Here is a 72,089-nt window from a genome sequence, read left to right as displayed (position 1 = left end):
CATACATACATACACACATACACTCACACACACATACACTCACACACACTCACACATACACTCACACACACACACTCACACATACACACACATACATACACACACACATACACACACACGGGCACGTATACTCAAAATGTTATATATTTACGTTTTTATAATGAATTACCTGCAAAATGGCAATTGTATATTTTTTCAATTAATAATGAACTGTTTCCTTGAGATGGTAGCTCACATATTCAGTGAAATGGTAGTTGTTCATTCCGTCTGTCTACAACAACAAAAAACGAGCAGTGTTTGACACAAGACTATATGTAACATTAACATTAATATTTACGATACAAGTTGAACCTTTTGAAAATTTAGGTTATTTTACTTTTATAATATCAACATTTTTACTGCTGAGCACAGCATGGTTGTTATTGAAGGGAATATGAAAAACAGAATGAATGTTAACAAAACTCTCTCTTCAATCACAATCCTGCTGTGTCAGCAAATGCAATTTCTAGTGTTACAACGTGTAGGCAGAAACTAATGTTCTCGTGGCACGTTGAGGGCGCTCTTGTAAGGAGCTGAGAAGTAATGTGAAGTCATATTGACGACTGTGTGCGTTATTAAAGCCTGGTGGCAGCGTGACCAATGTAAATAGCTTGTTGGTGTAAGTTTGTGTATAAAGCCATATGTACAATCAGAACTACCATTGCTCTTTATCTAGACTATCGATTAAAACAACAATCTCAACCAAATGATTGGCGTTGTTCATTAAATGTATGTATATGTCATATATGTAGATTCGAACAATTAGAAATAAAATCAACAGAAGAGTATGACAGATTGAAAATTGTGAATGTTGGCTTTCAAATAGTATATTATTACATTAAGAGAAAGAACCCTTTATTTTCTTTCACCAACAGTACAATACCAACGTTTTAGGTATAGCACACATATTTTTTTATGAATAAAATATACAATAATTTAAAAACATGATAAACTTTGAGATACTCAAAATATTTACTACTGTAACAGTCTTTGTATATATATGGGGGTGGGGTGGGATGAGGTGAGAGTATTCGGTGACATTTAGAAAGAAAATATATCATAAATTTCGATTTGTGTAAAAATGATCTCCATTCTAAATACGTTTACATTTACGCCTTAAACATCTAAATTTACGAAAACGGGGGTATATCATCACCTTTTATACACAAAACAAGTATGCTAATTTGTTGTCTGTATGTCGTACGATACAATGCTTGGTGCATTTTTTAAATTCGTACGAGTAGATTTACTGTTGAAAATGAGAATTTTTTACACTGGAATTAAATCGGAGATTCGACGTGCAACGACATTCGGGTTTTAATGATCTTTATTTTGAAGTTTCCCAGTTTCCTAAAAGTAAAAAAGGCGATTACTCTTTACGGAAATACTCCTTGGCCATCCTCTGCTTTGAATAATGTTATCGTCTCACCACAGACACTTGTGGGCTATGATTGTATCTCTTGAACATTTTATGACCAATTTCACATAAGGAAAACTCCTATGGATATCGTTTGTCGGACATAATCATGAGTAAAATCGATTATAAAATAATGCTAAATTTTGGTATTGAGACTGTTTCAAATCACACGCACAGACCACGTGCAACTTTGATACACTTCAACATGTCAAAGCATTCAATACATGCGTAAATTCATGTAGAGACGATCGACCTCCTTGCGTAGACGATTACGTGTATATGTTTTCGTTTGTTCAACATTAGGGTACAATGCTGAAAACGACAGCATTTAAACATGAAGCCAGTACTATGGCAATGCAAGTAAAAGATGTATGACGGAGTATTAGGAATACAACATAATTCTACAACACATCATATTTCACCCAAATTTATTGGAGCTTTTCCAGGAAAATCTGGCACAGACTGAATTACAATATGACTAAAGTCTGCACAATTGATCTAAGTTTCAGAAAAAAATCAGTAAATATATGTTGCAAGTTTTAGACTGTAAGATACGCCGTGTCGCTCCGCCCTCGCCGGCCTGCTCTGCGAAAGGAGATTAACCGATGTGTGAGGGCGCCCGTCACGGCGTACCTTACTGAGCACAGACAAGGAAGTCTGTGGGTAAATTGAACAATAACACATCTACTTACAAACACTCACCTACAAAATTTACAGGTTAAATTACAAAACATATGCAGTATTTCAATCGAATTTACTTTTTTGTTCCAAATATACGATTTCAAACAAGACTTTGAAATCTTTGAACTATCTCTCTCATCAGAAAATCATGTGACTTATTTGAAGGTTCGCATAATCGTCTCTCAAAATTATTGGAAAAACCTTATGCTTTCCAAGTTAGAAATTTTAACAGTTAGTTCAGGCTTCACATTTAACATCAAAACTTTGTGTTTAACAAAACGTATTTTTCATTTAAATAACCATATTTACTAGCTCAACATATCGTCTGAGCTATGAAAATGTAGTACTGCTATTTAAAAATCTTGAAGAATGATCACATTACTCATAATGCAAAAATTGGACTGTAAAATACATCACGTCATTCCTCCCTAAAGGGATCTGATCTGAAACGGGTTGGCCGATACAGTACACCACACTCCGTTACACGAGTAATGACAAATTTGACATAGTCTAAATTCAATAGGGTGAGTATAATTAGGTACCCTAAAATATTTAACTGTATGTATGTATGTATGTATGTATATATGTATGTATGTATGTATGTATGTATGTATGTATGTATGTATGTATGTATGTGTGTGTATGTATGTGTGCATGTATGTATGTATGTATGTATGTATGGATGTATGTATGTGTATGTATGTATGTATGTATGTATGTATGTATGTATGTATGTATGTGTATACAACATCTCTGAATATTATAAATATGCAGATGCACTGAATGGGGATAAACGAATATTTTTAAAATGTTTTAGTCGCTTGTAAATTCTGTCAATGATAAATTCTGACTATGTATGTCAAATCAATTGTTATGAACAGAGCAGGTTCAAGTTAAAATGTCACAAGCTGAGTTTATCAATTTTTAATTAAAACTTTGCTAAAATCGTTCACATAAAACAGAACCCCGATTAAAGTGATCTAATGTAAATATCAATATATTGATGCATGCCTTCAACAATAATAAACATTGTCTTCTAATATTGATAGCACAATTAACGGTGTAATATGTTTCCTCCACATTATAATATACCATATCATGTCACCAAAATGTTTATACATTATGCCAAAAACATTATACCAAGTTTGATGGCAAACAATGGTTCAATGAACTTTTAGTAAATATAATATTATAAGTAACTAGTCATATTCATAAACTCTGGTTTAGGAATACTTGGTTGCTTTATTTACCCCTGTTTCCTTCGTATATTGTCGACACCAAATGACAGTGTACGGAGAATAGATAACTAAAGGGCTGTATTCCTACATCATATTTTATTAATCAGATTACATATCCCTTCAATCTAATTGTGCAATCAACTACATTATCGCTGAAAGCATATATTCTACTAGTGTAGGGTAAATGATCAAAGGCACACTATATATGCTTGTCTAGAAACAAAATTCATATATACATGTTTAAAAATTAAGTTTTTATAAGCTATGGGTATCGTCTTCTCTGTAAACTATCAACCGAAGTACTCCGGATCCGTTGCGATATTTCTAGTAAATTAACTTGCATTTCGTACAGAGATGTATGGTTTCGTTTATTCTCGGGTTATGGGTTCGTCTATTCTTGGATTTGGTTTCGTTTCTTCTCGAGTTCGGCTTTGTTTATTCCTGGGCATGTTTTCGTCTTTTCTCGAGTATGGCTTCATCTATTCTCGGATTTGGAATTTGTTCTTCCTTGAGTATGGTTTGCTGCTATACTGTAATACTGAAGATACTGGGAAAACAAAATATCATTCCGAAAATGAATGACTTCATTCATTGAACATATTCACCGAATGTTTATTCCCCCCCCCCCCATTTTCAAATCAGTATACCTTCCTACATCACGTCAAAAAAAACCATTTATATATCAATTTTAACAAAAGTGCCTAATCAATGCATTCTTGTTAGACTTGCTTGCATCATGATTACCATATCAATCTGATTTGATATCTGTGTAAGGTCTATGTATGTCATGCTGTCACCAAGATAAACATTAAAAAGCGCACGACAATGTAAAAAATAAACACAAACAAATATTGTTAGGACTCACTTTAGTTTGTTTAGAAGTCGTCCATTTCATAATTTTCCAAGTTGGCTTGTTCTGACCATGCAGCATAATTTGCCCCATCCATTTCAGGTGCCAACCTATTATCATCTCTCAATCGATGACCACTTCCACCAATCCTAGCTTTGCATTCCGGACACGTGCTTTCCACTGTCGCCCCACCACAGTCACCAATAGCATAAATATGGCCATTTGGACATTTGAACCAATGACCTTGAGTAAACTCCATTGCCTTGACAATCATTTTCCTCTCCTCCGCGGAAAGCGTTTCTCCAATCTCCGGATGAAGTTTTTGAATGACTTTGAGAAGTTCAGTAACCTCTTTTTCCTTCGATTCACTCAGTGCCACGCCCTTTGTTAATATATCATTTATCTTCCCCAGGTACTCTCTGGCTAAACCTGTTAGGTTAATCTTGTTTCTGAGAACTTTGCACTGTATGGAATACATAGAACACAGTAGATTTACTCTCTGTATTTCCATGGTAACATCTGCTATCTCCTGCTCACTGAGCCGAGGACGGGGATTCATCAACCAACTCTGAAGATATTCTAATTCGCTTACAATCTTTGCATAGTAACCATCGGGTTCAACCCCATAGGTATCGCTGGAGGATTGAGTCAGACGAAGAAAATCTCCTGTGTACATTAATGCAGTTTTGATATCTGTGCTGGCTCTCCGGCGAATCTTGGCAATCGTTTTCAGGAAAGCCATTTTGTTTTCTGTCTGACATAACTGCTCCATGGTGAGTTCCTGCTCCAAGTCACTCTTCAACTGCCTTGAGATTGTGATATCAATATGTTGTATTCTACGGACTTCCTGCTGTAGACGTTGCTTGGTTTCACGCCTCTGGTTGGCATCACCAATAATCTTTGCTTTGACGAGCTGTATGTCTTCGATTGACCGCTTGATAACATTGCCATACCGCCAACTCTTCCGTATTGGGGTTTTGCATTTTGGACATGCCTTGAACTGTATGGTAAGCGTATTGCTACCATTGTCATCATTCATTTCCATCCAACGATCAAGACCTTCAACTTCGATATAATGTGGACAGTCTAAAAGTTGTATGAATCGTGCATCATCTTCATCTTCACCACCAAGAAATATATCAGTGACTTCATCACGGTCACAAATACGACACTTCTTTGGACATGGCTCACCACAGATACCAATGCACTGATGTTTACACCTCAACAATTTGTCACATGGCTCATTACATACAGGTCTTACACAGATCTGCCCACAGCGTTTTCTGCATACGTGATGTTTACAGCTCCATTCACAGGCTTCTTTGCAGGGTTTACACACTTCACCACAATCCTTTGGACACTTACTGTGGGTACAGCGATTTTCACACTTCCGTTTACAAGGTGGACAATTCTTTGAGCAAAGATCTTCACACGTATGGCCACACACCAATACCCGTCCACATTTCTTACGGCATTGTAAATGCAGACGGCCATTTCTACACTTTCCACATGTACCTTTACACTTGTGTTCACACTTGAGTACAACTTTACATGGGTATGGACAATTCTCAGGACCATCTGAACATTTCACCTTTACTTTGTGACCACACAACCAGTCACTGCGAATAACGACTTCCTGGCATTGGTCTGTTGACATACATGGTTCACCACATTTATTCTTGCATCGATGTCCACATGACAGCAATTTGGTACACTTTGATTTGCAGTCAGCATACATGGGGTTGTTGTGGCAAGGCATTTGCTGCTCATGGCCGCATTTTGGGAGGATTTTCTTCACAGAAATTATGCAGCTGTTACCACAGTCTTGATAACAATACTTTGGGCATTTGTGTTCACGTTCACACATGATTTTCTCACATGGTTTCCGACACTTATACAATGTGTGTTCACGATCACGAGGATGGCAAACCATTTCACATTTATGGCCACAGTTCAAACGGTATTCACAAGGACGAGTACAACCTCCTTCTGGAGCTTTACTGAAATCTTTGTCAGTTGTTACTTCAATAATGTTTTGTGGATGATTCTGGCATGTAAGACGTAGTCTTTCCCCAACATTCCCTATTTTTCTCATATCATGAATGATCTTACTCCAAAGGTCTTCTTCTTTGGTGAGTTGACTAAAGTTACCAATGCAGAAGAAGCCTTTTTTGGCACGAGACAGAGCAACACAGATACGATTGGAAATCTTCAGAAATCCAATCTTTCCTTCGATATTGCTTCTTACGAGAGATAACAGAATGATATCATTTTCTTCACCTTGGAAGTTATCGACAACAGATACTCGAACGCCTTGAAACAGTTGCCTTGGCATGAGTTTCCTGAAGATGAACAACTGACCAGTATAGGTAGTGAGGATGGTTATTTGTGAAGGTGAATATCCTTGTTGGAGGAAGTACTTACACAATGCTGTTAGGAACTTGGCCTCATGGGTGTTTGATTTACTCTTTGTATCGCCATCGCCTTCTTCTTTGTACCTATGATCTACAAAGTATATGTTGGATGAAACACCCTTGATATTCTCAAAGTTGAACACGGATTCATGATTGAATAAATCTTTATAGAAGTGTTTCATGAGTTCTGCAATTTCTGGCCTCATACGGTGTTGCTGTGACAATCTCTGACACTGCATACCATTGTTGACCATTCTCTCAAATAAGGACACATCCAGGTGAAATTTCTTAGCTAGCCTGTATACTGTTGGATTGGGTCTCAACTGTTGATGGTCACCAATCAATATCAGGTGTTCACATCCCTTTGTTAATGTTGTGACAATGTGGGCTTCCAATACTTCGGCTGCTTCTTCCACAATCACTATTTTGGGATGGATTTGTTGAATAAGGTTTCGGTATTTGGCTGCCCCAGTTGTGGTCATACCAATGACAGCTGCATTTTTAAGGATAGCCAAATGTTCCTCATCTTGTACTTCCTTCAGTTGTTTACTAACGGCATCATATTTTTCATAATGTTGTTCTAAGATTCGTTTCTGATGATCACAATAGTTTGCTATCCAAAGTCGATATAGTCGCCATCTCTGCTCTAGCTCCATCAACCAGACATTGTCAATCTCTCCTGCTTCATCGTCAGTCATGATATCTTTACTTGTCAATCTCTGCGCCATTTCACGCTTCCATTGGCCTTTTCGTTTCCTTTTGATCTGCCAACCACCAGCCATAGCAGCCATTTGATGAGCTTGGTTGGCTATAGTGTCGATATCCACTGCAATGGTAGCCATGGCAGCATGCTTACTTTCCCCAACCTTTTTAGATTTAAAGAACGGGTCATCTTTATCTTCATCATCTAACAAGCGTAGATCCTCTTCCAGTTCGGCTTCTTCTTCAAGATCAATCATATCCTCTTCATCATCGCCTTTCTCTTCTCCATCTTGTTCTTCTTTATCTATGAGTTTTGGTTTTTTTGCATCGATTCCTGTGGCCTCTTGAACAAACACTTCACCTGTCAAACCAAGCCAGAGTGGTATTGCAGACTGCATTTTCCCAAGGTAGGACTTGTCCATAGACATCATCATTTCTGTTAGGCTTTCTAAGTGGTCACGGTCAATAAAAGGCTGAAGGCAATCTTCACTGAGAATTCCTTTTCTTGTCGCGTCTATTAACTCAGAAGCTCTCTCCATAGGTTCTTGTAGTGCTCGCATTTCATCTCTAGCTGTCCACAGGCCTGTGTATATATGCTTGGGTACACTATGTTTTGTTCGCCTTTCAGATTTTAAGACATTCAAATTATATTTCTTTAGAATTTCACTAGCACTTCGTCCTCCAACTCGAACGAGGTCATGCTTTTGAAACTCCAGGATACCCTCTAAGAACTGATCAAGGGCATGGTTAGTAAAACAGACAACAAAGATGGGTCTTCTGTCCATTTCACCAGTGATTCTATCTCTTGACCACTGCCTCCTGTTGTACAGTAGTGTTCTGACAATCTTCAGTCCAATGTAGGTTTTACCTGTACCTGGAGGACCTTGAATCACGGCAAACTCCTTTGTCAATGCTGTCTGCACTGCAGCTAGCTGTGACCTATCTAACTTCAGTGTTGTATTTTGAGGCCAACGATATAACTGTAGTATTGGTACTGCCCTTGCTTGAGAAAGTTGAGGATTGTTACTACGATATTCATATTGGTCTTCATCAGAATCTGAATCGGATCTGAGGTCAACATCGTCATCCAGGTCAAGCTCATCATCATCCAGGCCAAGCTCGAGCAGACGACCTCTTATAGCCTTTACTTTCAAGTCTGGTTCTTGTACCAAGGGTCGCAAGTCATAGATGGGGTTGCAATGACGCAGATACTTTGGTGGGCTCACCTCTGTTGCCACATTGATAATGTAAGGTTTGAATGGCAGACTATCATCTGTAATTTCCTGCAAACCCTTCAAAACATGTCTGTACGCTTCAAAGTAGGCTGAAGACTCAGCCATAACGAATTCATCCTTTGGTGAAATTCTTGCTACCTGTGTCATGTCTTCAAATCTCACATCTAGATATCCTTGCTCAAGATCAGCTGCAGACCTGTTTGCTACTGTAGCAAACAACAGTGTGTTGAAGTCATCTTTTGATAGGCATAGAAGAGACCCAAAGATAAGTCTTTTACTAGCCTGCCAGCGCACATATTTTAGACGTGTTTCATCGAACTTTATCCTGTGGACCACCCCTGTCCATGTGCATGATGGATACTCGATGCGAACACCATGATATAGTCGGATTTCTTGGAGTTGCTTTGTTTTGGCCAAGGGATCCCTTAGCATAGCTAAATATGCACTGATGCCTACACGGAGTGGGGCCATGAAATCTTCCCGCAAGAGCCTAAATTGAACATCTAAATAGTGTTCCACTTCTTTATAGCCTCCTTTCACAACATTAGGTCGAATAAAAGGTTCAATGTCAGTGTGAATATCATTGCTACCAGGAAATATTGGTATCTCACGGAAATTATCAGGTGGATCTTCTTCAGCCATGTCATGCTTCCCTTCCTTTCTCTTCGTATTTTGAAGTTCAGTTTCCAGTACATCATTCCTTAAATCTTTCAACTCATCAACCACCTTCGAAATTTCTCCATCAATTATGTTTGTCGACGCTCTCAGTTGGCTGACCGTACTTTCCAGTGTACTTAATGCTGGGATCACATTCACGTATGAAGAGGGTGAACGCTGTAGCACGGTTTTCAGAATTTTGGCGATATCTTTTATGTGTTGAGGAAACTCGAGCTGCTTATGATGGGAACATTCAGTTGGCATTAACGCCATGAAAAGTGTTAAATGTACCATCAGGAATTGTGAATTCTGTAAAGTGCCCAGCAATCCATTCACGGACATTGGCGATGTGTTACAGTCACATGCTTTCGCTAAAGCAGCCAAAAGTAGAACAAAAAGATCCTTTCGAATGTTTCCCTCATCAAGTAATTCTTTAAATCCACTTCTACCTGAATTGAGGGTAAGAACTATTTCAATTGGCTCTTTCTGAGTTAATTCCTGTAATCGCTTATATCCCATTGCCCTTTGTTCACGCTGCGACGCCTGCCCCCTTTGTTCAAACGATGCACCCATGGACATTCCATCATCGGCCATACCCCTGGATGGCCTTCCTGGGCCATCACTCCTGCCACCATTCCGAACACTACAAGTGGAAACAAAGCATAAAGATGTACAGATCATATATGGATAAGCAGCTTGGAAGTTTGACAATGGCTTCTTTCATCTGATGTAAACAATGTTAGATTTCAATTGTTACCAAAAACACTTCCAACACGAAAATTTACCTACAGCTTCTTTCACCTCTTAAAAGTGAACAAAACTAACAGGAATCTTCCAATGTGATTTTCTACTATTTTCTGTTTCATGAAAAAATCCTCATACTAAGAGCAATTGAATAATTGCTTAGGCTGTGCCCCACCTGAACGTCTTAGACAAGTAACAATATATGTTAGCGACACTCTTTTATCATTCAATTTTATCAAGTTATTTTAAGGGGTACTGAGTGACACTTTTGATGCTGTCAATAACCGCATACCAACTACTGGTTCACTTCTAAGTCGGTTAGAGTTTGATAGGAGAGATCCTCAAATTGGATAAGTTTAGCTCCCATTGCTCTGTCTAAACTTATCCATGGAGATCTCTCTTATCTGACTCTAACCTGTATATGTTGAGGTTCAAAGGTTGCAAACAAACACTTAACAACACATAAGTTTTGACTGACTTCTTAATCAGCTAATGTAAACATGTTTATGTGCAAAGGTTGTTGTTCAAATCAAAATGATAATGAAACCAATGAATTGAAAATCTATTTCACAGTACTCATTAAAGCTCAAGTGTTTGCAAAATTTTTGCTAACCTTATTGAGAATACAACTAACTTTTCTTTGGAATGATTTTGTCCTGATTACTCATTGAATAACATGTCTACCTACTTGTTGATGGTACTGCATACACTGACTTGGCAGTAAACATTACAAATGAATATTTCAGACAATTCAATTATTTGTCAACAATGTAAATATATAAAAGCCTTTATATTGATAAAGGAACTCTTTTCTCAAAAACCCTGCCTCTCGAAGATCTCTTGAAATGCATTGATTTTTGAAAGTGTAGACAAAAGTGGTTAGATGAGATACAAGGCTTTAGTATTTACTATGTTCCTTGGCTTCGTTCTTGATATCCTCGTCCACGACTAGGATAGTTATCTCTGCGTCCCCTATTTCCTCCTCGTCCACGGCCTGTATATTGGCCTCTACCCCATCCTCTACCTCTACTACTACGGCGATCATTGCTATCCATCTTTAATACATTGACGACACGGTTACTGGAAAGACAAATAAACCGTTACGTTATAGATGTACAAATGTTGGTTGTTTGATCTGTTTTACTGTTTTTATTAAGTTGCAGAGAGAGTGAGTGAGTGAGTGAGTGAGTGAGTGAGTGGGTGGGTGGGTGGGTGGGTGGGTGGGTGAGTGAGTGAATGAGCGAGCGAGTTGTTGTTGCTGTTGTTGTTGTTGTTGGTGGTGGTGGTGATGGTGGTGGTGATGATGGTGATGGTGATAAAAAGGTAATGACGATGATGTGGTATGTTTGTGTGTGTCGAACTCTAAAACTTCACACTATTGTCAGAATCTTATAAAGTGTTACATTAACGTTTTCAAATTCGCGTAAAAACAACAACAACAACAACAACAACAACAACAACAACAACAACAACAACCTTCACTACACTATTTGTAGACGAATGTACACATAAGGATAAAGATGGGCAATGCAAGGGTTATAAATACATTTGCAAATAAGTTTCCAGAGGTTTACAACAGTTACTTATCCCACACAACTAATATCTTCGAAAATGGTCTCTGATGACAAATTTAAAACACAAACACTACTTTGTCATTTTAATACTACACGTACGTATTTACACTTGGTATATTCTAACCCCCCCCCCCCCCCTATAAAACTACAACATTATTATTGTATTGTATGTAATCCCAGGGACGTCAGATCATATTTTTTCCGATGATCGATGCAAAAGTCGGTGCCGTTAGGTCTCTAGTTTGACGACAATGACACACGTGTACAACAGACCTCCACAATTTGGCAATCCATTTATTCGACTACAATCTATTAGGTACCATATTTGTTGGAGGAGAACTCAAACTCTATAATTCATAAAAGCGAAACAGATGCTGAAGGAAACTATGACCAAATGGTGCACAGTGGTAACGAATCCTACTTGACTATCTTTGAATGTGTCTCGTATATCCGCGACTGTAAGCTTACTGTATTGTTGTTACCGTAGTTACTGTACAGACAGCGACACACTGCACAGACAGACAGACAGACAGACAGACAGACAGACAGACAGACAGACAGACAGGCACGCACGCACGCACGCACGCACGCACGCACGCACGCACGCACACACACACACACACACATACATACATACATACATACATACATACATACATACATACATACATACATACATACATACAGGTATATATATACACAGTGCGGTAACCCTTTGGTGATTAATCAGTTTCTCTTACGATTCTACGAAAGAAATCTGACACAGAATTCTAAGAAAAAAAAAGAAGCAATAATGAGAAATACATAAGTTTTCAAATCGAAAGTAAATGACGTCGACGTGCTCGTACGCATTTGGTATTGAAATCGTTTTGGTAATATGTACATATATATATGATCAACACTATTTCGTATAATAGGATCTTACATATAATGTCTGAATTTGATTAAATCAAGTAAATGCAAGTCAACCTCTGGTAAACCTCTGCACCAAAGCCATGGACGTTACCATATAGCTACCATACCAGGAAGTACAATATATGTAATATCACTCTTAATACACTGTACTACATAGAGCTAGAGGTAAACACTGGACTCAGTTACTCACTGTACACAGAGATATCGTCATTCAGATATAACCAAATTCAAGTTTGCCTTATACATCGTATATTCTATGTACGACATAAGGTAATAAAACGTACATAACACTAGAGAGTAGACACTCACCAAATCTGCGCTGTAAGTCCGAGTCAGACATGTTTTGTGGAGTGCAATCTCCATGACGGCTTTCAGTACAATTGTGTGATATACGCAGTTCGTAGAAACACTTCCTTATATGTACTGGTGACATTTGAACTCGGCGCATTCGCCATTGTGATAGGTCATATAATAGCTGTCGCTGTATTGTGCGTATTAAATCGCCTCAAATTTAAGCCCTCTGTGTTTTTACTTAGTATATTTGAAGTGATTTGATATCTCAGTCACCCATATTCTTTATAGTGTATACGTTTGCAATGGAATTATGCGAATGAACAGCAAACGCTCGCTCTTTCGGTTTGCTGTGGTTGTGTCGATGTTCATTTGTTTCAGGTACTCATTTTGTTTTGTTTCAGGTACTCATTTTCAAATGAAAGTTACTATGTGATGACTCTCGACCACCAAATTCTGAGAATAGTGAATAAATTTGAATCAATTTTTTTTTGAAAATCACTGGAAGTCGTTGGAATAGAGGGCTTACAAGATCTAAGACAGATACCGTAGTGTAATGTTCCTTACCTTACATGTGAGGTCCTCCTGAATGTTATGCGATGACGAGTGCCTTTATAAAGTGGACATTACAATAGACACATTTTTTATATAAAAAGTAGTTTCTTTAGAATGCATAGAAAAATTAATCAAAATTCTTACTTTCGATGTGTCTGAAAGAGCAGCGGTTCCTCGAGCTAACTCAGCTGCACCGGTGATCGTCTGACAGTTCGCAGAATTATAAGCGATAAATTATGTGAGGTACTCTTAATCCGTTGAAAAGTGAAGATGGTCTAGTTTGGTATAAAATCTCATAGTATTTATTTGGTTAGTCCTGCTTGCAGACTGGGAACTAGTATATGGGACCAAGTTGGTCTATGATTCTGACAATGTCTGACATTGACGAATTGTCAGACCACTGTGTTTGCAGTAAATCTAGAAAACTACGACGCAATTCTGTTCTCTAGACGTATGGAGCGAAAGTCTTGAAAAAAAATGAACGACAAAAATATACTATATAGACGAAAACTAATACAAGTACAGCGGGCATGAATACAGCAAACTGTAAGATTTTTGTGTCAGATAAATTGTGATAAACCTTGTTATTGTTGATCAATATATTTGTAAGAAGTTTTTCTTTCGTTTTGTCCCAATATTGTTCTAATGAACTGTAATGCTTACCGACCTTTGCATTCTCCTAAATATCGACCCGTACCCGCTGCCGCGCAGTGATGAGTGTATGCGACATCGATAGGCGCTAGGCGGCTCTTACTATCTGCCAATCATAACGTCATCACCCCGCGTCTTTACACAGTGGTACATGCGGAAGTGTTACACAGACAGAACGGTGTTGTTGTTTGGTCTTGCTACCTGTCCACACGTCACACATCGCAATCGTACATATATCTGTCAGCTAGGATTATCTAAACAATGTACAGGTACTTTTTGTCGATTTTTCAAGTTTTTAGTTGATGGTAAAACGTGGTCGTCATTTTAGCGTGGCGACCTAGCTCCGAGGTCAGGGTCTTTCCTTTGCAATCACATGTTTAAGTTGTTGTGGATGTGGAGTCGAGATAGCCAGTTTACTGCGCTGTTGAAACACATCGTTAGCTGGTCGTACCCCCTAGCCCTTGTAATCGGTTACGAGGGCTAAGAGGTACGACCAGCTAATGAGATATTTATTTCAACAGCGCAGTAAACAAAACAGGCTAACAGACCATTAGATTTGCCACCGTCAAATGTCATCTTGCCATTTCGCAACATAGCAAACTTTTCCCAGTATGCCATAAGTTCTTTAAGCCATTCACACAAATTCCCTGGAATTCCAGAACACATATAACCACCATAGACCCTATACGACGCTATTTCGTGCGGCAGGGTCCGGGAGCAGGGTACATATTGTTAGACTCGACTATAACTTGTAAGATACGTCGTGTCGTTCCGCCCTCACCGGCCTCCTCTCTCCGAGGGGTTGACTGATGTATGAGGGCGCCCCATCACAGCGTGCCTTTAATACAGACTGGGTCTATATATATATATATATATATATATATATATATATATATATATATATATATATATATATATATGTATATGTATATATATATATATATATATATATATATATATATATATATATATATATATATATATATATATATATATATATATATATATATATATATATATATATATACCGGGTATATATATATATATATATATATATATATATATATATATATATATATATATATATATATATATATATAATATATGTAGATGTACAGCACAGGGGCTTGGAAATGGCTATACAATGTATTTGTTTACGATATTTATTTTTCGTTTATTGTTGCTTTTACTTTTTTTTTGCCCTTTAAAGTACCATTGGTGTAAATAGGCAAGCTTTACCATGACTACCTTATTAATTAAGTTATTATTAGTTCTACTAAAGTGACTGTTCGTGTTCCTCATCCTCTTTTAATTTTCATGGTAAGAGGGGACGAGGAAGGGTCACCGTTGAGGGCGCTCAGTAGAACTAACTCGTTGATAATTAATAAGGTATTGAGAGTAAAGTTGGTTTATTAATACCAACAAAAGTACAGTTAAAATTGATTTAGCAAAAAAACCCCACACCACCAGCTTTTCAAATCATTACTTTATTACATGGTACGCAAAAAAAAATGTAAAAATAAACAATATTAAAACAAGAAATAAGTATTTGTAAATAAAATATTTGTAAACAAATATGGCCAATTCCAAGCCCCTGTGCATGGAGACCACCTCACTGTTTCATCAGATGAGACATTCTCAAGTTGTGTAGGGGTAGGGTGGTGTGTGTGTTGGGGAGGGGGGGGGGTAAATTATGTTACTGAAATGGTTTGCTGTAAGAGTTTCGTCTGAATTCTTGGCCATCAGTACCACAGTTCATGCAACATATCATGTCTACATGTATTAGACGTCTGCTATATAAAGGAAGTGGTTCAAGTCACATCACAGGCTGATTGCGACTGTAGTTCAAATTGTTTTATTCTTGCATGCTTGGTGATGTTAATAATTGTCATGAGATACAATGTGTTTTTCACAATGAATGGGACAAATATATAATAACCCTCCTATTCATGAAATATTACTTCTGATCTGTGTTCTCTGGTATTTGACAGGGTCAAGATGACAAGATAAAGTGTGGATATGTCACAAAGGTAAGCTGACAACTCTGACTGGTTTTAATGCTACAAAACATCGATCAATCCATGGTGGTACACATTGCCTTCTCTATGAGTCACAGGGGACAGCGAGCATGTAATAGCTCAATCAATCGATCAATTACACGCTTGTTGTCTCCTGTGTATGAGTCTACACTAGGAGAGAGTCATATGAGTAGTTGACAACTGCAACACCCCCCCCCCCCCATCGAGGCTGTTGTGTGTGCTATTGTGGGGGAAAGAGATATTTAGCATGTAGCTTGTAGGTCAAAGTCTGCCGTGATTGGCCCAGGAATACGTCTTATACAAACTATACAATTTATGACAGTTTTGTGTCATGCTAAAGAGTATATACAGCCAATTTTACTTAACCTCGCTGAAACAGTATCTGTCATCACAACTGTATCTTATTTTTTCATACAATATTGGTACATAAAGACAATACTTCAGACACGCCGACTCTTTATGAATGAAAAAAAAATACAAGTTATTGTGCTACACTAGTACTACCCAATCCATTACTATAGACTACATGATATGTATCATGTGTACATTTCCCCAGACTTTACTTTAGTGGGAACAATTACTTCTATTTTGTGCTTATATTTTGAGTCAGCATGTCTAAAGTGTTGTCAATATCCATGAATATTGTATGAACCAGATTAAAATGCATTTACAGTATGTCTTTATGAAGTTACATGAAATTAGTTGTAAATGCAAATGAGAAAGGTGCTTGTAATTTGCTGTGAATGAAATACACTAAAGTCATCATAAAACTTTGTTGTTGTTGTTGTTGTTTGTTTGTCTGTTTGTTTGTTTGTTTGTTTGTTTGTTGTTTTTGGGGACGGGGGTTCAACTTGGAGTTTGTTTGTTTTTAAGGTTGGTAAATAACTGGTAATTCTCACCCATTGGGCAGTTGTGATTTAAATGTCCACTTCAGCTGAGGATTAAAAGTTAGGTATGAAAAATAGTTGTCTGACAGTTCTACAGCAGAAATTAGTCTAGAACAAAAGAGAGATCTAAAAATATAATCCTTGGTGACCCAGTGATAAGATAACACTAATGTTAAAGAACCTAGGATTGAATCCCAGGTTTTCAAATGTTTTAATTTCTTTTTCATTATATATTAACAGGAGTATAGTGATTCTGAACGATGAGTGGGGTACTGCTAAGGGTGGTATATCTACCGTGAATCGTCAAGTTGCTGCTCTAGCCAAGAAAGCAGGCCTCGATGTATATGCACCAGTGCTTACAGCCTCTGAAGCTGACAAAGAAGATGCTCATGTAAAGCAGATCAACCTTATACTTCCACGCATCAAGGATCACCTTGCAGACAAAGAACCAAAGTTAGACTGGTTGTTATGTCATGAGACATTTTATCCCAGGCTTAATCACATTCCGGACCCAGAGATAATTGTTGGGCATGCCCCAATTACCATGGATGCTGCTGTGGATCTGAAGGAGAATGCATTCCCTAATGCTAAACTCTTCATGTTCAACCATGTCATCTCAGAAGACATTGAGGTGCACAAACAAAACTGGAAAGTTGAACGTGTGGCGGAACGAGAAAAGCATGCATTTGAGACAGCAGCAAAAGCTGACAGAATCTTTTCAGTGGGACCACGAATGTTTGAACACTACAGCAACAAATACCGTGCATTCACAATGAGACCTGAAGGAGTACCGCATGACCAGTTCGCTCCATTTCCTGATGACCAATTCTTCAAGACCGAATTCACACAGGTACAAAGAGCAAAGAATAAGCAAGTAATTACTTTTGGTCGTATAAAGGGAGTCGAGAAGCTCAAAGGCTATGATTTAGTTGCAAAAGCGATGAGTAAAATAGCTGAGTTGTTTCATGGCATGGATGAACCTATTCCATCCTGGGTTGTTCGTGGAGTTCCAAAGGGAGAAGAGACTGAAACTAAAAAAGTCCTCCAGGAATACATAACATGCAAACGTCTTAATTTTCATTGCTACACTTATGGAACCCAAGATGACATACGCACGGACCTCCAACAGAGTCATCTTTGCATTATGGCATCCAGAACTGAGCCCTTTGGTTTGGTAGGTTTTGAAGCCATGGCAACCGGTATTCCAGTGCTTATATCTAAGCACTCGGGACTCGCACAATATGTTCGGGAAGAGTTTCCTGAATTAGCTGATTCTGTCATTGTTGATGTGGGTTTGAATGACTGCTCCATCGCCAAAGACATTGAAACATGGTATAAGGCCATCAGCAAGGTCCTTAATAAGTACAATGCCGCTTTAAAGAAGGCTAACATAATAAAGGATGGACTGCGTAACAGTACAATTGTCAAAGAATCACAGGAGAGGTTCAAACACCTGTGTATGGAGTAAACCCATCTAGCAGAGTGGTAACCCTGATGTCTTCATCAATGTTATTGTAGCACAAAGGAAAAAGCTTATATCCTGACCAACTAACACTTCAAACATACAAACAGATCAATAAGACAATCTCATTCACACACTGTATACACTATACCAGACAAAACAAATGCATATGAGTGCTGTTTCACCCATGCACACTGTGTATATGACTGGAACATTCTTGTGAATAACATTGTCTGCACGCCAAGCAGAATTGTTGAAATAAATCAACAGTCGGCTATTGGTGATACTTGCAATTTATAATCATACTTTAATTGTCAGAATGATTTAGAAATGATAAATGAAACTGTGAACCATTTGCTTCATTACATTTCCCAAATTTCAGGAATAAACAAAACTTTTCGCTCAGATACATACTTGTAAGGTTGCCATCTGACAATCAGGGATGTTTTATTAATCCTGCTGATAGATAGCAAGATAGGGTCAGTCGGATCATGAGAAACATAGAGTCAAGTAAGGCCGCCCTAATACAACTTGTATTTCTATAGCCATGTCATACACACCTGTCATATGCATCAACCACCCCGATAATCACTGCTATCCATAGCAGCCATAGAGATGGCACCATGCAGCACTTCATATTGTACATATACATAGCACTTTGCTTTCCCAGAAGTTTGACTTTGAAACGTAACCATCCATGAATATATAGAGAAGTGACATGTCACTTGCATAGACTGGATTTGAAGTACCCCCGGTAGTTATTACCTGTGTTTACCCAGTTAGTTTGAACACCACTTCCAATATGGAAGTAATAACAAACTTATTACCAATTTTATAAGCTTTTGGAATGTATTCAGATACATACACACACTTGGTCATGTTCTTTCACACTGTGTTTTTCATGAATTGATAATTGCCAACAACTTAAACATGATTTGGGTATGAACTTTCTTTCTCAACTCTGCAATGTTGTAAAGAATTTCAAAGCAAAGAGATGACATACAGTGAATTGCACTATACTGTGCAGCTTTTTGTTTGAAACAACCACACAGAAACCAATAAAAATAGACATATTAAACTTTAAGACAGCAAGACTGACTACAGTTTCTTCATTTTGACTATAAATAACATGTAATATACATGCCACTATACATACATCAAACGAACACTGCAAAGGACATTTTACATACCCTTCATCAAGTGTTTGATACTTATCAAAGAAAAACATTGGCACCCGAATGTCTGCATCGAGTTGCAATACATTGAAATGGTTTACTTCATTTTTAGACAAAATGTAGCAAAAAATGCTGTCTTGCTATTGAAGTGTGGCATATGCAGTTTCTTGTTGGTTTCTACATGGTTGTAACAAACAGAAAAAGCTGTCCGGTATTATGAAATTCACTGTATGTGACATCGATATCATTACCAGAAATTTCCCATAAACCCTTGCAGGGAATTCCCCAAATGCCTGAACAGGTGTCAAGAACAGCAGGTCCTCTTTTAATACAAGATTTCAAAGATGAGTAAATTACTTAGGTGTAATTTTATCACCCAAAATCATATTCCAGTGGATAGCTGTAGTCAGTACAGTTGTATAAGGGCAGAAAAATAAACCCAGTTGGACATGTTCTTTATTATTTTTAGCACAACTGAACTGAGGTTCAGTAGTGCTATAGGGATCGCCCAGCTCTGTGTGTGTGTGTGTGTGTGTGTGTGTGTGTGTGTGTGTGTGTGTGTGTGTGTAAACAACTTAAAGTCAAAAACTGCTGAACCGATTGCCATGATATTTGGTGGGTCCATTACCTTTGGTGTCTAGTTGGGAAATTGTTCAAATCAAAATGATCGCATCACGGGTGTGTGATTTGGGTCAAAAAATGTGATTTTTGGTCAAAAAACTTAAACTCAGAAACTACTGGGTAGATTGGTGCGAAATTTGGTGGAAAGATTCTTAAGGGGGTGCAAAGTAAGATTTGTTCATGACATGATGATTCCATCAGTGATATGCAAATTAGGGCTAAAAATGTGTCTTTTTGGTTAAAAATCTATAATTCCAAAACTACTGAGCAGATTGGGCTGAAATTTAATGGGAATGCATCTAGGGATGTATGGACGAAGATATATTAAGCATACAATGATTCCATGAGTAATATGCAAATTAGGTGTAAGAATGTTCACTTTTGGTCAAAAACGTATATCTCAAAAAGTACTTGGTCAAATTAGTCTGAAACTTGGCGAGATGTTTCTGAAACTGTTATTCTGCAGATTTTCTTCAAAATATTTTGACAAAATTGGCCCTAGCGACCATGACCACGCCCTTTAGCAACAACCAAATGGCAGTATATTTTGGTCAAATAACATCATCTGGTAGGCAAGTGAGTAAACATTTTAAAAATGTATGCAAATACCCTAGCGACCATGACCACGCCCATAGCAACAGCCAAACGGTGGTGTATTTCACAAAGATAACAACAGGGTTTAATAGACAATTGAATAAACATCCAAAAAATGTATGTAAATTTGCATAGCAACAAGACCACGCCCATAGCAACAGCCAAATAATCATTAATATTGCAAAGATAACAGGAATAGAAAGACAAATGAATAAACATTCAAAAAATGTATGCAAATACCGTAGTAACCATGACCACGCCCATAGCAACAGCCAAACGGTGGTGTATTTCACAAAGATAACAACAGGGTTTAATAGACAATTGAATAAACATTCAAAAAAATGTTTGTAAATTTGCCTAGCAACAAGACCACGCCCATAGCAACAGCCAAATGATCACGTATATTTCAAAGACAATATCAGGAATTCATACAAAGGTGAACAAAAACATACACAAATGTATGCAAATATATCTAACAACATGACCACGCCCATAGCAACAGCCAAATGATAGCATTTATCGTAAAGATAGCAACATGGTTGGATAGGCAACTGGATAGTTATTCAGCAAATGAACACCTATTGTTAGCATGGACTAGCATATGGATAAACATATTTAAAAACTACAGTTGTGCTACAACGCCATTGGCAGTATTTTTGTATATTTGTATCATATGTTTCTTTGAAAATGTAGCTTATTTTTGTTATCTGGTGAAATAAATTTCGTTCATTGATTGATTGATTGATTGATTCATTCATTCATTGATTCATTCATTTATTCATTAATAAAGTAACATAATGGAATTCACCAAAGTCCAAATCCCTGTCAATGTAAATTAATTTCTAATATTCTGAATGTGTAAGTCATACATGTTATCTATCAAAAGGTGAATGAACAAATATCTGCTTTTTCAACTCATTACATTTGCTAGATATGACGTCATCATAAAAAACCGTCATTACGTCATAGTATATATCAATCCTAGATTGACATAGCAGGTTATTACACAATAAATTTCATTCATCACATTAGATACAAATTGTAAATGTTTTACACTAAAGTGGCCATATGGATTTTTAATTCATAAAACAACTCTACCATGTTTTTATACTTTAAAAAAAATTATGTGACATAACACATTATTACTAAATCCTTATTTGTAACTCAAAAAAATTGCAAAAACATTACAAAAATGTTTAAAATATTTATTTATTGTACGTACGATAGAAATCTTTTACACACTTTTATAGCTTTATGTAATTTATTGAGTTACAAACACGGAATTGATTGATGTGCTGTTTCACATTGGTTTTTCAAGTAGGAAAAGATAGAATTGTCTTAAAAGATAAAGATTTATATCAGACATTTCATTTTCAACTTCATTTTTGCAAAAAATAGTTGACAAAAAAGCAAGTTCCACTTTATCATATCAAGCCTAATAATCTTCCTTATTGTGTAATATTAATATTTGTTTATTATATGTTTGTTATTTCTGTCACCATTCTTTTGAACCCTAAAATAAATGTGTGTCTTCAAAAGAACCAAAATTATAATTTCGCACCGTCGTAATCAAGCAATTCAGTTTCTATGTATGTATGTATGTGTGCATATATGTATGTATGTATGTATGTATGTATGTATGTATGTATGTATGTATGCATGTGTGTATGTGTGTATGTATGTATGTATGTATGTATGTATGTATGTGTGTATGTGTGTATGTATGTATGTATGTATGTATGTATGTATGTATGTATGTGTGTGTGTAAGCAGATTTACTTCTACTACTTATATAGTGTAGACATATTGCAATCCAGCATTTGTAAATGACAAATATACTTAAAGGCATTGAGTACATGTTATCACTGTTGAAATTTGGAAAATGTCTACTTCAAAAAATCTCAGTACTGTATACTGGCTAAAAATATTGACACTGTTGTAAATCTAATAATCCATTCGTATAATTGTCCTCAAGTTGCACAAACTGAGTTTTACTTCTCTTTTTATTTTCAATGAAAATGCTATAGAAAAACCTCCGGTGTAGTGATGCGGTCTATATATGCCTTCGATAGCATCATTTAAAATCATTTTGTGCCATTTAGCACACTGTCTGTTGACAGCATTGGTTTCATTGACACTACACATATACTAAACGTCCTCACAAAAATTATTTATGTGTCATGCCTGAATACAAGGTTTGAAATCTGCAAATAGCAAATGATGGATAAGTGTGCTTCAGTAAGTAGAAAACTACAGATACCCTTTAAAATCCATTAAAACACCCTCCCCAGTGCCCCCCCCCCATAAACACAGCTTGTGCAACTTCTTTTGAACAATACTACTAAAGTGGCCATATGGATGACAAACGGGTATTTATTTTGGATTATTAATTTTTAAGACAAGTCTACTATGTTTTCCTACTCGACAAAACTGTGAAACAGCATCTATAAACTCCTTGTTTGTAACTCAATAAATGACAGAAGGCTCAAAAGTGTGTAAAAAGTGTGTTATTGTACATACAGTGTCAATAACAAAAACATTTTTAATGTTTTGCAATTTTTAGATTTACAAACAAGGATTCAATATATGTTGTTTCACATTGTTTTTTTTTAAAGGTATAACAACATAGAGTTGTTTTATGAATTAAAAATCCAAAATGTACACCCATTTGTCATCCGTATATGGCCACTTTAAAGAAGACACCACTGTATTGTTAAACTGTTGTTGCTTCATCTTTGAAACAATCAAAGATACTAGAGTTCATCGGTCTCTTGTCACATAACAACGTCTGTCCGGCTCCACCTTACTCAAATCTTCGTTAATAAGGCACAATATTGTGACACCTGGAATAGTTGAGAAAAATTGACACATTAAGAATAGTTAGTATTACTATGACAATGGATGATTTTTACATATATAACATATACTGTTAACTTATTAAAAGCTGTATGTCAGTCCAGTTGAGTGTTATGAGTGTAATTTTGCAATGCTGAGCTGATTATATTGTTTGACAGTTGCTTTCATTCACAGATGAAATAGAAATGGTTATATATATTTTCATTGCGGGATCTCCAAGATATAATATTGCACCCATCTGTTCTGTATTATATACATGTTGTAGACAATAGTTATAATTGATTGATAGATTGATTGATTGATTGATTGGAGACAATATGAAGCATGTTTAAAGGCTAGGAAGCAATATTATACAAAGGTACTTACATTCATTGCATATTACCAGAGATTTTCCAGGTCAAAATTCCTTGGATCCATGTTAGCTGCATCGGAATAAGCAGGATATTGGGAACCATCCATTTCAGGTGCATGTTGATTACCTGCAGCCAACTCATGACTAGTACCTCCTACTGTATTACCACAATCGGGGCATTTTGATGTGTGTGTGGCGCCACCACAATCTCCGATAACATAAAAATGTCCATTAGGACATTTGTACCAGTGGCCCTTTGATAATCCCATTGCTTTATGAATTTGTGCCTTCATCTGTGGACTTAGAGGATTCAAGACATCGTAACTGGAGTGAACTTTCTTAACATATTCTTTCCATGCATCAACCTTGGATGATGACATCAATATTCCACTTTCCACAGCTTTGCGAAGACGCTGTAAAGCACCTTTCCTTTTCTGGTCAATGTCGATTTTATACTTTCTCAATCCAGCTTCCAGGATATAGATATTTACCATCAGGTCAAGGCGGGAAAGTTCAACTTCAGCATCTTGTAATGCCTGGTCAGTTATCTGATATTTCCAAGTAATTAACCACGATATGAAATCAGTGAGATTCTGTTTTAAAGTCAGTGTATCTAGACGACTTCTCATGTCCATTCTTGCTGATGACGAAAACACGTCCTTAATTCCACTAGAGAATGAAGTCTTCAATTCAAAAAGAGTCTCCAAGATACTGAGTAGATTTTCGACAGCATGGATATTTTCTGATGTCACGTATGCTGGTTGTACAAGAATATCTGATAACTGTTGTTTAGCTGACTCATCAAGGTGTTCCAGATCTTCAGAATTGGCCACTTTCTCTCTCAGAGTGTTTGCTTTTCCTTCGACCAGGCTCTTGTCTCCGACGATTCGTTGCTTAACTTCTGAAATATCTGCAAGCAGTTGCTTGATGATGTTACCATACCTTAGATTTTTCCTGATTACAACATTACATTTCGGGCACTTTTTCATCTGTATGACTTGAGAGGTTTCTTCCTGTTGTAGATTCATCCATTTGTCAAGTCCGTTAATCTCAAAGACATGCCCACAATCCTCTAGTTGCACAAATCTCGCATTTGTTTCATCTTCATCGCCAAAGAAGATCTCTGTCACTTCTTCTACATCACATACACGGCATTTACTAGGGCATGGCTCACCACACAGACCAATACAGGGATGTCCACACTTAAGATATTGTGTGCATGGAATGTTACAGGGGGGCCGATTGCATGTTTGACCACAACGCCTGGTACATCTGTGATGTCTACATCTCCACTCACATGGTTCTGCGCATGGTTGACATGGAAACCCACATTGATGGACACATCTTCCATGGATGCAACGATTTTCACATGGCCTCCTGCAGGGAGGACAGTAAGATGTACAGTTGAACTGACATGCATGACCACACACTAAAGTTCGACCACAATTGTTTCGACATTGAACATGTAATCTTCCACGTTTACATTCCCCACAAGAACCTGCACATTTGTGACTACATTCCAGGATTGGTTCACATGCAATCGGACACGGATAGTTTTCAGGAGTGTTGCCGCACTTGGTTTTAACGTCATGTCCACATGGCCATGTTCTTGTTACTATCTCTCTACAGCAGCTCTGTGTCATACACAAAACACCGCAAATATTCCTGCATTGGTGCCCACAAGTTAGCTTCTTCTTGCAGGCTTCGAGACAAACAAACTCTTCTGGCTTTTGACTGCAAGGAACATCTTGGGTATGGCCACATTTAGGGATCTCTTTTTTGATTTTTGTCATACATGGTCCACAGTCTTCGAAGCAGGGTTTTGAACATTTATGCTTGAACTTACAAACTGTCTTCACACATGGCTTTCTGCATTTGTATTTCAGGTGTTCAGGATCACCTGGGTGACAGGGCAAAACACACACATGGCCACACTGCAGACGCGTTGCACATGGTCGTGTACATCCACCTTCAGGAGCTGCCCTGAAGTCTTCATCTGTTATTGCATCTATCTTAGTTTGTGGATGATTTTGACATTTCAATGAGAGAGCTTTTCCAATCCAACCTCTCTCCTCCATGTCATCTTTGATTTTGGTCCATAGAGTGCTGTGTTTGGCTAACATTGTGATGTTACCAATGCAGTAAAACCCTACTTTGGCTCTGGATAAGGCAACACATATTCTGTTTTCTGTAGCAAGGAACCCAATTTTACCACTATCATTACTTCTGACCAGAGAGAGTATGATTATGTCATTCTCCTCACCTTGGAAGTTATCAACAGCTGTTACACGAACTCCACTGAAAATGTGTTTGTTTTTCATCATGGCTTTCAGTTTGAAGAGTTGTCCTTTATAGGTTGTCAGTACAGTGATCGTTGATGCATCATAGCCTTGCAGTAGAAAGTACCGGCATAACGCTGTTACATACATAGCTTCATGGTCATTTGCATGACTGAGAAGTTCTTCATTTTCAATTTCTGGATACTGGTGGTCGATGAAGTAAATATTACTTGCTACTCCTTTGATGTTTGGATAATCTAGTACTGATTCGTGATTCCTCAAGCCATCATAGATGTGGTCCATAAGGATAGCTATCTCTGGTCTCATGCGATGCTGCAACTCCAAACAATCCCAGTGCATTCCGTTCTTCACCATTCTTTCAAACAAGGAATAGTCAAGGTTGTAATCCTTGGCCAATTTATACACTGTAGGGCTTGGCCTGAGTTGTTTGTGATCACCGATGAGAATCAGTTGTTCACAGCTGGACGTAAGGGTTGTGATGACATGTGCTTCTAACACTTCGGCTGCTTCTTCCACTATTATTATTCTTGGCTTCACTCTCTGAAGTATCGATCTATATCTTGCTGCTCCTGTGGTTGTCATGCCAATGACAGTGGCATCTTTTAAGATGTTAAGATCTTCTTCAAAGTTTATCTCTTCTAAGTGTTCTGCTTCGGTTTCATACTTTTTCTCCAATAATGTTATCATGTCTTGGAAGTATTTGTTGTATTTGTTTAACCAATGTCGATACAGACGCCATCGGTCTTCAAACGAAAGTTGCCAAATGTCATATACATTTCTTGCCTCGGTTTCATTCATAGACCTTCTTCCTCTTAAACCTGCATCTATTTTCCGTTTTACTCTCTTCTTGTTTTCAACGACCTGCCATTCCCCATCACGGCCAGGAACTTTTTGTCTGCTTTTCAGCCTTTGATTATCTTGAGTTGCATTGTTTGTGTTTTTGTTGTTGTTCAAGCCTCTTGATGAGAAAACTTCTACGTCTCTATCTCCAAACCTTTCTCTTTCCAACACATCAGCCTCCGTATCAACCGTTGCACCAACTTGGCCTTGGGTATTGACTTCTATTCCAACTGTATTCATACTTTGACCATTCCCTGTTTCATTTCCATTCTCCTGGTCAGTTTCTTCATTTTCATCAGAATCACTATCATCGCCAAAAACCTGGTATCCAGGGAATACCCCATTCCCATCACCAATCACACCAAGCCAGTAGTGCAACACAGTATACTTCGAACCTTTTACGATGAAACGATACTGTTCTAGACTCACTCTGTGTTTTGACAACATAAATTCATTAAAACTTTCAACTCTCAACAGTCGACTTCTTGCACTTTCCATCAGTTCCCTATAGCCTGATATTTCTTTTTCCATGTCTCTCATTTTCCCTTTAGCAGCACGCCCACTCTGATAGATTGCTGTTGGAACCACACGGTCTTCACGCTTAGTGTGTTTGATCTCGTTGAGCATACATTTCTTAAGTTTCTCACTGCTACTTCTTGTTCCTGCCCGTACTATTCCCTTTTTCTGAAACTCTAGTATACCTTCTAGAAATTGGTCGAGAGCATGGTTGGTGTAGCAGACAACCAGGAGCGGTTGGTTGCCTGACTTATTCCACACACTTCTGTTGTGTAGCAAGGCGTGGGCAATTTTCAGTCCAATGTATGTTTTGCCTGTACCTGGAGGGCCTTGAATTACGGATATTTCTTTGGTAAGTGCCGTTTTCACTGCCTCCAGTTGCGACTCATCTAAACCCAGAGCATCTGCACTGGGCCAGTTTTCAATCTGCAGCAGTTCGACTTTTCTGGCTTTTCTTAATTCTGCTCCTGAGTGAACAGAGTTTATCATGGGGAAATCATCTTCACTGTCAGAACTATCCCACTCGATTGACATCGCAGAGCTAAGTGACTTCATTATTGGTGTGAGGTCAAAGGTAGTAGCCCCTCCATACAAACGTCTTTGCATGTATCTAGGTGGTTGCACATGATTTTCACAGTGAAGCAAATACTGCTGAAATGGGAGGTCATCTTCACGGATTTGTTGTAGCCCTTTTAATACGTGATGATAAGATTCAAAATAAGCTGATGTTTCAACCATTGTAAATGGCCTGGTTTGTGATCTTTTGATCAGTCGTGACACTGTATTTGTTCCTCCAACAAACTTCACATCAATCAAACCTGCCTGTAAATTCTTTGCTTTACGATTTCCGACTGTAGCAAAGTACAGACTTTTGAAATCATCATTAGATAGGCATAGGAATGCACCGAATATGAGACGTTTGGAGAACTCCCAGTTTACCCGTTTCAATCTTGATATATCAAACTGGAGTGTGTGAAACAGGCCTTGATTGGTACAAACAGGTCCCACAATCTCAACATTTGAGTATATACGGATATCCTGTAAACGTCGATGGCGCACGTTCCTGTTTCTCAATTGAGTGATGTATTCGTCTATTCCTTCTCGTAAAGGGGCTATGAAGTCCTCTCTGTATAAACGAAACTGTACGTCCAAGTAGTGTTCCAAATCTTGGTATTTGCCTCGGACAATGTTAGGTCTGATGAAAGGTTGCTCTTTCGTCAGAACATCTTCATTCTCTGGATAAATGCTTATGTTCCTGAAATCATTTGGTGGTAGAAGAGCATTGGTGTCATCATCACTGTGATCATCATCATCAGAAATATCCCTATCTTGTCTGATCGGATCACCTCTTATATTGGTTCCCGTTCTCGCTCTCTGCATCATTTCGTCCCGTAGAGTGGTGAGTTCATCAAGCCCTGATATATCAGATACTTTGACGATATTCAGCATTTGTAATATCTGTACAGTGACTTGGAGTGATGCAAGGGGCTGCAGGAGAGAATCATAACTACTTGGCAGACGCTTGAACATTTCCTGCAGAAAACGGATAGCATTTCTGATAAATTCTGGGAATTCTTCTTGTGCTCTTCCTGATTTCTCTTCTGGCATTTTATTAATGTAGGCGCTAAGATGTTGTGAGAGAAATCTGGAATCTTTCATGATATTTAATAGGATGACCAATGATTGTGACATGGGAGACTCGCATGCTCTGGCCAGGACCCGTGTAAGTAGTTGCATGATATGGTTGCCCAAAGAATGAGTATTGATGGTGTTTGATAACCCATGTTTTGGTACGGTCAGATACATCACGATTTCAGCTGGCTCTTTTTGCATCAGTTGTCTTAGTATAATGGGGGACAGGTAAGTTCTGTCAAAGCTAGTTCTTTCACCATCAAAACTGCGATGATCTCTGCTAACTGCTCCTCTTCCTCTTCCACTTCGAGCTTCCCAAGGTCTCCTACCTCCCCTTCCTCTGTCTTCTCTGGAGCGTTCATGAAATGGTCTTTGTCTGTCTTCTATTCCTCCTCCTTGTCTTGTCTCTTCATACCTATGACGTCCTTCATTTCTGGGTCCATGCCATCCTCCTGATCCCTCCCACCCCTGCTGGTCTTCTCCATGTCTATTCTGGTCTTGGCCTCTACCTGCACTGTACCTTCTGTTAGCATATGACCGTTGAGCATTAACATTTGTAAGTGGTCGTCCATCAGAAGAGCTATTTGCAGATGCCCTAATTCGCCATCCACCTGTACGGCTTGAAGATGAAATTCTTAGTTTGCCAAAGTCGTTGGGCAGCTCAGCCATTGTATTACCTGTAAGAGATAAACACAATAAGGGTACCACACAATCATTGCTTCCAAAGTGTCTGCTCAGTATTTAGTTAAAATGGCCATATGGAAGACTAACTGGTATTTATTTTGTATTTTTTTATTCATCTAACAACTTTACTGTGTTTTCCTACTTGAAAAATGAATGTCAAACAATACATACCAAGTCCTAGTTTGTAACTCAATAAATTGCAAAAATAAAATTAAATATGTAAAATGTTTGTTATTGCAATTTGTCACCCATATATACACAGCGAGAGTATGCATATTACTACTGCATGTTTTACAATGGCCACATGACTTGGTAGATTGTAACTGTTTAGACATTCAAATATCTAACTTCACATTGACCACAAAGATGGCACAATGAAATGAGAGGCTAATATATGTTATCTTTAATAATGTTTATCTTAGCATGGAACCTTGTAACCTGTTTCACTGAACTTCGTGTGTTGTCTAATCACCACTGAAAGCTCATGGTAAATGCCCTGTAATGTCAGTGTGGTATCTCAGCTTGACCCGTCAACAGTACATGTACAAAGTTTGGTGTTGATATAGTCCTAATCTAATTTTCAAAGTACGGATGAACTATGACCAGCATGTGAACAATAGAAACGAAACGTTAATATGACTAGTAATATTATGCCTTGGACTCTTGGCATGAAATGTTTTGTTCAAAATATCGTAAAAAAAGATAAAATAAAAAGATAAAATGTTTCAAAGAGGCATGTATAACAACCTTAGTGCTTAGACCACAGGCACCTGTAACCGTGACAAGTTTCAGAGTGGAATAAATTGTCGATAATATGTCAAAGGACTGCATTGCACGAGTTTTACTCCCGTACCGTGGGCACGTGGTCGCGTACCAGTGGCCAAATATGGTACTGCAAACCTCAAATCCCATTTTAGACCCGTTTTGAAGAGTTTTTAGAAAATCAAATTTTAGACCCCAAATTCTGCAGTAGTTCCAAAAATCGTGGATCACAAAATGAGTTTTCACGCTTGTATTTTCCCTCAGGAAGCAACAGTTTGTGGCAATTATGGTGGCACAGTTACTATTTGGTAAAAACAATGAACCAAATTTTAGACCAAACGAAATTAAAGATAATGTAGAATGGACTCCACTTTAGACTATTCAGCTTGATAGAAACAAACCTCATTTTAGATTAATGGGTTAGAACCCCCCCCCCCCCCAAGGGCGGCACATATGCATATGATCAAATAGCCCCGTGGTTTTACCACTATTCCAGGCCCGCAAAGAACAATCAGTAAAAAGCAATCACTTGAAAGGTACTCCGATACTGGTAGACTGGGGTTAAAGGTTATATAGACTACGTCATCTGCTGACATATTCTTTGTTCTATTCTACGAAACACATCGTGTAACCACCCCATTCCATACAATAATTTTGTATGAATAGACGAAGTGACATTCGACCCCCCCCCCCCCTTCCCCTTTCACTTCACTTACTGCTGCTGTTACAGTAGTGTTTGAACCACTCCGGTATCTTGCAGACTGTTGTCCGAAGTCCAATTGGCTATAGCTTTGAATAACCGATTTATTCATAATTACTTGTATGTACCATTGACCCGTTGGTGGAGGGTACGGAATTTATGTACTAAATAATTGTATGCTTGCTGACGTCTCTCTAAGTGCCCAGTACCGAGCCCTTTCCATACATATAGCACTCGTTCCTCAATCCGAAAAACGTTCCAACGAATAGCGCCATATATTACTCGAATATTTTGAAATACCAAAATAGTACACACTCGTAGTTATGGCTCTCGCTTTTAAATGATTTCCAACGAGATAGCTGTTGCCCCTTAATAGTGCCAACTACTGAAATAGTTTGCAGTCAGTTGAAATATTCCGACGTATATGTCAACGCCTCTTTCAATTGTATTTATAGAAATGACATACAAATACAACGAAATCTCCCGTCTGTATGTCTGCATTATTTCATCGCCAAGCACGTAATGGCCAAGTCTCAGTGCCGAGGACACTTCCCCATTTGTCGTAACTGTCACGTCCATTGTTGTTGATATGGTAATATAATAAACAGTCGATACATTACGTGTATTTCAATGGAACTGGCAATCTCCTCATTATGGAAGGTAACGTTCATACTGAGTTGTATAGGCCGTGCAAAATGTAAATACGTACTATTTTAAACGCGTTTGTCCAATGACTGTACATTTTATTCTTGGAATAAGGATACATATCTGGCTACGATTTATACCGCGGTATTATCGGTATACCGATAAATTTAGACATAAACAAGCTTTCGGCGAATTCAACCCTTCGAAACGACATATCACCAGTATACTTGTAATTTACACGTAACACCAATGTTTCCTAAGCTAAATGAACACACTGCATATACAGCTGCTATGAGAGTGTCAACGCTGTTGTATATCCATGCATACTGCTAGACGTTACTGAGCTCTTGCCTTCGTCGTTGACCGAAGCAATTAAGTGCAAAATACCGTGGTTATCCTATAGATCAATTTAAAATTAATACTTACCTTTTTGTGTGTAGCAGACCGTGAAGCATAATGACGTCTGTATAGTTCACTTGCCGACTATCTGACTACCTTGTCCATATCTGCTGCTTACCTTTAATGTCACTAGATCTGGCTTTCGTTTCTCTGAGCCAATCAGGTCGAGAGTAGTGAAGTCACGTGATTGTTGAGGGAATTCCCCGAAAATGATGTCAGTAAAATTCCGTACAGTCATCGCTTATCGACGATACACAAAGTGGACTTGCTTCATCGATATTTATACATTTTGGGTGTAAAGGTTACACCTATGTAGAGAAACACACTAGCCTATCCATGGCTACGTAAATAGTTAATTTACAACCTGGAAATGTCTATCCTACTTCACTATGTGTTGAAGCTACAAAACGTAAATTCACCTCAAGTTCTCATTGTATCATAGTATATTATATAATTATTGCATTCTATTAGTGGTTTTTATAAAGTTGGTGTTATAGTAACATACCCCACCCCACCCCACCCCCACCCCCACCCCCACCCCAATTATGTAAAGAACAATGACACGATGGCTTATATATTCATAAACAGGGTTGAGGTTTCGTAGAGTACAGTATGGTGAGTCACTATGGCAATTGCCTATCGTTCGATCTCGTATATATACCTACGGTTGTAATTCTGTTGTTTTCACAAACTTATTAAATTAACTGCACATACGGTTAACCTGAACGTTGGCGCCATCATTATTGCTCGAGAATGCCTTATAGAAACTGGTTAGATTGAAACTACAGGGTTATTTTTACAATATTGGGTATTTCCTTCTGTATTGAAATGGCGTCGATGACTGAATGCTATCATTTTTGTGTGCAGGAGTGATGTTTTCACATTCATCGGGGATTTTTATGGTGGATGTACAAACGGGACTTTCCATAATTCGACAAGAATATACTAGTAATTCACACAGCACACACCGGAGTTCCAATGTACAGTGTACAGGGTGGTTTATACCTTATTTACGCGTGAAGGGTGAATCGTTAATATTTTAACACGTGAATGGTGAACGCATTGAATTTGGGAAGTTGTTACCTGAAAGGCTATGAATAACTGGTCTAGAATTCTAAACTGGTACAGTAAATTACGTTTTAAAATTTGGAAAGTTGCGATTGTTACCTGAAAGGCTATGAATAACTGGTCTAGAATTCTAAACTGGTACAGTAAATTACGTTTTAAAATTTAGGAAGTTGTTACCTGAAAGGCTATGAATAACTGGTCTAGAATTCTAAACTGGTACAGTAAATTACGTTTTAAAATTTGGAAAGTTGTTACCTGAAAGGCTATGAATAACTGGTCTAGAATTCTAAACTGGTACATTAAATTACGTTTTACAAAATTTCATAAAGTAATAAAGTTTTTAAAGCGTAATTTACTGTACCAGTTTAGAATGCTAGACTAATGAATAACTTACAAATTGCCTTAATGGAGCGAAAAAAACTCCAGATCTGCTAGGAGACCCCTAGGACTCCCTCATCCCCAGATGAATGGGAGGTACTCATTCAACCAACAATCAGATGCACCAACCTTTTACTGTCATGATGTTATTAAACTTTTCTTGAACATATTTGAACCCAATATATAAAGATTAATTGATAATTTTAGATGTATTCTTTTACAGCTGCTGTAAAATTATTGCTTATTGTACATCATTCTGAAAGTCTCCAATACACAAATTAAACAAAACTGTTTATTTGCTGATGAACCGTAGTAAATGATAACATGTTTTAAATGTTTACAGATGCTGTTGTCCTTGACTTCTCATCGCATCATATAGACTGTATTAAAGCTACGTTGTGTCACTCAGCCCAGTTATCCTTGCTACTAAAAAAGGGTCAATGCCTGAGGGCGCCCGCCACGACGTACCTCACATGCTAAACATCACACATATTCAAATAAAAGGAATAACAAGAGTATAAAGAAATAATCCGTATTATATGTATTTGTAAAACAAAAACTAGACCCCCTTAAAATGGCATTTACATAAATTTTGAATATTTCTATTTTGTAGAATAACTAAATACGGACTATTTTCATTCATTCACGAGAATTCACGGTATACCATGAATCACAAATTTAACATCTCTTTATTTGCACCATTAATTAATTTAGTGCAATATATAATTGCTAAATAAAGTTCAAGTGTACTCTTTTCAGGAAAATGTAATCGCCATGGTAATTCATTGAAATCAGGCGAGGAGAAACTGACCGATGAAAATATTGTAATTTAAAAGCTATGATTACGGACACTAGAGGGCGACATATATATAACACGGCATCACTGAAAACTTATTCTGTCATGCTTACGAATGACTATTTTTAGTCCGAGTGATTTGGTAAGCAAAGCTACAATTTCACTAAATTCCAATTCTAGAAAAATATCTTGAATAATAATTTAAACAGTTGTCTGATGTGGCAGGCAAAACGATTGTGAAAAAGGGTAAATCCAGATCCATATCGAGGGGAACTTTTAACTTCCCTAGCCTGTTATCGTCACGTGTCCAGCTACACTGCCATGATAAAATAGAACTCAAAAGCCAAAACTATTGCTACAGAAATGTTTCATAATTCCCCAATGTGAAAATGGGAGAACCAAGATCTATACTGAGATGATCCCCAGCACAGCTTACCCACCTCATTTTATCCCTCACTAAAAGTGGTTCCTCTGCCATGATAAACAAATTCTTGAAAATTCATCAATCACATTTCATAAAAGTGTGTACACCCTCTCACTCTCTATTACTTCTAATAGCCTCGTAGGGCAGGCAAACCATTGTGAAAATGGGTAAATCCAGGTTTATATTGAAGGGACCGATTACCCTTCATATTCCAACACTACAAACCCCTAATAAAAATAGTTTTTCTGCCCTGAGAGGCGAGTAAATAAAAGTTAAGTCAAGAATGGTAAGAATTTGTACAGAAAATTTCTCACAATACGTGATTGCATTTATGTGATGTATATGACCTAATGAGCCTAATGCTGCTGTTCTATTAACAGGGCGAAAGCTAGATAGTAATCAAGCTGCTTTTTGGTACAAAAGTAACAAAAAAATAAAGCCGTTAAAATCATCCTGTTTCTACTGCACTGTAAAATAATAGCAATGCAATGCTTTATCACTTTTCAGATTGGGCGAAGGTTCCTGCTTCGTGTACTAAGCTTATCTTGCAATATTGTTTTTGCTGTAAAGTAAAACATACCAGTGTTATGTCCTGTACATCGATTTCTACATATATACGGGTACGGGTTAACCACATTTTGTATTTGATGTAAACAAACTAGTCTCTGGGCTGGGCTATATCTAAAGTTCAAACACTGCCGCAAATCACAATAGTAAACATACACTAGCTACATTCTCACTATATTTTGAAGGCAGAATATTTGTTTGTTAACATTCTTCCTCAGCTACAACACAAGTAGAAGTACTGTTAGACTCTTGGCTATGCGTAACTGCAGTATCCACTGCTTTGGCTGTCTGGTGAGGCGTTGGCGGTTCATTTGCTTTTTTTACATGTCCATTTATACCTACATCATGAAAAAAAATTAAAATTTAGTAAGAAAATATATCAAGATAAATAAAGTACCATATCGGAATTTAAATCAATAAAAATCCATTGTCATGCATATGGGGGGGGGGGGGCTGGAAATTTTAATTTGATAGCTACGCAATACAACAATCAAAACTGACGATATATGACGTAGGAAGCGTTTATTTGCCTTTGCTCCCTTCGCATGATATAATTGTCGTTTCCAACGTTAAGACAACTTATATGTATTATTTTGTTTAAAACACATACAGAATGGTAATATTGAAATTTTGGCCGATCATGTTGATCTTAAAGTAGATGAAGTGAAGCAGATTGCAAATCATGTTTTCTTTAAAACGGTACAATTATACAGCTCGTTTCATGTTAGTGTTCACTGGTTCCCTTTTATACAGTCATGCAGAAATCAATAAGAAACTGTACATGGTATAATAACAGGATAGCAAGATTGAATGAATACAGTTTCTTTCAGTGAAATGAACTAAACGTATCACCATGCCATGCGGACATCACTACTTAATACAGACGCCAAACAAAACATTGGCACCAGCATGTCTGTGTCTAGTTATGATGTGTTTAAACGGTTTATTTCAATTAGACAAAATGTAGCAAAATATTGCGATCTTATAAAAGTTTAGAATGTGAATTTTCTGCGTGGTTTTATTAAACAGATATAGAATCAGTGAACACTAACAAGAAATGGGCAGTCAACTATAATTGCCATGCTTACCATTAGTTACAGGCTTTTCCTTCTTCTTCTTCTTCTTTTGGCTTTGCTGCCTTCTTTTCATACATTGTGCTAGTATGATGATTGCACTCGTTACACTCAATAATACACCCAGTACGACTAGCATCGTAATAACAACATCCAACGACATCGTATTACCTAAAAACCCTGCATGGTACAAAACAAATATAGGATATAAATTGACAAATAATTAGTATAGCTAATAAAAAGACAATATGATTGTAATTTCAAAGTCTCACTCATAGAGAATGGAATAGATTAGATTAGATTAGATTAGATCATGGACTAAAACGAACAGAATTGTACCTCATTACAATGCCTCTCTCTCTCTCTCTCCCTCTCTCTCTCTCTCCTCTCTCTCTCTCTCTCTCTCTCTCTCTCTCTCTCTCTCTCTCTCTCTCTCTCTCTCTCTCTCTCTCTCTCTCTCTCTCTCTCCTTTAAGTTCAATATTACAAGTTGAAAGGTTAGAGGGTGTGTCATACATTCAGACCAAACCTATTATATCGACAGTAACTAATGTATGATTAACCACACATTCCTTGCGCATGCATTTACAATTTTTTCAAAAACTTATTTCATACAAGCTCAAAATTATTACGAAATAGACGGAATTGATACATACCGTAATGCATTGATGATTGATGTTGGTCATTCCGAATGTAATCTACAAAGAACACAAGATAACCATACATAGAACATTAAATATAAAAGTAATCGTAGAATAAACACTTTATGGGACATGTAAAAATCCACAGTAAAGGCAATCAACTATTATTCTTACTTCTCGCTCTGGATTCTGATTAAATTATTTTCTATAAAACTATGGTACAAACATCAATGTGGTTTTGGATGTTCTGCCGTATTGGATGTCAAGATTTTTAGAACAGCTTCAACTCACTAAACATGTGTAGTACAAATTCATCATAAATATACTCACCCGAGCACTTCGATATACATTCCTGAGATACAATAATTTCATCTGGTTTACTTTCATCAGGAGACGGACATATAGTACTACAGTCGTCACAGCGATATCTTGGAGAAATTGATTCATCGTGGTCTCGACAAAATTTACTTGGATCTTGTAGACATGTTAGTGTACATTTCGTTATGGCTAGAGCGTCAACACCAACCATTTTTGAAAACAATACATATAATGTAAATACTTTTCCTATGGAAGAGAAATAAAATTATCTGTTTGTAAGCTTATTTGATATGGCCTGGTATGATTTGATATGGAAATGCTCGATAAACTGTTACAGTATTTAATATCTGCTTAGTAATTTCATAAAATTAAATTTGTAATTATTTATTTCTCGTTAACTGTCGTGAAAGAAGATTCACTTTCTCGCTGGCAGCTTTCAACAAGTTATTTTTAAAATGCGAGTAAAAATGACGGACTACAGACGAGGGCGATAACTACACGTGACGTGTCTGGTGTAGAATGCACGTGCGCTGTGCTGAGATGTGAGGTCATTTGAGTTCATCGGCATGGCACACATACTACATGATATCGCTCGATGTCGCTATTACAGAATGTAATCTAGCAACTTAAGGGTAAAATAACAAGTCATTAAACTTCTATCGTATGATAATCATAATATTCGTCCATATTTTTCTTGTTTACTTTGATAAAATGCCCACGGTCAACACACATACATATGCCTAACTACAAGGGAGAGACCCGTATTTTTTTACGGGGAGGGCGCGAGAAAGGCAAACGCTCACCGTCCTTTTAATACTATAATGAGTTCATTAAATCAACATCTACGCTGTATATATATGAAAACACGCACGTCCCCTCCAAATAAAAAAGAGTACTTGTCAACAAACACTGCGGCGTTTAGTTTTTATCAGACAAGCAAATCATTATACATGTATTTGTAAATTATGGTTTTTCAACTACAGATTAGCCCGAGAGTGTTCTGACATGGGCATGGCGGCTTCCCTGTCTCATCATTGCAGGTAGTAGCTATATATATCTATACTAGTATTAACAAAAGCTAACATTTGAGTATGCATATCACTTTTACTCTTTTCTTTAAGAAAATCTTGAAAACATAAATTTACAATTACGTGTAGTTCTATCAAACTGAAAACATTATAATTTTAACTCACCGGCATCCAAAACCATGTTTGTAAAACAAAGTTGTCTGATGTACAGAGATGACCACATTTTCTTGAATTAATATTTACTAAATGACACGTATCCCTTTTATAACATGTATAGATTCCCAGGGGTCTTACCGCTAACGCACAAAATGATGTATCAAATTGGAAAATCATGGAAGTACTAGACATGATGTGTAGTCCCCGGGTCAGTGTCCTGGTGTGGCAGGTCAAAACAACACGTGTGAGATATCGTATTCCAATTCCTACCGCGACGACGGTATCTGATATGCACGAGCGTTAGCACTTCACACACCCAAAAAATAAAGGCACGCCCCTACAATCTAATACCAAACATCTGGTGACATCAGACGCAAAGTTGATTTTTCGAATGGTTACTGCACAGTCCCAGCGGCGAGACTCTGCCCCCAGCGGCGAGAGTCTGGGTAACCGAGACTATGGATGAGGAACAACAAAGTTAAAAGTACAATAATGTTCCATAATGCACAAGAGCGGAGTTGCTCACGAGAGTGCATGCTTGTCAGCCTATCTCGTGCAAGGTTGTACCGTTTGCTGCGGTTGGTAAAATATTGAACACGCGGTATTGTTTGACTGGATCTAGCTTTCTTCCATCCAAGATAAATGAAAGAAATAATAACTCTAGCCGCATTGTTTTTGCATTATTTAACGAGTCTTTATAATTCTGCTTGTGTTGTCAAGTATAAAATGGAACATTGAGTCAAAAAGTACAGAACTACCATTGAAAGAAAAACACATCGGCAAGATATCGAGATTTCTGAAAAATTTTAACAACACAATTGTAAAAGTGAAACTGAAATGCCAAAAACATGTAATATTTACCTCGAAAAAAGGTGGCATTTGTAAAATATAAAAGCTCTCAAAGTAATAAAATTTGTTATAGCATTGTGGATAATAAAATTCAACATTGCCACTCAAAAGAAAAAAATACTTAGTATTTCAGTTACCGAGATAAGGGGTCTGTTAGCAAGCACCAGTAAGATGAGGGGTATGTTACATTCCTCTAAAAAGATAGGGGGTATGAAACCTTCATACGGATGAGAATAGATTGTTGAAGTCAGATTTTGTGTTTTTCTCTCAATTTCTTTGATATATTTAAGGAAGTTTTTGAGTAAAAAGAAATATTTTGCACGACCATCTTGTGGATGTGTACCAGGATTTGTGAAAATCCCACTGGTCAGCTAGCTATACAACCGCCCTCTAGTGGTAGTCATCGCTAAATATGCCAATTCAATTATTCACCCATTTCAATGTCAGATTGTCGCAGAGTTGAGTAGGCACGGGTTTGACAATAAAGTGAGATTATTTCACAATCACATAAAGTATCAGTTTTAATAGAAAACTTAAAAAATTTGAGGGGGGTAAAAAACAAAACAAAACCTGACGTCAACAGTCTCGGATGAAACTATAGGTGAGCATCATCAAAGTTGTCCCCATGGCAACCAATGAGTGCTGAGACAAATGTCATGGTGATTGTTAGCTATATATTTTTTACCTGCTATCATTCAGGTTTATAAATAAGGATATAGGGTGTTATCCAAAAAAACATGTTCAACGTAAAAAAAAATATGGCTGACATCTTGGTCAACTGTGTGATAAAGAAAACCCTTCAGATAATAACAAATTAATAATATAAAAAAGTAAATCATCATTTGGAAAGAGAGAGATATTGAGAAAATATTGCTGATGTGGTTACCAAGAGATACAGCTATTGTGGTTGCTAATAGTTACAGCCACAGTGGTAACCAATAGTTGCATCCACTGTGGTTGCTAATAGTTACACCCACTGTGGTTACCAACAGTTATAGCCACTGTGGTTGCCAATATTTACAGCCAATGAGGTTACCAATAGCAACAGCTACTGCAGTTGCTAATAGTTACACCCAATGTGGTTACAAATAGCTACAGCCAATAGCTACAAACACAGTAGTTGCCAACAGCTAGAGCTACAGCCACTATGGTTGCCGATAGTTACAGCCAATGTGGTTGCCAATAGTTACATGTTAATATTAATGTCAGCAATCTCCCAGTTCTCTTGACTGTAAATGAGTTAAAAAAATAAAATACAGAAACAAAACATCACAAAACAATAATGGAATGATTAAAATCAGTTTCGTTGCCATTTGAGACTTGTCTTCATTTATTTCACATTGTCATGTTACTATATACTAGTACACTATAGGAAATACAAACTCTTTTGTTTATTTAACATTGGCATGTTAGTACAAGAGAACATACAATACAGTCTGACTGCTGCTTTGAATTCAGCTCAGCTCATCTCAGACCACCAAACAAGTCATCTGAAACTTCAGTCACAAAGGAGCTCGCACAGCTCATAAAGAACAGACAAATAAATAGCATACAATGCATTAAAAATCCTACGGTTTAAAAACAGAAAAAAGTTATCAATAATATAACATTGTGAATTCTAGAAGCAAGTTCTGTAGGCATGACAAGAGGTTAATATCTGTGTATCTCAATGTGGTTTCTTTACAAATTGAAAATTATATCGGTATCATATTACCATATATAACTTGAGTTGTACAGACAGTCAGTATCACTTTGTTGTGATTTATCATCTTCAGTAATAATTCAGTTTTATAACTATAAATGTCAGTATCTCTCTTAAACAACAAATACAAGACACACACATGTACAGGATAAAATATCACAATCAATAAATAACATACATTTTGAAATATCTCAATGTTAACATTGCCAGCAGCAGTTAATGTATGACATGGTAAAGTCTTTCTGCACAGTATATTATCTTGCTAATTTTGTTGTATTTTCACATCACTTTCACTTGTACACTCTGCATGTAACTACATTTCTACAATATGGGTGGCTTTGTTGTTAAACCCCAACTTTTCTAAAAATGGAGTCTAAACAAAAGCACTGGGCACATGCCTGTGTGAGGGCGCTAACCAAAGTAATTACGGTATACATGCAAGTTTTAAACTGGTACACACGCATGGTACTAAATGTACCAAATACAGAAACTTACAAGTGCTTCTTTATTGCCATTTGAGTGATACTGGCGACTTTACAAGCACACAAGCTGAGTTTATATCTTTTTGGGTGTAAATTTTTCGCCGCACATTTTAAACGGTACTTGTGTAGTATTTCTACTTACTGAAGCATACTTAACCATCACTTGCAATTTGAATGAACTCAAACCTGGTATTGAGATATAGCTTATAAACAATCTGACGACGTAATTTATTCTACATATCAAAAATACCCAGCAAATCCCTGCTATGCAAGTAATTGTTCTAACAATGTCAGAAGACAATTGTAATGTTATAGAAGATATGCGTTGACATTATACTAGAATAGTCTAACCAAGGTTTTATGTAAGTATTTTCATTTGAGTAAAAAGCCTACAAACTCAGCTTGTGCCACTTAAAATAGTCACATGTTAGACCATATTTGTAGGAGTAACGAACTGTAGAGTTTCAGTTGCATTTTCATGACCACAGCTAACATGTACCAGTGCTAATTACTTGTATTAGTATGCACACTCACATGTAACAGTGGTTTTTGCACAGCAGTGCGATACTGAAAAGATTATTACATGACCTGTATACCAATGAGAATGTGATCATGTTAACGCACTGTTATACTTTTTATGAATATACATGTAATGTTATAATAACAGAACCCTGCGACAACTCAGAAATGCCAGTGTGAGTAATCAGGGTATTTGTACTTGTTTTCTGTTGCATTTTCACTTGCTATGCTTACGAAAATAAGACAACAGAGTACACGGTAAGCACGGCTGAGTTGAGTTGAAATGAGATACAAAGCTGGGTTGCTGTGAGATACAGTCCTGGGTTGCTGTGAGATACAGGACTGGGTTGCCGTGAGATACAGGGTTGGGCTGCTATGAGATACAGAGCTGGGCTGCCAAGAGATATAGAACTGGGTTGTTATGAAATGCACACAGGGTTGCTATGAGATACAGGGCTGGGTTGCTAATATCACAATAGTACTGGCAAAGTTTATAGAGTAAGCTAACATCAAACATGAAACACTTAATACATCTGTAAGAAGTACAGATATTCTACACTATCTACACTGTGTGTATACAGCAAGTTCATCTAACAGAAATCATATAGGCATACATACCGACATTGGAAGTCTTTCTATACAGACATACATACTCAGTTAGTGTAGTCAGTCAGATAGTTATGACAGTGAGGACTTAATAAAATATTAAATAAAAATCTTGTACTTTGAAGTACAGGTAGCTTGTATGGTAGCACTCTTAGAAACTGACACAGTGTGTCCAGTTATGCAATGTATTGCACAGGCAGATAAGTTCATACTAGTAGTATGGCCATATACTTATGATCATATATGCTGAGATTGGTAAAATTTGCTGATACTGAGGGTACTAACAGTGAGCTATATTCAAGCGATTTTACAAGTAAAATTTTGTCTCCAATAGATCATATTTTCCAGAATTCTATGAATTTCACTTGACATTGGAATTTTCAAGGTACATACAGTGATGTGATATACTCTGTGAGTGAGCACATTGCAGTTTTATTGTACAGTGTATATCAGCAAGGCTGTCAACATAGATTATAACTGAATAATATGCTTCACTATTTTGAGATTTTGTGGAACATTTGATGAACCATTTCTGTGGAACCTTTAAGGACATCTGACTGATCGCTTCTGTCGTACCAGCCAGAACATTTGACTGACCACTTACTTCTGTGGTACTAGCTACAACATTTGACCAATCACTTCTTTGGTACATGGTACAAACTAGGACATTGGACAAACCACTTCTATGCCATGGTACCAACACGAATATTTGACCAACCACTTCTGTGAGGATATCTGACCAACCACTTCTGTGATACCAACAAGGATATTTGACCAACCACTTCTGTGATACCAACCAAGACATTTGACCAACCACTTCTGTGATACCAACCTGGACATTAGACCAACCACTTCTGTGATACCAACAAGGATATCTGACCAACCACTTCTGTGATACCAACCAAGACATCTGACCAACCACTTCTGTGATACCAACCTGGACATTTGACCAACCACTTCTGTGATACCAACAAGGATATTTGACCAACCACTTCTGTGATACCAACCAGGACATTTGACCAACTAATCGGTGATACCAACCAGGATATCTGACTGACCACTTCTGTGATACCAACAATGACATTTGACCAGCCAGTTGTATAGAGAACTAAACTTCAAGGTATCTGTCATCGCAGTCACACAGTTTGAAATAAATAAGTACGTACTCTTTGAGACAAATAAAATAGAGGAAGACACTATGAGTTGCATTAGTGATTAACTGAACACAGAACTCATCCAGGGTATGTCTGTGGTTCATCAAAGGTGTTCAATTTTAAAACTTGATATGATAACTTGCAGGTCAGGTCAGGTCAGGTCATGTAAGGTCAGGGTTCAAATCAGGCTAGGAGACATCATCAAAATCATCATCAGACCCAACATCAGCGGGTTCACTTGCACTGTAAGATTTTAAATTTGTACTCCTCTTCTTGAAAAGGGCAGTTGTGTTACCTTGACGACGTAATCTGTAATCACAAACAAGTAGTAATTGTATTATTACCTGCTGACTGTATTGAAGCCCTGAAAATATGGTAAGGAAGACTCATGAAGATGAGGGCTACCCTGTGTATTTTCATGTGTCTCATAAGCCGACTGACCCGACTGGAGCCGACTGGAGTATTATTTTTTTTCAATCTGACAAACCAACAATATATTCATTGAAAAATGTTAGAATACCAATAGTTAGACACTGTACATGTTAATTGGAGGTAGATTATATCCATAAGTAGCTCCACAACAGGTTGAAATCACTATCACCTTGGAGGCACTGAGTTTATGGTGAGAACACAAAACTCAATTTGATTGGATATATTGCACCATACTGTGTGTACACTGATACAAATACATTTACTCACAGGTGATTCAGTACTGTTTAGAGTGTATGATATTAACTCACTGTATCTAAACAAAACAGTTTCAAAAAACGTTCTAATTGCAGCTAGTGCAGCTGTAATTGTCACTTCTGAGTCATTCAGTTTGTTTAAATTATGGTTATGAATTAAAATAATCCCCAACATGTACATGCACAGTGTGGGGTTTTTTCCCCCTATCTTTTTAAAGTAACCAAATGACCCATCCTTCTAAAGTGTTGTGACGAGAAACATACCATAACATTAATTCAATATGGTCATGCTCTAGTGGGCAATTTTTGTTATGGGTGGAAAGCAGGTCAAATCAACCCGTGTTCCACTGTCATTTTACCAGGGTTCCTCACCAAAATGATGGAACAATATATTGGAAACTATGCCCGTTTTACCATATTTCCCCCTTTCTGTTTTCGGGGTTCACCAAACTTAGCAAAAAACACTGTTTACACCGATTATTATTACACAGATACAAGGTAATGTGAAGGCCACCCTCTATGTAACATATTGTAGAGTAACAGTAATAGTGTATATTTTATTGTTGTGACCTTAAAGTAGGGTCAACCAATACGACAACACAATACAGTGATTTATTACATGTACAGGTTACTGTTTGTGGAATCTACATGTCAAGGATTTTTCTTATCTATGTTTTGGGGAAAACAAATGACATACAGTAATTTAATTGTTTGGTATCAAGAAAAATAGACAGAGTCTCTGATAGTGGACTGTTATAGAGTCTGATACCATCAATCATGAATGGAATAGACTGGGTCAGACAATTGAGGCCTAAAAAAAATTGTGTGGTTCCGATTACACTCAATTTTAGAATAGGTGGGGTAGGTAGATTTTTTATTTTATTTTATTATATTTTTTCCCTGTGTGAGTGTCTAGTTCAGGTTTTCCATTGTTTTCCAAATGGTCTCTGTGTTATTTATTTCTTCCTATCAGATGTACAGCCATTACAGAATGAAAGAATAGTTTTATATTGTCTTTTTAAGTTGATGTCAGTTTCCGCATCCACTATTTCTTGTAAGACTTCATAATTTTTGTGATTTATTGGGTTTTTTCTTGAATACGTAAAAAAAAGTTTAGGGTCGGCAGTTAAAAACTAGGTGGGGTCAGGTAACCGGAACCAAACAATTTTTTTTTTACGCCTGAGGGAAACATTTATCTATTGGTACCCACACACTCAATACTCAATACAATAAAAAGTTACTATGTAAATGGTCCCCTCACCCCCATAATAATGAGTTTGAATACATACATGGTATACTTTAATACTTAGCGTGAATAAGGGATTTTATGTCTCGTTGTAGATCTCGCAAGATATGCAAATATGCCTAGCAACAGCGGTTGTCAAAACATGTGATCGTGGTCAAGCTTTTGCTGTGTCCATGTGCGATGATGTTGAGAATAGTGTTGTTAAGCATTTGACAAATTCGGCTTGACCACCCTCACTTGGTTGCTATGGATGCAATTCCTCACGCGAGATCTTGTGAGAAAGGCTTGACGATTAGATGCTAAGGTATAACTGTTAGTGTTATATAATGGTTTGAAAGCACACAGGTCTGTTTGTCATCGGTAAATTACTTTATTTCAACATTTCGGCCACACATTGATGGCCTTCTACAGGGAATAGCACTGGAGCAGTGAAGGAATGCTTGTGTCTTGGATGATTGCTAGGTGCAAATACCCCCCCCCCCCCCTCCAACCCCTTCCTCCCCCAACCCCGAAGTAACCATCTCTGTGTGCCTGAAATATTGGAAATAAAGTAATTTTTAACAAAGACAGATGTACTTATTAACTTTTCAATCCCATTACCCTTTATTATATCTTGAGTCCATATCTCCTACCTAGTTCATCAACTTTGTAGTTGGACTGACGGCAGCTTTTACTACAAACTCTGTTATCTATATTACACTGCAAACTTACATGTTTGGACTGATGGTAGCTTTTACCACGAACTCTGTTACATATATTACACTTACCTATTCTGACCGACAGCAGCTTTTACTACGAACTCTGTTTTCTATATTACACTGTAAACTTACCTGTTTTGAAGATGTTCTAGTTGTACAGTCAGACTTTCATTTTGTTCCTGGGTTTCTTCAAAAGATCTCTGTATACGTCGTACATTATTTGTTTGTTTATCTACCTGTAAGTACACAAGGCAACGACAAAATGCCAATCAACTTGCTGTGTTCTGATACAATTGAATGCTTGATTGATGATTTTATTGATGATAAACACACACACACACACACACACATACACACACACAGACACACACAGACATACACACATACACAGACACAGACACACACATACACACATACATACATACACACACACACACGCGCGCACACACACACACACACACACACACACACACACACACACACACACACACACACACACACACACACAGTTAAATGAGACCCATCACACCCTGCATGTTTTCAATTGAATTAGCATTCGAATTGGTAAATGGTATAGCCAATGTAGTGTTTAATGAATCAGTCTTGTCTGCATGTCTGTTCACCCCTCCCCCTCCCCACCACTTCCTCCTGACACACATTAAGGTAACTGGGCTCCATCATACACTGTGTTACTTTGTCGCTTTGGGACTGGATTTCTTGGCCTATTGGTACAGCAAATTCTGTGTTCACTGAATTCCCTGTCACTTAGTGTCTATACACTTTACGTCCTTCCCCACCTCCAATCCCTCCCCCCTACTTAGATACACTTGACATAACTAGGACCAATCACACAATTTCATGTCACACTGTCAACAACATACAATACTTTGTTTCAACCAAGTATAATATATAGTACACATGCTTACTTCATCTTCAGCTTTTCCTAATTCTTTCTTCAACTCTTCAATCCTTGCCCTAAGTTTCTTGACTTCTGATTCATGTTGTTCTGCTCGTCGCTGTGCATGGCCTAACTCAGCCGATTTGTCTTGTAAGACTTTCCTGAGTTTAGAATAATTGTGTTTTAAATCTGAAAGTTCCTATGAAAGAACAAAGTAAGGTATTGATATAAGACATATTTGACATAGTTGCATAACAAATACAACATGAGGGTATAATATCAGTGTTACTCCTGTAAAATAAGTTGATTTGTTATTTGTGTCAAACTCAAAAGGCAGTCAGATGTTTAAAGCCTTATCATTTTCATTTCAGTTACCAGTCACATGTATTTGGGGGTTTGGCAATGTAATAGTATATTCTTGATACTACAGTTTTCCATTCTTGATAGCCAGAGCATATAAAGAGTATTTCTGCTGAGGCAAATGAAAAACATGTTGGTAACATCTTGCACAGTGTGTTTTCAGGAGGCCTGTGGTTTTAGAATAATATGTTTTTTTAAATAGGGGCATTACATAAAGACTACCTGAATCTATAATCTATATGTACATATGTGCATGGTTTCCTGAACTGGTTACCCTCCAATCCATGACTATCAAATATATGGGGATACTGAATAAATTTGACCTGATTTCAACCAGTTCATCACTTTACTATAACCTCATTAAAACACTGAGCTATCTATATATAATAATAAATTGACCACATTTTTCCTTCAGTTTTTAAGTTGGTGTATGAATGATTGCCAAAATAAAATTGAGGTTGTACTCACTGTACAGAAACACTACATTGTAATTTGTCTTTTCAAACCAGAGAATGCATGATACATCTACAGCAATGTCATGTTAACACAATTTTAATAGAATGTGAAATTATGAGAAGATTGCTGCCCCAAAATAGCAAACTAAAACAGTGACAGTTTATGCATTCTGTGGTAGACTGATGTCAAATAATTGTAAAATACAAGTATATGTACGTATCATCAAATCTTACCTTGTTTCTCTCGTAAAGTTCACCTTGTACAGCTTTGAAATCGGAATCAAGAGCTGCCGACGCCTGTCGATTTCTTTTCAGTAAGTTTTCCTCTAAATCTTCTACTTGAGCTCTCAATTTTTTGGCTTCTCTCTCCATGGCTAATTTTTCAGTTTCTAATCTTTCCCGTTTGCCCCATTCTGCTGCATTCTCAGCTTGTAGTCTCTCAAGCTGCAACAACAAAGATAATAGTTATTGTTAACAGACTTCAGGCATTATTTATTAAGTAAACATAACAATTTCTAGGAGAATACCCTATAGGTACAGATTATACAACAGAACAACAACAAAAATAAATACTTTCTGTCATATATATCGGCACATTAAAGATGGAACTGCTAGTTTTTATAATACCATATAGGTTTTACAATATGTTGAGATCATCACATATACAAAACCTTCTGTTTCACTTTCCATGCTAACTTTGACATGGTATAGGTCCTTGCATGTTTATGGGGGGTCAGCTTGAAGCTCCCTAGGTGCATATCAATTACATAGTTACACAATTTAGGTTACTCAAATCACATAATGGACACTTGGTATTGTTGCATTTGTTGCTTGAATAAACTACATTTAGCATATTTATAAGGGGGCTCGGAGTTGAGGGGGGGGGGGTGTTGACTGTGGCAGTTTGAAGCTCCCTAGGGGCATATTAATTACACATCACCGGTACACAATTTGCAAATGTAAGTTACTCAAATCAAGTGATGACACTTGTTATTGCTACATTTTCCATGTTTATGGGGGGGGGGGGGGGGGGGGGGTGTCAGTTTGAAGCTCCCTAGGTCAGTGCTAATTACATAGTCACATGACAATACTTCAACAGGTTACTCAGCTGAGACATAGAGTTTGGAGTTCTCTATATATAGAGTCTAGAACCTGGTATTCTAGATTTAACTGCCTGGAGTTCTAGCGCTGGACCACTAAGCTGGAACACAGAGTCTGCAATTTCTTGACTCAGATTAGTATGACACATTCTTTCAGCTGATACATGTACATGTAATTATACACAAAACAAAAAACAGACAAGTGCAAATTAGATTAGACAGATTAAAACAAGCAAAGTATTAAAAAGTCAGTAAATACCTCTTTTCTCATCTCTGCTAGTCGCCTATCCATATTACTACGTGTACTAGCTTCATCTTCAAGATCTGATGTTATTCGGCCCAACGTAACTTCATGCTCACTTTTTAACATTGATAACTGGTAATAAAATAAAATAAATGTTTTTAGTGTGGTTATCATTGTATTCATGACCATACCATAGCAGTTGCACAAAGTGATTATTAGTCTGTATGGGATGCCAAGACAGGGTACCCTCATGCACCGCTCAAACCCGTTCATCAAAGTGCTAGCTGATTGGCAGCGCATGAAACATCTTATCTTAGCGAGCACCCGGTAAGTGATTATGAAAATGCCTGTTCCAGAAATGTGACGTCCAGCATTTTTTTCCACTTACAAGCTTATTTTTTAGAGTGTGTTGTGGGTTGAGTCTGTTAGTGTCATAAACTCTTGCAATGTAATTAATAGATTCTTTGCAGATGAAAGAACGTGCAATAATGGTGAATGCAGAGATGTACTAACAAGGCAGAATGCATTATGGTAGCAGTTCGACTGATGTAAGTAATCAACAAGAACTCATACTGTAGAGTAGTACAAAGACTACAAGTGCAGAGACAGAAATATACAAAGACTGAAGCATTAGAAGGAACACCTGTACAGTAAAATGAAGTGGTATGAGGAATACTGACAAAGACACTCAAACATTAGACTAATTTCATGGGAACAATACAGATATTAAAATGTTAACCGACACTAGTAAGGGCAAAAAACACTGAAATGTTTAATTTTGGTAGCCTAGGATCAGTATATAAAATATTTATAAATACAGGTACACAGCTTGAAGTATTGGAACACATGTATAGAAACGTAAGTGTTAGCAAGAACACAGCTATAGATGAATTTTGAGTGAATGAACACTACAAAGTGTTACTCATTGACACAAGTACAAACACTGAAGTGTTCGTTCGATAGGATCACTGGTACAGTAACTGTGTGTGTTTGGTACAGGCTGTATGTAAGCAGGTACATATGTAAAGTCTACTTGAGTTCCCAAGTCATTTTACCAGAGTTCCCAACCAAATTATGATACAATGTATTGGAAATTATGCCAGTGTTAGCATACATTTTGTATTTCCTATTTCTGTTACTGGGGTTTCCAAACCCGAGCAAAAAACACTTTAACTGATATGTTTATGAATAACACTGGTACAAAGAATGAAACTTATACAAAGAAAGTCTGATACAGACACAGAAGTGTTACAAGGGAACAATACTAACATAAACACTGGACAGTTTACAGGAAACACTGGTACACAGATTGAAGTTTTACAGCCAAACACTGGCACAGAAATCAAAGTGTTTACTTGGGGGCCACTGGTATAGACGCTGAAGTATTTACAAGGGGACGCTGATATAGAGACTGAAGAGGTAGGAGGGATCTAGGAACATTAATCCAAACAACACTGAAGTATCTGGAGGATGCACAATGGTTGAAATATTCAAACATGACGTCTTACCTCCTTTAGTGTCTCTTGTTTTGATTTTTTCAATTCTTCATGTTTATTTTTCATACTTGTCACTTCACTTTGTAGTTTCTCCATTTCTTTGTGTAAGACATCTTTAGAACTGTACAAAAAGAAATTGGTTATTTATTGAAATCAAAAGGTACAAACCATAAGTCTATTCTCCCTTTAGATCAGATATCAACACAAATCCACAAACTCAAGTCTATTGACCACCAAGAATATAATGTTAACAAATAACAGGGCACACACTAACAGAAGTTTGCTCCATCAGTATCAAATTTTCTTTGAGGATTGGAAGGCAAGCATGATGATTTTTGGATGCACAAATGATTATTCAACTTTTGTACTTGTTTTTCAGATTTATTTTGCATACTGTTATACATAGGGAGTAAAATTGAAGACGGGGAAAAACATATCACCAGGAAAGGATGTTGGTAAATATGTTACAGAGGTCTTGAGTTTTTCGATACAAGGTACTCTTCTATTTTACCATAAATACAGGTACTGCAGTAGCTTTATATTTCAAAATTTCCAAGGTGAATTATTATGAATGAAATCTGAAAAAATATCAATTTGAGTCACTTTAACAGTTAAATTTGAATGTGGTCAGTAAAACTAACGCAATCAAGTATTTTTTCCTAAATGAAAATTTTGAGGTCACCTCAGTGACCTCTGAATGTGTACCTTTTTACCCTACAATTTAGTACAAAGTTCATTGACCTTTGACAATGTCTCAAAATATAGCAGACTACTGTAATACTATAATACTGTAATAGTTAACTTACTCTCTCTCTGCCTGTATTGTTTTTGTGGCTTCTTCTAGTTTCATTTCCAGCATCTGCATTTTTTGCACAGCTAGTTCGGCTTCTGGAGATGGAAGCTGTTTAGCATGTTTCCTTCTCCTTTCCGTACCGGTGATTGAAGAGTTGTCAATGATATCATCTAGGAAGAGTCTATCGTTAGATGCTCCTTGCATGTTTTCATGTTCCATCATTGTATCAACATCTCTTTCTGGAATCAACTTATTACTACTAGTTTCACTGCTAACGCTACTGGCTTGTTCTTTTTCTAAACTTTGTTGAAGTTTGTGAATCTCTTTACAAAGTTTTTCATTTTCTCGGATTAATTCCTCTTTTTCTCGTTTTAAAGCCGAAGACTCCTTGATTTGGTTTTCTAGCTTTGATCGCACTTGTCGACACTCTTCTCGTGATTTGTTCCGTTCGGCGCGTACTTTCCCCCATTTTTCTCGCCAGTTAGCAGTGCAATCTGACCACCATCTCATCGTTTTCTCCATCTGTGCAGCCCTGGCCCGGGCTTCTTCTAATTCCCGTATTCTCAGTTCCTCTTTTGCTTCAAAATCATTCTCTAAACACGCTTGTGGAGATGGTGATACGTCGCCAGGAACTTTTTCCGGTGTAGGACTTTGGTAGGATTTGGAAGTGGCCCCTACGTGAGTCACATCACCAAACTTTGGTATGTTGCCTTGCTTCATACTCATCTTGTATGTTTAGCTGTAGATCCACTTCACACTGTTCAAATATAAGCCCAGACAAATAAACACAGTTACTGAAAAATAACAAGAAACACTAACCAGTGTTTTAAATTCTTGCTTAGATAACCATGCCATACATCATTCAAGTACTTGGACCAATTACAAGTAATTACAATTGTAAGTGAATACACCTAAACTGTAATGTTTACCAGTATTGGAATAACTATCTACATAAGGATTCCTTTGGATCATCTCTCATTTTGGAAATTTGTTTCAACTTTTCTACAGCTTTGGCAGATAACTGAAATCACAATCACATTTTAATCCCTAGTTCAACATCAGACTAGCCCAGAGACTTGTCTTGATTTCACTATCTCCAGAAGCTCTCAACACCAAGAGCTTCTTGAGATACTAAGTAACACCAAGACAAGTCTCTGGGCTAACATTGGACTTGTATTCATCTTCACATTACCATGATGTAGCATACATACATGTACATGTATACTATAATATTGGCTGCGACTATAGTTCTGTGTATGTGTATTGTGTGTGCATGTGTGCGTATGTGTGTGTGTGTGTATTGTGCATCTGTGTGTGCATGCGTGCGTGCACGCATGTGTGTGTGTGTGTGTGTGTGTGTGTGTGTGTGTGTGTGTGTGTGTGTGTGTATGTGTGCATGCGTGCATATGTGTGTGTGTGTGCATGCATGTGTGTAAGCATGTTTATAAATACCTACATTTGAAATACATTTTAGGAAAATACCAATCTGATTAAAATCTGATGTAGGTATATGCATATGGAGAGATTCCTTTATTTACATCTCCAACCCTTTCCTATATTGTCGTTAGTTTTTTATTTTGTTGTTCAAAGAGTGATGATTACTTTCTTCCTGAAGGCACTCATTCTCAGAACAAAATATCAAAAAAAAACCCGACAATAAATGAAGGCAATAGAAGTAAATATGGAATTGAGACGTATTCCAACACCAGATTTTAACCAGATTGGCAGAAATGAAAGCTGATTCGCACTAAGGGTCAAGCCAGCATATTGAAAATTCCAGACACCAACTTCCTGTATATCTATTTTCATACTAAGCAGTACAAATATATACCATGGTGTTTGCTGAATGTCTGCCTTTGCATTTACTACTTTTCTGTAACTATTATATGAAGGACACTTTGTGGCCAACAGAACACCTAGCAACATAACTATGGCACATAGAATGAACTGAAGTCAGATTATTGTGTGGGTAGCAAATTCAGTGTAATATCAACCTACTGGCTTTCTACAAGACTATGCATACATGATGCTATGGGTATCACAATGACAAGATTTATAGACCTAAATTGTTCATTGTGATACCACAGTAGCCCCTAGTTGTGGCATTATTCTTTTATATGGTGATTAATGTGCTACTTGCTACCCTCTGTAACCTGATAGTCATCATATTTTCAACACACACTTTGATCTCACTGTTTGCTGAAAGTTGACCGAAAAGTTGACTGAATGGTTACTGTGTAATGAGAAGGGAATGGAACAGAATTAGCCCACGAACAAACGGACTCGCTCCTCATAAATTGCCATGGTTACCTTCAATCATTGAAAGGTATAACATCATTTTAGAATGATTGACTACTTCACATCTATGGCTGGTATAGTATAGGTTACAGATTTGATTGTTTTGCAGTATGTTTAACAAATTGAAGATATACAGTAATTTTAAATAAATATTCAATTTCATCTCTATTATCAGGGAAATACATTTGCGTGATTACAAATTGTATTTTGTATTTTATAATGTTTACACACACGTTTGATTTTTATGATTTTGGATTACTAATGAACACATGTATCTATCACAGTATCAGTGAACGAAAGGGTTTAAATAAATGTAAGACCATTCTTTTTTTTCATGATCAAATTTCTCTACAGCTCTCACTGACGACTGTTTTCCACACCAAAATTTCAATCCTAGTCTGACACTGTCCTTTCACTCGACAGATGAAAATTCCAACCATGTGCAGAGAATCATGATTCCAGTGAGGTTAGGTTTTCTTTAAAATAGAAGCCATTTTTAAAAAAGTAGCTACTTTCACATCAGGGTTTCCTTCAAAATAGCGGAATCAAATCTGGTTCTATTATACTAAAACTTAGTAAAATAAGTAGGCAAATTTGTTAAAATGACAGTGGAACTAAGCTTGATTACACTTAAACGTACCATCATTATTGCAAATACTGCTTATGGGAATTAACATCTGTGGTGACTCATAGCATCTAGTCTATCATATACTTCAACACATTTGCACTTTAAGTGGTACATTTTATACAAGTAATAATATCGTCACACTTACAAGCCAAGTACATGTAGCTGTAACTGAGTACAATGTACATAATGATATTCTACCGACTACATAGAGTCCAAGTAATAAAGATGCCATTATACTTAAAATAAGCCCAAATAGCTGTGGATCATTGTACAATTGTACATTTTATACATCTCATAATATCATCACACTTTAACAGCCCCAGTACATGTAGCTGTAACTGAGTACATGTACATATTAGATACAGCTACATATACGAGTAGTTCAAGTAATAATGATGGCATCATACTAAATACAGCCAAAGTAGCTGTGGACTGTACAATTGTACCTTTTCTACATGTTATAATATCATCAGATGTACAGCCCCAGTACATGTAGCTGTAAGTAATACAACAAAGGACAGCTACATGTAAAATGTAGTCCAAGTAACAATGATGTCATCATACTTAACTAGAACCTATTAAAATAACTGTGGACTGTACAATTGTACATTTTCTACAACTGTATGCCATCACAAGTAATAATGATGTCATCACAGCCCAAGTAGTTGTAACTACTCAATACATATTCTCCAATTACACATACATGTACATTGAAGTACAAGTGATGACGAGGATAACTGCATCATCATCATCCATCATTTTGAAAGCCTTTGTATATTTTTCTGATGGCATGTACATCTTGTACAGTTGCTGTAAAGAGGTTTGAGGTTTTGCTACAATGTCGTACATCAAATCAGCCAAGTACATTTTAGCTGTAACCATGGATGTATTTTAGCAAACATCTGCTTGAACTATACAATTCAACCAAAATGAGTACTACAAGTGAACGTAGTTTAATTCCTGTAAAAAAAAAATCTACTATCGCAAATTTGACAGCATTACAAATTCACAATAAAACAAGAACAGCCTGTTACTACTTCTGTATGAGCATGGGCTCAATATATTATTATATATGCCATAGTCTAGGGCACAGCGACCTAACATTGTATCTAGACGACCAAAGTGGTAGGGGAGAAGAGTCCAATACATCCATGGTTTAAAACCAATGAAAATTATAGAAAATCATAACTGAAACAGCTCACTTGGCTAAATCTGGCTACCAACTGCAAGCATACATGTTTAGTATATTTGAGCCGTGATACGCAATATTTGTCATCTGTACTACTAAATTAGTAAATACTACATTGTACATGTTTAATACAATTGGACTTCAGACTTTCATGAAGATAGTCTCCATGCTATTTTCCCTGGGAAAAAGAATATCTGTTATAAGCCTTTAGGCTGTGCACTGACCTTGACCATAGGGAAAATTAAATCATACAATAGTAAAATTGATTCTATGCTAACAGAAGTGAAAATGTGACAAAAGTTTCACCTAACCACATGACATTACTCAGTAAATGGTTCACTTTTTTTAGTTTACAATCAGCTCAAGACCACCAGAGCAAAAAGTAAGACATCCAATTAAGGTGAAGTATGTGACGTACCATCAACTTGTCTACTTAGTGTGACTGGACCATCAGAGACAGTAGAAGTACTCTGTCTATGATCAAACAAAGAAAAATGGTAACCATTGTACATTACAAAGAGATGATTCACTCTCCAATTAGTTTCATTACATTTCCTGTCATGCAGGCTTTTCCCCTCTAGAAATCGTTCTTTTAAGACATTTTTGACACGGTCAAATGCCAGTAGTCGCTTTGGGGCTTGGCATCAGACATTTTCAGCTTCTAAATACTGTAATACGAAATTATATTTTAGGCATGACTAGAGGTGGCTTGTCGGTCACTGAATTGTAAACCTTGCTGGTACATATAGTGTATATAATATATACAATATTTTCTGATTATTTTCGTATCGCTAATTTTATAAACATAGGCTGGTAAACTTCATGGTATCGGATAATAAAATAATTATTTCATATATATGCTGGTAATACTGTCGCTGTATAAATGCACAGTTGCACCACTGTGCACATGTGTCACTGTCATCACCAGCGCTCAGTAATACATCATCCTGTCACCTCCAGTGCAATCTCCTATCGTTTGACAACAAAACAAAAAGTTGGCACAGTCCTGTCCTACTTACAAATGCGCACTGACCGCCTAGTGTTTTAGGATGCGATCAAATCTTCGCTACGTTAAAGTGCACAATTAGCAAGCAAATATTCACTCAATACAGCAAAAATCAAAATCGTAACCGTGTTATACTTTACCGTTAGAGTGTAGGTACGTACTCCGTAGTGTGGGTTTTATCACACAATGTCCAACGGTTCACTGACGATCATGTCAGTGTAACATGGCGAACGATTAATTCTCACTATAAACTTATCAGACAATAAATAAATTGGTAATTTGTCCTTACCTTGATAAAAAGAGATAAAACTGACCCTAAACTGACACAGATAGTTCCATTGTTCGATATGTGATTGAGATAATCCACTGTCAACAACTCATTCACAACGCACGATCGACCCAACCCGTGCACAATATGGCTACCAGTCTAGACGCGATGCACTGTGGGTAATTAACCCGCATCAATCTTCAACATGTTCATTCAAGTTTTATACACCTACAGTTAAAACTTTTAAATTGAGTTTTTGTTTTTTTTACAAATGAAAGGGTACTACATGTATATTTAAATAAGCCTGTATGTAAGTATGCATGCATGCATGCAAACTAAATCTATTGTTCTTCAATGTGGTAGATTACACAAGTGGGTGATAGCAGTTCCTCTGTTGAGTGAGATTCTAATCACCCTGTGCCCAACATAGTGTAAACATTGGAAGTCCCATAACAGCACTGTAAGTTCACGGAACTCTAAATAAACTAGTTTTCAGAGATGTCTCTCTACTGCGACTATAATTAAAACCAACATCCATTCAGTAGCTTATCACTGTTGTATCAACATGTTGCGACAGTAGTTTAGTTTATGTATCTCTTAGAAAACCTGAAGGCTCAACAGAATGTATCTTGAACAAGTGTTAATATGTATTTAACATACAAATAACATGTCATTTGGTATATACTTAACACATCATAAATGGGATCAACTTTACACCTTCTACCACAGACAAGTAACTTGTCTGTGCTTCTACACACCAACTACCTAGCCTTTAATAGTGTTTACAATGCTGATCTGTAACTCCAATATCTGTTGTCTTCTCAGCTATCAGAGTCACAGATCAGCACTGTATTAAAACAGATCACTAACTTGCCATGCAACGACTTTCAACATACAAAACACAGATACTTTGAAATTATTTATTTCAAATAAATCTCTCTTTACATGTCAAAATGATGAGAAAAGTCAGAGACTGTAATGGAAACATACTCCCAGGCTTCACTCAATTCCTATACCTCAGAATTCTTTTTGTAAAAAAAATGACTGCCAAATCGTCACTTTTTTAGAAACTCTCACTCTGTCTTTTATAGACAATATGTTAATTCATGATTTTGATTTCAAAAATTATTTTTGGTTTTAACAATCCATATCATTTGAGACTATCATGATTGTTGACATTCAGGTAAAGATACGAAAGTATTCAAACATATAAATTATCATGTCCTTGAAGATTAAAGTGGCATTACTATGTTCAGACTACAACTGTGAGTTTCACTCTTAGTCAATATAAAGTAGTAAAAGGATTTGGGACTCCATTCACACTGAATTTTTGTACCTGACACTGATCACATACTAAAGTCATCCAATATTAGTATAGCTTTCATTTGTTCCAATCATTTAGCAGCAACCCTGAACTTTAACCCTGGAACCCTCCTTATCTAGGAAACTAACTATACTTATGTAATCAAATGAAATTTTGTGTCAGACACAAATGCTAAGTTGATTCTAAACCCCTCGTTGTACCTGACCTAAATTTAACCCGACCCTGAGTCGACATTAACTGTTCATATTTGTTTGTTTTTTCTGTTAGGTAAGACTAGAGTTGACTAAGAGTCAATTCAACTCGCTAAGTTAGAACCCCCTAACTTAATGTTAACCAGTGTACACAGTAATACTTATCTAGGTGTAAATTAGCATTGATAAGATGGTTGAGTATGCACAAAGACGCTTGATATTCAAGACTGACATGTTTTTTTTTTAATTTGGTAACTACAATATTACATCATAACACAAAGTTTAAACAATAGCATATTAATTGAGTGTATTCTTATTTGGTTGTTACAACTTAACAACTGTTTCTATTGCTATGACAACATGAATACATTAGCATACCATTGGACACACAGACTTTTAACATTGCTATGACAACATGAATACATTATCATATCGTTGGAAGCACAGTAATCTTTTTAGTCAGAGTCTGTTTTGGAAAGACGTATGATGTCATGATACTATTTAATTCCTCCAGTGCTAGCTGTGCATGTAGCTTGGTGATTTCGTCTCTGTCAAACTGTAAGACATACTTCAACACACTGTAAATCTCTTTCAACACATTCTGTAACACCTGCAATAAAATACAGAAATGTAAGGAGACTGGGCAATATGCCATGTTCTAGTTATCAGAAAGACAAAAGATTGTGTAGTTTGGCCACTAGGGGTGCTCTTCAGAAATGGTGGCTATTGGACAATGGTGAGGGCCATGATAGTTGAATACTGTACCCTCCTTTGAAAGAGTCACCAAATTTACATGTTTCATGCAAAGCATCCTGGTCATTCTACATCATGGCAACTCATGTCTATGTCACTGGTTTGGCAGTGCAGTGCACGAAATATGAGTCAAAACATTCCAAATTTATGTAATTTTTCCTGATTTTTCATAAATTCATAAATTATGCTTGAGGAGGTATAATTATATTATTCCTCAATATTTTTACTTCATTCAGTCAGAAAATACTCGAAACCTAAGTGTTTTTTGTCACTACTTGTCTAGCAACGCGTGACAAGCCTCCCCCTCCCCCTTAGGTCACTCATATTTTCCTGAGCTGAATGAAGAAAAATATTGGGTCAAACTATTTGCTATTAACTATCATACCTGTATGCTATCTTGTTGTAACCCAGTCAGTAGTTGTCTGATGACGTGTACGGCAGCTCTGCGTACTTCACTCTCACTGTCGGTTTTAACGATATCACGTACACATACAACCACCTGTACACAATATAAAAGTAGTTGATATCAGTAGTGCATTATTTGTAGTATACAGATTCACCTGACACGGACTAGTTTTTTTTTCAGAGTGAATACAAAATGAGTCTGTTTTATTTTCAATGCTTTATTTTTAAAAATGGCGCCAATGGCATTGAAGCACAACTACATGTACATATTTTGTGCACAGAGATGGAGGATTTGGTAAATGAGACATCATTTAACATCGATGGGTTGGTATGTACTTGTCACTATTTCCATCTTTGCAGAAGGCAGAGTTGTTTAATTGTTGCTATGGGTGTGGCCATGGTTGCTATAATTATTAGTATTCATTCCTGAGTGCCCACCACCTGAACTACATCAGTGTTGCTAAATTTGTAACATATTTTTGTCATTTGGCCGTTCTCTAGGTATGGTCTTTGCTGCAAGGCATCTTTGTATTATTTTTCAAAAACTTTGTGTATGGTTGTGCTAAATATGTAAACATATTGAATAATAGTGACAAGTACAGAATAAACTCACTCACCTCTTGAATGACAGGTATTATGGCAGCTTTGATGACATGACACACCTGAGCCAAGTTAGATAAACTACTAGCTCTCATTATGGCATCAGTGTCCTTAGCTCCTAGTAGTAATGTATTTATAACAGGCTGAACATAGGCTGGTAACATATCACCTGTAATAGATATGAATTTACAGTATATATCATTATGATTTTTACTTTAGTCATCAGCCTGTGGTACAAATAATTGAAAAATAACTTTACCCTGAAAGGGACATGACATGACATGACATGAATTGACAAGACACAACATGACATAACATGACATGACATGACATGACATGAATTGACATGACACAACATGACATAACATGACACGACATGACATGACATGAATTGACATGACACAAAATGACATAACATGACATGATATGACATGACATGAATTGACATGACACAACATGACATAACATGACATGAATTGACATGACACAAAATGACATAACACAACATGACATGAATTGACATGACACAACATGACATAACATGACATGACACAACATGACATGACACAACATGACATGAATTGACATGGCATATGACATGACCTGACACAACACAACACAACACAACACAACACAACACGACAGGAAATGACATGACACAACACAACACAACATGACTTTAACTCACCCATTACTGTGCAGGCTCTGACCAGTGCCTCCCCAACCTTCATTCTCATTGCCACATCCTCACTTTCAGGTGGACCGGTCCTTGCAGTAAACAGTTGGCATAGCAACGGTAAAACAGTTTGCGGTGAAATGTCTGCTAATGCTACAATGCCTTGGATGGCTGATAAATACAGAAATGAATCATCACTCTCCAACTTTTCTTTCAGAATTGCAAACACTTTGTCTTTGTTTTCAAGTGTCTTCATATCTCTATTTTCCAATAGCTGAGTCAATCTCCTGACAGCATGTGCTTGTACTGGTATGGAAGGATCACACAACTCTTCACAAATAAACTCAAAGTCTACATATCCATCATGTGCTTTCCTGTCATCTCTTCCACTGGTATATGTCTTGGGTTTTTTCTCTGATGTTTTTCTGTCAGTCCTTTTCTCACTTTCTTTCTTTCTCTCTGGTTGCTTAGTTTTATTAGGTGGGTTCACTGGATTAGTATCCATGGTTACAGCACCATGAGTTGCTATAGCAATATGTAAATCAGAAGCCATTTGTTGAATGAATGGGTTAGGGCAACATTTTGAGAGTCTTAGTAATACTGGCACCATCTTTTGGAGTTGAACTTTCTCATCAGTTTCAAACTGAAAACAAAACGAATTTAAAAAAAAAAATCTGGAGTCAGAATATCATGTTAAGTATGCACTTGACATTAGGAACATGTCCATGGATGGAATCAAAACCAAGCAACCTTACACAACCATATTAACTCAATTTAGCCACTGATTTTCACCTTCTTACTCCCCAGCTAGACGACAATTTCAGGTTAAAATAATCACAAAAAGACTTGAATATAAACACATGCAATATTTTTTGTATGTATTAAACTGACAGTTAGAGTGAAAACCCCCCTTACAATGTATTTCAACATCACACTGAAATTTAGCCATTGGCAATCTACTACTGAAAGATGGTATCTAAAATTACGTAAATTTATGTAAATATGAGAGCGCCACCAATGGCCAGTGTGAAACATCACACTTCAACCATTGATTACATTTATACTCATATTCTAAACTCATACTCTACAACTACTACATACAGGAAGTGGTGTGTGCAGTAAAGAGCGCCACCAGTGGTCAGAATGTGAAACATCACACTTCTCGGCTTTCACTACTGGAGGGACAGCTCTGTGATACCTAAACAAACAAAGTTTGTTGTTTACTATACCTTAGTGGTAGGTTGATAGATGATAGCTAACATTCCCAGTGTCATGGTTAACGTGTCTACTACCAACATATCTAGGTTGTTTTCACTCTTCTCACAAATTTCACACATTCTGTCTAACGTTGTGTGAATGAACTGCAGTATGTAGTATGTCTGTTGTAGAATGGCCATTGGTTGTTGCTCACATAGAGTGGATATCAAGTATAACACATTGATAGCGTGGGCATAGTGTCGACTCATTTCATCCATAGTTTTCTCAATACCAAGCAATGTCTGACTTGCATTACCCTCACTAGATGCAGGCTTTGCACACACACCATCTTTACTCAGAACATCTGTCAGTTCCTACCAAGAGAAGAACACAATAAGGCAATTCAACATTTGACTTAGTTGATGGCATTTAACATGAATATCGTGACGTTTAATTTCCCATATCAGAAGTGTTATTTCGTGTTAAACGTCACAAGGAGTGATTGACATATGCATAGGTATACAATAACAAGACCTATTGAGCTTATTGATTCCCCAGAAACCATCTAAATGCCCACACTACCACTCTCGTCAGAACCTTCCAGTTATAGTCTATGTAGTGGACAAATTTTGGAAGTGAACACTATAAGGTACAGGCAGGTATACCTTCTACTAAAGCATACAAATTGCAGTAAGCATAAACAAACAAACAAACAAACAAACAAACAAACAAACAAACAAACAAACAAGTCTTTGTAGAGGACACAGTCCCTTAAATAAATTACTTCAATGTTACTGAATGTTGACATGATTTAAAAGAAATTTGTACACACCTGCCCACTAATAGATACAACAAAGTATCTGTGATATGAAGGAAATGGCTGGATTTTGATAAATGACCCTGAATATCAAAGTCAAGGTTAAAGGTCCATATCTTCAAAGAAAGTTTACACCTGATAATATTTGATTTTCTGGTTTGAACTTTCTACATCATTAAACTCACTAAAGCTTGGCTGACAACTGTTATTAACAATGTCTAGTAGATAGACTACACACAGGATAGACATTACCTTGAGTACATGTATAAAGAACTCTGCTATCACAGTGTCGTTATTGACAATTTCTAGTAGATGAACCACACACTGCATAGTGTGTTCTATCTTGATCTCACTGTCATCCAGCCTGTTGATATAAAATATGTAACATAGACGAGACTGATAAATAGCTATGTACCAGCTGTCTTTGATGTACATTGACAACACAATATGTACATGCACAAGCCAAATTGTATGCATTCAAACAGAAAACATGATACCCGCAGTACAGGTTGTTCAACATTATATCACACTTTTACATCACTGGATCTATTAAGGTGCTCAAAATACAAGTCGAAATGTTCTGAATCACCATTACCTTTCCCCTTTTTTTCTCTCGAAAGTAAACTTAAACAGGAAGTAACAAAATGCTCATGTCACAAGTATTTTCCAGCTGTATGAAGAAAAATACGGAGAATGATAATTATACCTATAACTGAACACAACAGGATATATCAACATATTGGGATGATTCAATGACTTACTGTGCAGCATCTGCTGTTACTATGACAACACCACCATCAGATCCACTGGTAAACTGGATGGTTGCCATGGGTTCAGAGAGTACTGTCCTGTCTTCATGTGGCAGTGCTAGGTATAACAACTGCTCCATACAGTCCGACTTTTCACAACTTTTGAAGTATAAACCTAGGATTTCTTCTAACGATGACCTGCAACCAACACACTTCTTTTAATATTCTACCTAGCAACAGGCCTTAAAGGGGAATGCCACTGCAGGAAATGGAGTCAATTTCATCAACTATGGATTCTGGAGAGTCATTTCATGATTTTAAATCACCCTAAAATTACTTGCAATTTTAAAAAAAACCATCAAGTTGATCTTGTGCCTTTATAGGGTATCTTTGCTGTGGTACATTGCATCATGGGAGTCAGCAGAAATAATATATTCAAGTCGCACAATGAATATTCATGAGGTGTTTTACACTGAAGGGTATAGGTACTCAGGACTCATCGATTGTTCGTTGTCACTGGTACACATGTAATAGAATATTACCTGAGATGAGATACTCCTTGTTTGGTGTAACAATACAGTTGAAAGACAAGTTTCAGGATAGGTTTGAGTGTACATCTCAGTGTAGTGATACCATCACCATTGTAAATATACAGTTGATAGATGTCCTGTATACATTGACTGAGTTCTTGTTCACCTACCACTGTACATGGAGTACTGCTTCCAGTATCTGAACGTGCTACAACAAAACACAAAAGACACAAAGTCGTAAAAAATTGTTGTTCTGGTAAAATTTTGCACACCAAAATAAATGCACTCACACTATGTTTTAGGCTTGTACACAAACTGGTGCTAAATGAGTCACTTTTTTAATTTGACATAGAGAATTATGCTAAATAGGCTATTGTTTAACGACTAATCATGACAGACTTTGCAATTATGCTAAAAAGACTATCATTTACAAATCAATCATGACAGACTTTGCAAATTATGCTAAATAAGCTGTTGTTTACTAACCAATTACACAGACTTTGCAAATTATGCTAAATAGGCTATCATTTCATAACCAATCATGACAGACTTTGCACAGCAGCATGTCATAATTGGCTATATTCTAAACAATGTCATTGGACGTTTGGACCAACAACTGTCGATGATAACCACTGATAACACATCTGTAATTAAACACAACAATTTTTATATAAATGTATTATTTGATTTTGATTTTTCTTGCCATTGTCTTTATGTATCTATGATTACAGACACATCCAAACTAATAAACTTCAAGTTTGGATTGGGATTAACATTTTGGCGTGAAAAATAGTTATCAGGCAGAAATATAGAAAAACTTGGTCTTCAACAAAGGAATTATCCTATGTAATTCTATGGTTCACTGATAAGATAACACTAATATGAGAACCTGGGATTGAAACCTTGGCCTTTAAACTTACTCTGAAAACACCTTGATAATGGTTCTTGTAGTGGGTGTATAAGATACTGTTGTGTTAACTCAGCATGCTTTGTATACATAGTAGTTATACATGCTGCTCCTATACGATTCATTGATGATTTCATCAAGTCATCAGAATCATGAAACAACTCCAGTACCTATAATACAGACATACAGAGACAAATTTATCTAAAATACATAAAAATGGAGAGAAATAAAGGCAGACTTGTTTCATTTTAGAGTGTAACAATAATATACCTGTAAGCTCTTTTGTTGTAAAATGTTATAAAAATAGCTGTATTGTCATACAGTTCTTGGTACCTGAATTGAATATTACTGCCTAGGCACATCATAAAAATAACAAACACTCAATTTCTTTGTTGACACCATAACTTCCGCTCCACATACTTCACATGTATTACTATAGGTGCATGTGAGAACAAGTCAACCTTCTTGTTCTATTTTGACCTTCTAGCAAGAGGTAAAATGCTATTGAATGTACTGAGAATTCAAAAAATATTGACCTGTTTTTGTCACATAAATGTAATATTGACCTGTTTTGTCATAGAGTGTAATAAAGATTGAACAGTTTTGTCATAGAGTGTAATAAAGATTGGACAGTTTTGTCATAGAGTGTAATAAAGATTGAACAGTTTTGTCTGTGTAATAAATACTGATCTTTTTTGTCATAGAGATAAAGACTGCTGTTTTGTCATAGAGAATGAGAAAGTCACTTGTTTTGTCATACAGTGTGATACAGATTGAACTGTTTTGTCATAGAGTGTAATAAATACTGACCTGTTTTGTCATAGAGTGTGATAACACTTACCTGTTTTGCAATATGTTTGTAATATTCTTCCACAGAGTTCATTTTCTTTGGACATGTGGCAATGAGACGGCCAATAACTTCACACTTCTGCCAGTCTGTGACATTTGTTGTGCCTATGTTGGGTGAAATAAAAGTTAAAACATACAGATATTGTGTACTTATTGGAACAGTGTATATATCTGGAATACATCTCACGCTGTACTTGGTGGGTATATTTGTAGAATACATTTGATATCGTGCATGGAGAAGTTTTTCCTCAAGGTTTCTTTGTAATCAAATAGCTAGCTAGCGCGCAATGCAAACTTCTCATATTTAGATACATATACAAAAGGACTGTGTGGAATTATATATACAAATTATATACTGATAGCTGCAGTAATTACATAACCTATGGATGACCAGAATGAGAGCTCTCCTGCAAGGGTCTGGGTAATGAAGACTACATTCTTTGTGTGACAGATTGTTTACAACTGTGATAGGGGTATGCCATTTATGCCACAAACCCTGGGTGCCTCATTTTTTACCTATTTCAACCAAGATACTACACACATAAAAATTTGCAGGGAGATTACAGGACATACCTGTTAACAGTGTGTGTTAAACAAGTGCTGTTACATGGTCTGTAAATTTGGTAAGATTTCATAACTGTATTCACAGACATGTAACAGGCCTGCTGACACAGGTATACATGTACTAGTGTGTAATTTCTGACTGTATACACTGCTGTGGTCACATGACTGAAACAGGGATAAATGTGTATCCAGAGATGTGTATACAAGTGCTGTTACATGCTGTCAAATGTAGAAAAGAAGACCATGTGACCATGTATACATTGTACACATCAATGTATCAATATACAGTAATGTAGCCACATCTCTGTTGACAGGCATGTGGCTACAGCTCTGTTACAACCTCATGTGCCATCATTGTTGACACACACCGGGACCACAGGAATGTTACAGGGTCTGCAAAGGATCTGTTACAGAGGCAGAATGTTATTTGGTGTGATGATTCTTGTTGAGTGATGAAATGTAGAAATGTTCACAAGATGTTTGTTGGGAGCTGGTCAACACTCTATTTCAGGTGGGGTTTTTAACTGTATAAACCCATGCTGAGTACAAACTTTTAGTTTCACAGCAGCTCATATTGTGTCTAATATTTAGGCCTGCTTAGAGTTTTAGGAATACATTTACTAACCTGACATTGTATGCAGAAAACCTTTAACTACAGCCTTCACACCATTGGCTTTGAGTAGTATATCAGACAACAAATCTCCACAAACTCTTTTCAGCCATCTTGGTGTTTTGTGAGCTGGTCCACCTTGTAAGACTAACAACTCTTGAACTATAGAGGGCAGATACACTCTATCCAGTAACTTATGTAATTCTTCCTGGCTGTACCTCAGTTCGTTCTCAGTCAGCAATCTAACAGATGACTGTTGAATTGTTTCATCTGACCTATTCACCATTTCTGTCATACTTGATGATGGAACAGTTATGTTTTTCTTCTTCGGTGCATGACATATTTGCAGTAGACTTGCAAATAAATCGTTTAAATGTTTGGTTAAAACTAGCGTCTTGATGTACTGGTTTTGACAACAACACAACAAAGTTTTGACACAGTGCAGCAGTTGATAATCACAATCAAATGCAAACTTGGTTCTATTTTCTATGAGTGACGCAAATTGAGATCTCCGAGTCAGCTGTATTCCTACCCCTGGTAGTAGATTGGGGTATATTCCAAGATAGACAACAAATTGTATAGTAGACTCCAAGGTTTTCTGATGGTTTACACTTAGTACGCTCCCTGCACTCTTGGCATCTTCTTTCATGTATTCTGATACTACAAACTTCAACATACTTGTACAATACTGTGTGTACTTCCATGTTACCTCTTTACAACTCTCCAGTTCTTTCCATTCATAGTTCACTTGTAATTCACGGAAGAGTTCACTAAATTGGTGTTGTAGCTTGGCGTCTATTCCTGCAATTTTGGACTTCAGTTGATTTGGTAGTCCGGGTCCTTCATGGCTGCCTAGTAATAGTAGAATGAATATGATTATTTGTTACTATGGTAACTTTTACATGTTGTAAATCGATGTATAGAGGTGATATGATTTATTGGCAAAACAAAAAAAAAATCATGAAATGCGGATCCATCAAAGCAAGTTATAACAAACATAACAATGTAATCCATAGAAAAATATGAATAACAAAATTACTAAAAAATGTAACAGTATACCACAGTCCCTCTGTCACCGGGTGATAGAGGGACTGTGAGTATACCAAGTCAAGAGTTGCTTGGAAATGGCCAATGTGCCCTCTAAGCAAATTTGATGCACCACTGACACATACAATTTCTAGTGATGCACCAATATTTGGTGTTCCCCTATCTCTTACTATGTGGTGACTCACAAGAAATCCCAGTTTTTATCATACCGACAAAATTTGGATATCATTAGAGGGCACAGTACTGTTACCATTCAAAAGTAACGGTAAACATTTAAAATACGAATTTTACACATATCTTCATATGAGCTACACTATAACATAAGAGACGTCTCGTTGTTCAGCCATATCAAGGCTTGTAAATGTTGCATGGCTTATTTGTTTCGCAGTGAACACTGCATGCTGTGTGTGCCCATCCGAATGTGTACACTTTTATCTCAGTATTATCATCACCTAGCCTGGCAAGGGGTGAGACAGTGTGTACTTTATCTTAATCTAGTCTAGCAAGGGTGAGATGGACTAATCCTGCTATCCTGTGAACTTGTCGGGCATAAGTACAATAGACACCGGTGGAAAGATAAACAACAAGGCGGAGCCGCGCTGTTTATCTTTCCACCGGTGTCTATTGTAATTGTATACATGAACATATGGGCTAACTTTAATCAGTCCTATGTTGTCTGTTCTCACAAGAGTGTTGAACAAATGACATAGGAAATCCTCTGTATAATCAAAATGTTTTACGTAGTGAATCAAAGTTTACCTTCTGTGGTTACTGGTGATATTAGGCAAGTCATAACAGACAACGCGTTAGCCAGCGTTGTATCAGTGGACGCTGCCATTTTGAAAATAATGTCGCCCTCTAGAGTTAAAAGACGTTTTTAAAGTACAATAAAAACTCTGGAAAGTATAAGACGCTGTTCAGGTAGTCCGGAAGTACGCGTATAGTGACTTCCGCTAATATAACCGTGGAAGAAATCAGTTGCGACAGGTCATAACAGATGTAGTTTTGATATAGGAGTGACATAACATCCATGGTTCAATCACAGATCATTGTAAAAAACAACTTCCTTCAATCACTGTGTACTCGACCGCTTCCGCCGAGCTGTTTTATTTCTGTGTGCAACGTGGAACTCAAACACCGGAGGTTGAAGTTGAACTTGCCGTCTGTATTGAATCGGTGATAAGTGTAGCGATATGCAGTATTAACATACTGTGATTGTTACTGCTAGTGATATCGTGATTTGTGAAGAAAGGTTAGTGTGTATACTGCTGTAACGTACGCAGTGTCGATGCACTACACGTTGGGACTGACATTGTGACAACGGTAGTTGATCAGGTCGTACGCGTCAGGCAACTTTGTGTGAGATCGAGCTACTGATTGCGGAATCTGTAAGGTCAAGGAATGATCACGATGAATGGAAATCTTGCAAGCAGCTTGCTGTGTCTCTACGCCACCGCACAGATCGCAATGTGTGTAGTGCTAACGGGTCAATTTAAATCCCACCCTATGCTATACTTCAGCCAGCAGGACGTACCGTCATTACGGGAGAAAGCTGTAACAACCCACAAACATCTTGCCGACATTCTCACCGACGCTGCAAAAACTATGTTGGCCAACCCGAAAAACTACCTACCACCGACAGACTATGACAAATTTTCAGCTCGTTGGAACGAAGTGTACGGTAACAACTTAGGGGCGGTAGCTTTTTACTGTGTTTTGTACCCATTCGACGGTGCCGCCCGTCAATTTGCTATACAGTTTATGGATAATTTGTGCCAGCTCCCTCAATGGCAGGTTGCCGCCTTACCCAACGATGAAGTTCCTGTGGCACACACATTTACAGGTTTTACCACAGCCTATGACTTTCTGTATGAACACTTAGACACAAAGAGACGACAAAAGTTCTTAGAGCGCATCGAAACTGAAACTAAAGAATTTGATAGGTATTCCAGATTTCGTTCATGGGGGAAATTTTACCTGCAGAATCATGTTGCTACCAATTACTTATCCCTCATTCATGGTTGTTTAGTTTTACAAGTTCACACGAAAAGTGCAGACATGTGGCTCACTCATGCAGTCAAAAACTTCGAGAGGACAATGTTTCTATTAAATCAGATTGTAGATGGCTCATTGGATGAAGGTGTTGCCTACGGGTCTTATACTTCTCGCTCTGTCACACAGTACGCCTTCTTAGCACTAAGACATTGGAAGATAGACCATACACAAGATTTCTGGTTTAAAGAACATTTCAACTTTTATTTTTACACAATGTGGCCAGGTTTTCAGAAAAATGTTGCAATAGCAGATAGCAACTATAATTGGTTTTATGGTCCGGAAAGTCAACTTGTGTTCCTGGATACTTTTATAATGAGGAACGGTTATGGAAATTGGTTAGCTAGTGAAATAAGAAAGCATAGAGTAGCTGAAAGCAAACCCAATGAGAACAATCTAGCAGCATCTTCTTCTCAGAGATGGTGTACAATACATACTGAATTCCTATGGTATGATCCAAGCTTAGGACAGAAAGCACCTTTAGACGATCCAGTCAACACGCTGCATACGTTCACTGATTGGGGAGTAGCCACATACAGCAAATTTAGTCCGGATGAGAAGGAAGATACATTTGTAGCATTCAAATCTGGGAAGTTGCATGGGAGAGCCATCTTTGATGTTGTGAATGGCCCCAGGTATAAAACATGGGTGAGAGAATGGTTCAGTTTCAATCCAGGTCATGAACATCCCGATCAAAACATGTTCCTTTTTGCCCCGAATGGACAATCTTTTATCACAGATGCATTGTATGGTCAGAAACACACATTTCTAAATAACGTGTTGATGTTTGGACCTTCTGATTTAGGAGAATGTGTAAAACCATGGGTTGGACAACTTGGGGAATGCGACAAATGGCTGAAATGGAAGTTACCAGAATCAAAGAAGTATAGTGGTGAGCTGATAACATCAGAGACTACAGACAACATAGTTCACATCAGTGGTGAAGCGAAAGATGCCTATAACAGTGCGTTGAGACTGAAAAGTGTATATCGTAACATCATGCTATTAAACCCAGATTTGCTTTTCGTCATAGATCACATTGAGGTAGAAATGGACAACACACTGAAATATGTCAGTGCGTTTTTTCATAACACAGAAGTTCCTTTTGAAGATGACATTTTCAGTAACAAAATACAGGGTGCTAAAATATCAGTTGATGGAAAAGAGTACAAAATGGCATGGATGAAATCTGATGGTGCTAGTCCAGTAGCTAATCTGCAAATTAATCAGTATCCAAGCCAGTGGCAGAAAGTCGCAGCTAAATTT

The 72,089-nt window shown here is 37.1% G+C and overlaps 5 protein-coding genes and 1 pseudogene across 7 annotated transcripts in view; 1 reads left to right on the top strand and 5 right to left on the bottom strand.

Moving 5' to 3' along the window:
- Positions 1 to 2,862: 2,862 nt before the first annotated feature.
- LOC144447260 (NFX1-type zinc finger-containing protein 1-like) lies at positions 2,863 to 12,831 on the bottom strand. The gene is made up of 4 exons (XM_078137173.1): positions 12,776 to 12,831; positions 10,887 to 11,057; positions 4,241 to 9,876; positions 2,863 to 3,922 (listed from the first exon to the last, which is right to left on the bottom strand). Exons 2-3 carry the CDS (start codon positions 11,030 to 11,032, stop codon positions 4,251 to 4,253), a joined length of 5,772 nt encoding a protein of 1,923 aa, XP_077993299.1. The 5' UTR covers positions 11,033 to 11,057; positions 12,776 to 12,831; the 3' UTR covers positions 2,863 to 3,922; positions 4,241 to 4,250.
- A 10,216-nt stretch (positions 12,832 to 23,047) lies between these two features.
- Positions 23,048 to 32,552, bottom strand: LOC144447284 (NFX1-type zinc finger-containing protein 1 pseudogene; annotated as a pseudogene). The gene is made up of 3 exons (XR_013482008.1): positions 32,455 to 32,552; positions 23,964 to 29,914; positions 23,048 to 23,584 (listed from the first exon to the last, which is right to left on the bottom strand). The product of XR_013482008.1 is annotated as an NFX1-type zinc finger-containing protein 1 pseudogene (transcript).
- A 3,309-nt stretch (positions 32,553 to 35,861) lies between these two features.
- LOC144447132 (uncharacterized) lies at positions 35,862 to 38,940 on the bottom strand. The gene is made up of 5 exons (XM_078137038.1): positions 38,885 to 38,940; positions 37,704 to 37,937; positions 37,389 to 37,430; positions 36,749 to 36,913; positions 35,862 to 35,998 (listed from the first exon to the last, which is right to left on the bottom strand). Exons 1-5 carry the CDS (start codon positions 38,898 to 38,900, stop codon positions 35,862 to 35,864), a joined length of 594 nt encoding a protein of 197 aa, XP_077993164.1. The 5' UTR covers positions 38,901 to 38,940.
- Positions 38,941 to 40,525: 1,585 nt separating this feature from the next.
- Positions 40,526 to 57,692, bottom strand: LOC144447307 (coiled-coil domain-containing protein 102A-like). Of its 2 annotated transcripts, XM_078137237.1 has the most exons (8): positions 57,574 to 57,692; positions 52,177 to 52,920; positions 51,383 to 51,491; positions 49,890 to 50,006; positions 48,765 to 48,974; positions 47,744 to 47,914; positions 46,950 to 47,053; positions 40,526 to 44,496 (listed from the first exon to the last, which is right to left on the bottom strand). In XM_078137237.1, exons 2-8 carry the CDS (start codon positions 52,887 to 52,889, stop codon positions 44,376 to 44,378), a joined length of 1,545 nt encoding a protein of 514 aa, XP_077993363.1. In that variant the 5' UTR covers positions 52,890 to 52,920; positions 57,574 to 57,692; the 3' UTR covers positions 40,526 to 44,375. The 2 variants fall into 2 exon arrangements, with proteins under 2 accessions (XP_077993363.1, XP_077993364.1); XM_078137238.1 differs by lacking the exon at positions 49,890 to 50,006.
- A 2,507-nt stretch (positions 57,693 to 60,199) lies between these two features.
- Positions 60,200 to 69,600, bottom strand: LOC144447131 (transport and Golgi organization protein 6 homolog). The gene is made up of 11 exons (XM_078137037.1): positions 69,531 to 69,600; positions 67,740 to 68,576; positions 66,543 to 66,655; positions 65,715 to 65,871; positions 64,807 to 65,002; positions 64,277 to 64,462; positions 63,768 to 63,879; positions 62,731 to 63,072; positions 61,514 to 62,144; positions 60,843 to 60,994; positions 60,200 to 60,319 (listed from the first exon to the last, which is right to left on the bottom strand). The coding sequence occupies exons 1-11, from the start codon at positions 69,562 to 69,564 to the stop codon at positions 60,200 to 60,202; spliced, it is 2,880 nt and encodes a 959-aa protein (XP_077993163.1). The 5' UTR covers positions 69,565 to 69,600.
- Positions 69,601 to 70,191: 591 nt separating this feature from the next.
- Positions 70,192 to 72,089, top strand: part of LOC144447623 (dermatan-sulfate epimerase-like protein) — a 6,324-nt gene continuing 4,426 nt past the window's right edge. The window contains exon 1 of the mRNA XM_078137699.1: positions 70,192 to 72,089. This exon is cut by the window's right edge and continues 1,366 nt beyond it. Within this exon, the coding sequence (XP_077993825.1) occupies positions 70,239 to 72,089 (1,851 nt within the window). The 5' untranslated portion in view covers positions 70,192 to 70,238.

The sequence above is a fragment of the Glandiceps talaboti genome, chromosome 16 (assembly GCF_964340395.1).
Source record: "Glandiceps talaboti chromosome 16, keGlaTala1.1, whole genome shotgun sequence".
Lineage (NCBI taxonomy): Eukaryota > Metazoa > Hemichordata > Enteropneusta > Spengelidae > Glandiceps > Glandiceps talaboti.
This window is presented reverse-complemented; position numbering and strand designations above follow the sequence as displayed.

Coding starts and splice junctions, on each gene's coding strand:
- LOC144447260 (XM_078137173.1), bottom strand. CDS start 11,032: ATGGATAGCAATGATCGCCGTAGTAGTAGAGGTAGAGGATGGGGTAGA. Junction 9,877..10,886: donor GAACGAAGCCAAGGAACATA/GTAAATACTAAA, acceptor TTCCACTTGTAG/TGTTCGGAATGGTGGCAGGA.
- LOC144447132 (XM_078137038.1), bottom strand. Junction 37,431..37,703: donor ATGTATATCGAAGTGCTCGG/GTGAGTATATTT, acceptor TGTTCTTTGTAG/ATTACATTCGGAATGACCAA. Junction 35,999..36,748: donor GGAAAAGCCTGTAACTAATG/GTAAGCATGGCA, acceptor TTCATGATGTAG/GTATAAATGGACATGTAAAA.
- LOC144447307 (XM_078137237.1), bottom strand. CDS start 52,889: ATGAGTATGAAGCAAGGCAACATACCAAAGTTTGGTGATGTGACTCAC. Junction 51,492..52,176: donor ACAATACAGGCAGAGAGAGA/GTAAGTTAACTA, acceptor CTTTTTGTACAG/TTCTAAAGATGTCTTACACA. Junction 44,497..46,949: donor CTAGAACATCTTCAAAACAG/GTAAGTTTACAG, acceptor TTGTGATTACAG/ATTACGTCGTCAAGGTAACA.
- LOC144447131 (XM_078137037.1), bottom strand. CDS start 69,564: ATGACTTGCCTAATATCACCAGTAACCACAGAAG. Junction 63,073..63,767: donor TCTTTATACATGTACTCAAG/GTAATGTCTATC, acceptor TTCTCTTGGTAG/GAACTGACAGATGTTCTGAG. Junction 62,145..62,730: donor TCTATCAACCTACCACTAAG/GTATAGTAAACA, acceptor TTTTGTTTTCAG/TTTGAAACTGATGAGAAAGT.